This window comes from Rhinolophus sinicus, chromosome 1 (assembly GCF_057876585.1).
Source record: "Rhinolophus sinicus isolate RSI-liver-muscle chromosome 1, RSI-T2T, whole genome shotgun sequence".
Lineage (NCBI taxonomy): Eukaryota > Metazoa > Chordata > Mammalia > Chiroptera > Rhinolophidae > Rhinolophus > Rhinolophus sinicus.
Window position 1 is genome coordinate 103,283,490 of NC_142501.1, and position 72,089 is coordinate 103,355,578.

Sequence of the window (72,089 nt, forward strand, 5' to 3'; positions counted from 1 at the left end):
CAGGGGCGGGCTCTCTCTCCTGGGGCTGGCAAATGCCAGCTTTCTATTACTCGGGGATTGCCTGCGTGAGGCTCACTGTACTCAGAAGAAAGAAACACGAAGGTTAACCAATTGCTGTTGGATTTATACTCTTGAACTCGAGCTTCATGCATCAGTGCGTCTCCCAACCTGGATTTTGTTTGGCTTTTCTTCACCCAGTTTGAATTGGATTTCCGTCATTTACTTCCAATATTCTTAATGAACAGACTACATTTAAGAGAAAGATTAGTAATGTAAGAGAATACACAGAAAACACTAGGATGCCTAAAGGGACCTGCAAATCAAGTCACTACACAAATTGTTGGAGAAACTGGGGATCCTTGGTTTGGGGCAGAAAAAGTCAGGTGATATACTGCTGTCAGTATTTTTTTTTTTAATTGGGGAAGGAGAACAGGACTTTATTGGGGAACAGTGTGTACTTCCAGGATGTTTTTCCAAGTCAAGTTGCTGTCCTTTCAATCTTAGCTGTTGAGGGTGCCGTTCAGCTTCAAGTTGTTGTCCTTTCAGTCTTAGCTGTGGAGGGCGCAGCTCAGCTCCAGGTCCAGTTGCTGTTGTTAGTTGCAGGGGGCGCAGCCCACCATCCCTTGCGGGAGTCGAACCGGCAACTTTGTGGTTGAGGGGATGTGCTCCAACCAACTGAGCCATCCGGGAGCTCAGCAGCAGCTCAGCTCAAGGTGCCGTGTTCAATCTTAGTTGCAGGGGCTGCTGCCCACCATCCCTTGCGGGACTTGAGGAATCGAACTGGCAATCTCTTGATTGAGAGGATGTGCTCCAACCAACTGAGCCATCCGGGAGCTCAGCGGCAGCTCAGCTCAAGGTGCCGTGTTCAATCTTAGTTGCAGGGGCCGCTGCCCACCATCCCTTGCGGGACTTGAGGAATTGAACTGGCAACCTTGTGGTTGAGAGCCCACTGGCCCATGTGGGAATCGAACTGGCAGCCTTTGGAGTTAGGAGCATGGAGCTCTAACCGCCTGAGCCACCAGGCCGGACCCACTGCTGTCAGTATTTTGAGGGGATTTACTGAGAGGGAGCGGATGCTCTGCGGGCCTGTGAGGTATGTGCTGTCACCACCAGTTATTCAGGAAGAGCTTGGTGACCAGCCATGTTACCACAAAGCGATTCCTGCTCAGGGAGGTGTCACCTAAGTGGCTCTATGGTATTCTGAACTCATAGAGTCTATGACTCAGTCACTGGAAATGGGGTTTCTTTGTTATTCTACAATGCACCACACAATCAACGAGGCTGGAATGCCAAGGAAACTCAGGCTCACTCAACACAGGTCCAGAGAAAGGGGCAAGTGAGAACACACTGTATTTTGAACGGTTTTCTGCAACACTGACATAGAGCTCTAAGATACGTTTGGGAGCCATACCCATTCGATCCAACTGCCACCTGCCTTAAAAATCAAGCGGGTCCACCTCCCGTTATACAAGCAGTTACACACTAAAATCACAGAGGATGCTTGCTGAGAGTCCCACAAAAAACACGAGCAGCTATGTAAAATAAGACAACACTATCGTCAGCGCCCATTGGACAGTTTACTTTTTTAAGAAGACAGAATTCGGGATGGATAGACTTTTACCCAGATTGGAATAAAAGCCCCAAGAATTTGAGGCAGTTATTGGCTATCAGCTCACAACGGGTGCTAAAAAATGTTGGCTGAGAGACTGACCAGTTGTGTCTGCAATAATCTCAAAATATTTTAGCTATGAAAATAGGATGGATTTTATTATGTAAGTGGGTGTTAAGACATCTGGAATCATTTCCATAAAAAGTAAGGATCATGCAGTAAAACATTTATTTAATCATTCTAGCTTCTGGTATTTACTACTTAATTGGCTAGTGGCTAAGATTTGCAACAGATATGACAAACACCGATTACTTTTATTAGCACAAAAGATTAACAGATGAGTTCTGTAAATAATCTGTACGCGAATATAGATATGATAGCATCTGATTATTAGACGGAAGCTAAGGATCACTGATTAAGGCACCACTGATACTCCCAAGGTGACATGACTAAGAGATCGGTTATTTCCCAACAAGATTTGCCTTTGTTTTTTCATTTATGTAAAAATGCTTGAGTTTTTGAGGCTGATTTCAGACCATCCTCTCCATTTCTGTTTTGACTGCCTTAGTAATAACGAGGTGTGACCTGTGTACCTCTGTGTTAGTCTGCTTGGGCTGCTGTAACAAAAATGCCACCAGCTAGGTGGCTTAAACAACAGACATTTATTTCTCACAGTCTGGAGGATGGAAGTCCAAGATCAAGGTGCTGGCGGGTTTGGTTTCTGGTGAGGCGCCTCCCACAGCTTCCTGGCTTACAGATGGCGCTATCTCACTGCGTCCTCACCTGGTCTTTCCTATATGCACACATGGAAAGAGAGAGGTCTCTGGTGTCTCTTCTTCTTCCTATAAGGACACGAGTCCCATCAGATCAGGGCCCCCTTATGACCTCATTTAACCTAATCAACTCCTTAAGGGCCCTGCTTCCAAATACAGTCACACTGGGGGTTAGGCTTCAACTTGTGGATTTTGGGAGTCCTTAACAGGCACTTATGTGTTCCAGCCACTGCCTTTGGTATTTTTTATTTACTTATTTACACTATTTAGGAAATCTGTGTATTTACTGATTGTATTATCCCAATATCTATCATTGCCATATTACAGGTGGGAAAACTAAGGTATGGTGCATTTGAACAACTTGCTCACGACCACGTGGGGTAACTGAGGTGGGCTTTGAGTGGGGACAGCCTGGCTCCAGATCCTGTGTGTACTCATCCATGACCATACAATCCCCTCTTCATCCTCTTTAGTGACACAATTTTGTCGGTGGCTCGAACAACAGATCCTGGTGTCACTCATTTGTCACTTCAGCCTATATTTTGGACTACAGTGGAAGTTAGTTTCCTACCATAGGATCTTACTGGGTTGAAATCCCTCCACTGGTGGCCGCATTTCCCCTACAGTGTAGGGTGTACTGTGGGACAACGACCCCAGTCCTTAGGTGGCATCCAAAGCTTCACCCGGACACTGGCCTTGCTTCCCACCCCAGTCCCTTCGCAGTCCCACTGGGTCTTCCAAATTTGTATCATTCTCTGAACACGCCCCCTTCTCCCCCCAACCCCTGCCCCATTGCTTCCTGAGTCTACAATGACCTGCTCGTCCAGGTAAGGTGATGTGTCTTCCCTGACAAATTTCATCAGGACTTAGGGATACTGTCCTCACTGTTCCCACACACCCTTGTCTCCTCCATACCTGAAGGTGACGTCTGCTGCACCTTGTCGTTCTTATTTGTTTACGTGTCATTCATCCACTTCCCCAGTACACAGAGTTTTCCTGGAGGCCAAAGGCTCTGTTATTTGTGAATGCCCAGTTCTTCACTTCAATCTAGTATGTACTTGACAACTGATATTTGTTGAATTAATGGTCACTCAAGTATTATGGTTTGGATTGAAGGATTTTTTTGTAGCTAATTGGACCAAAGCCCATTGGAATTCAATTTTGTTGACATCTTTCTATTAGCCAAAAGTGGGGAAAGAAGCCACCTCCGTTGAGGACCGCCCATGGAATGCAGATCACTCCTGCTTGGCATGTCGTTAGCAGGTTACTAGATAGACTGAAACCGAACTCTAGTAAAGAATGTACACGTTTTTTTTAAAAATAAGAATAGCTGCTCAGTTGTCCTAAAAATATTCTGTCCCCTTTATTAATTAGTGTTCCTTTTGAAATATATCTGTTCTATCAGTTATCTCATAATTAATTCAACTTCTGGAATAAATATACTACAGGTTTATAACACAGTCTCATAACATAAATAATAATATTCAACAGCAGGCTCACATTCAGTATAGAATGGCAGACAACTGATGAGTCTCCCTTGTACTGTGGATGTTTTTGCAAATGGTAATTTATAGCTAGGCAGTTCTTCATCGTTTTGAAAGTATTTGCACATATATATCATGTATTATATATATATATATATATATATATATATATATATATATATATATATATATATATAAAGAGAAGCTAGGACTTAAAGGGGTTTATAGGTGATGGAGGTAGAGCTAAAATCCAATTTTCTGTCCCCAGTGCATTTTCATTTCCTCTACCCAATTCTGCTCTTAATTGTGTACAAGAATTGTAAAGTATATGACAAAATTATCTATGCTCTAGCGATATGTTAAACTTGTAAAGATAAAATTTATATACAGAAAATGCATATGTTTAGGATGACCAAAAACTAAATGGCTACATTACAAAAGATATGAAACTAAGTAACTCCCTTGATCAGAAAATAGACACCTAAAAATTATTTTTAAATAAATAAAGTTGTCAGTGGAAATCAGAATTCTAATCTGTTTTATCATCATTTAAAGAGGAACTAAAATGTTGGTCAATGATGCCTCCATCCACCCATCCATCTGTCCACCCATCTGTCCATCCATCCATCTGTCCATCAAACCTTGGTGTGCAACGAACAATGGCATGTCACACAGAAGATGCCCATTTCAAACATTTCAATGTCTGCCTAGTACCAAAGTATAGCAACATGACGTGAGCAGTCTATGAGGCAGAATAAAGATGAGTGGGCCATCTAATCTGCAAACAAGGCCAGGCTTGCTTCAGGTGCCTGGTGTAAATGAATTCTAAGGAAACATGGTAGCTCTTGGGCAGAAGATAAAGCAGGGTGCATGATCAAGTGAAATGTTGGCAACAATTCCCTTCTTTGCCTGTTTGCATTGCCTTCTGCCTATTGTACCACTCCCACTACTGAACACTGAACTGTTGAAGCACAGCAAATGCACCTGCATGCAGAAAGGCACAGCTACATCATGTGCCTTATGACTGACATGAAGAGGGACAGAGAAATCCTAAACCTGCGTCTTAGGAGGGAGAGACAATAACCTGTGTGGAGTGCTAGCCACACAGCAAGAGCCACCAAGGTGCTTTATATGCACGCTCCTTTCCAAATGACTCCATGATGATTGGGGAATGGCCAAGTACAGGTGGAAGTCATAGCTCACCTGCCTCATCACCCTACTCTAAGGTGATTTGCTTAGAGCACAGAGCAGATCGTGGCAGCAGAGTCAATCTTAGAACACAAAACACCTAACTCTGGCATCATGCTGCTTCTGTGTGGTTCCATGTGGGTCTGGGGGAAAAGGGTGGGCGACCACAGAGATGTATGCTCACACGCAGAGAAGAATGGTGCGCCTGCAGTGAGGCCCTCTGCAAAAGCTGTTTTATGTTGTTTCATTACAGCAGAAAGAAGTGATGGCAAAACACTAGGGTCATCTCACCATCTGGTCACCAAAGATGAAAATGCAGTCCCATTTTCAGCAATACTTTACTTTGCTTCCAAACACAAGTATTTTGACAATCATGAAAAAACAAAGAGTTAGGTGATTTTCTGGGATTGTTGTCTACACTGTCAGAATAGCAGCCCCAAACTCTCCATTCCTCAATTGCAAATTACTTGGAGAAATAAATGCTTTGACATTTCACTGCTCTGGGTAGACCCAGCCTAATGGACGCTTACAGCCAACGCGCTCTATCAACACCCACACTCCTTTTGCTCAAAGTCAGATTTTTGGTCCAAGTAACCTGTGTATTTATGGTGGGGGCTAATGTTCCACCTAATTAATGAAGCTTATTTTCAATTGAGAAGATGGGTAATAAATGAGGGGCATGGAAATGAAAGGCAGCTCACTCTTAGTCATGCAGCCTGCTGGCTGCAGGGAGGTGAAAGCCACTTCAGAAGCCTTGATGAGGCCAGAGTATTCTGTACAGGGGTCTCAGTGCTTTCTTAAAATTGAAGATGAATATTCACAAGGGCAAGGGTGATGAGAAATGGCAACGCAGCTTGTGTCTTCAAAGGAGCTGCAAAACAAGCCAAAGACCAATAATTCTTCAAATCATGGAGAAAAAGGCTTCATCTCACTTAAAAAGCAGCTTTCAGAATAACAGAAATTGCAGCTCCAGAGAGGCCCTGAGACGTCAGTGTGCTTTTCGATCTCCAGAGGTGATGGAACCTGTAGAGTGAGACTGAGACGAGCTTACGTAAATAAATCTCTCTTGTGATGTCATTATTGTCTCAAACCACTGGATTTACTTCTTACAATTTCCATTCTTAAAATAATCAAATAAAGGCAAATTTGAATGACTAGAAATCTGATGCTCTTGGTGACCTCCAGCACATATTTAAGAAATTGATCACATTTCTCAGGTACTTATTGTATTATTGAAATCATAATGTCTACAGCAACGTTTCTGTCATTCTAGTTGGCTGGATCAGGAGTCAAATCCGTCCCTTTAATAGTATGTTCCAATGTAACAGGCTTATTGGAAAATGAAACACATTAAATTGAAGCACAGGGCTTTACATGCTCTCTCGTTTAATCAATTCACACTTAACATTCTACGTGTGTCCCTTATCCAGTTGTAATGATCTTGACAATTTCCAGCAAGGAGTGACGTATGGGGACTACATACACTCAGGGGCCTGAATCCCCGGACACTGTTGCTCAGAAGGCTGCCCCCAGCTCGCTGGGCTCTGATACCCTGTGTCTAGCAGTCAGCACTTTGCTCCCACAGGACAGGTGGCTGCACCTGCCCCATGTTTGGGGCTGTGCTCTAGTACAGCTGCACGCGAACTCCACCTACACGCGCTGTCCAGAGCTGTGTCCGGCTGTGGTGCCTCCTTCGTCCATCCTGCCTGTCAAACACAGTCGCTCAGAGGACAGCTGAGAATGGTTACGTGTCCCCTTGCCTTCTTATTGCAATGATTCAGGACCGTTTGATGGCAAACAGACTTTTCCTTCATCCCATGAAATAGACACACTCCGTCTGCAGAAGAGACTTGCAGACTGATTCCTAACAATGGACATGGAGGCTTTGAGTCAGGTATCATCACCTAAACTCATTTAGGGTTTTTCCCAGTGGTCACCGAAGCCTCATACATCAGATAACTCAATCGGGAAACATCAAGTGAGAGGTTTCTTAGCGCAGCAGCATCCTGTCCTGCCTATATATACAGCACAGAGAATAAAGAAGAGGCAGCCTCCAGGATACAGGCCCAAACTGACACATCTGAGCAGGACAGATTGGGTATCATAACACTTTGAATTCATTCTTAGTTCACTCTTCCTTTTCCTTTTGTCTTCATTTTCACAGATAGATATATGGGAAAGACCTGCCTGATTTCGTAGAAGTTTCTTAGAAACTTGAAAGAGCTTGCCATCCACGGCCAGCCCATGTGCTCCACCATCTCAGAAGTCTGCCTTGAAACTTCCTGCAGAAGTGCCGGTGCTTCTGACTTTACATGGCTGATGCCCAAACTTGATTGCTAATCACAATTTCTGGAAAACTTTTAAAAACAGAGATTGGTGGGTGTCACTGCCAGACATTCCAACTCAATAGAGAACCTGTGTGTTTACTATTGCTCAGAGAGGGTTTATCGCTACAAAGGTGTTCACTTGGCAAGTCCTGCCCCAAAAGGCTGTAATTTACTTTATTTGAGGCAAACATTTTCCTTGCTTCCTTTTTTCTATCTTTTCTTTTTAAATATAGGTTTATAAAACACAAGTGATATAATAGGAAGAAAACAGAGCTAGCTACAGGCGTTTCACATACATCCACCCAAGAGCCTTTCGAGATAATGAAGATAAAGACAAGGAGACAGATGAGAAAACAGGGTCAGAGGAGTAATAATTTCCAACATCACACAGCCAACAGTTGGCTCAGCCAAGAGTCAAGCCCAGACCTGTGTGATTTCAAAGCTATCGCTCTTTCTGCACCATAAGTTGCCTCAAATATGAAGAAATCGTGAAATTTTGTTTGTTGTTTAAAAATGTTATGGTTATTAGCGTTTTTTTTGCTTTATTTTTTCTCTCCAACTCTTCTAGTGTGTGTGGCCTTTTAGGTGTTACATCTACAGTTTACAACCTGTTCCACTTAATGGCCAATGTTTCATCAAATCCTATGTTCTTATAGAGTCATTATCAGCATCCTTTCACCAAGAGTCAGCCATCTGTGACTATTGTACATATGTTAATAGGTTACTTAAATACTCCCAAATTGTTGGAATATAGGTAACTTTCAGTCACCCACTTTAAAAGACCGTATGTCCGACGGACTTTGCTGCAATGAGCTGGATGCGTCCGCGGCTGCAGGGGGCTTGGGGTCGGGTCCTCCTGCGGACCTCTCACACTTTGTGCACTCTCCTGGGAGGCTCAGCAAGGATGCCTGGTCCCGCTGCTGAAGAGAATGGTGCTCAGAACATGAACCACGTCCGACTCACGCTCAGAGCAGAGCTGATCAGGGCACACTTGGCAGGGAGTGGCACTGAGAGCAGAGTCGATGCAGACGCAGGGTTATATCAGCACTAGTGCTGTGGGCCGAATGTCTGCGGCCCCCAAAACCCGTATGTTGAAGCCTAAGCCCAATGTGATGGTACTGGAGGTGGGACGCTTGAGGGATAGTTAGTTTAAATGATGTCATGAGGGTGGGTGTGGCCCATGACATGGATGGTGCCCTGGTAAGAAGAGGAGGAGACCCCAGAGCTCACTGGCTGTCTGCTGTATGAGGACACAGCGAGAAGGTGGCCGTGTCCAAGCCAGGAAGAAGCGTCTCACCAGGAACGGAAACTGCTGGCACCTTGATGCTAGACTCCCAGCCTCCACAACTGTGAGAAATAAATGTCTGGTTGAAGCCCCCCAGTGTGTGGTGTTGTTTTGCTTTGGCAGCTTGAGTTCACTGATATAAGGAGAGACTGAGGAAAGCAGACAGCTATTTATGAAGTGTACCAGTCAGTGCCCTGGCAGGAAGCAGATGATACAGATGGGACAATGACAAGGGCTAACTGACGAGGTTAATGGAAGGACTACTTACAACTGTAGAAAGTGTTACGAAAACCAACAACAGTCGTCATGACCCGTTGGCCTGAAGTGGGTTTTGCCAGAAGCACATCCATGGAGGAGGGTCTGCTCTTGAGGGCCTGGCAAACAGTCCATAAACACAGCCAGAGCCATGGCCCAGCAGAGAGGGACTGGGCGGATAAGGACCACTGTCCTCCCTTCTATGCTCTGTGGGCTGCATTCACTACAGAGACCATGGAGAGCAGACAGCACCATCTGTGGAGGTGAGCATCTCAGAGCAGAGGGCACAGAGTGGACGTGGAGGGACATGGGAACCATCGCCAGCATGCCTGCCCTTTCTACCAGTTAGCAAACTTGTCCTCTTTCAGATAGAAAAACATGTATACACCACATAGGGACACTCACTGCCCACCAGCCACCGTTTCTTCATAAAATGACACCAGTTTAATCATACTTCCATCAAAAACCAAATGATGTATTATCAATCTCCAGAGCCCTTGGTAGGAAAAGGCATGGGGAGGAAAGAAAGGACAACCATACAACACAGGTCCTGTAGACCCTTCTTTACAAGACCTAAATTCACCATCCTACCTTCCCTCTTTCACCAAACATGCACTCAGCTAGCTATCAAGTTGGCTCACAAAACTTTTTCTTTGCTTGTTTTGTTGGTTTTGCCTCAATCTCACCAATGAAGGATGCAAATACTACATGGTCCTTCATTTACTGAGTTGCTGTTGTTTCCCATTGACCATTATGATGGGACATGGAGTAGTAGGTGGCAGCTCACTGGATTCCCAGGTTTCAGAGGCAATCTTCCAGCCCTCAATGTGTGAAATCAACCCAATTCTCCCTTAGTAACTGAGATAAATCATACTGAGTTGGACAGGGATCTCCTTCTGTGCCCTCAGTCCAGTGAGGTGAGGAGTCCACGATGATCAGGGTCAGCCTTAGCTTCTAACTCAGCAAAGGCAGGCAATGCCCCCAGAAGCGTTCCTCCATTGGACACTGGGTCTCCAGACCAAGCAAGCCCAAGATCCAGAGATGAGAATGAGAAGCAAAACTCTTGAAAGTGGGTTAGTAGGTGTGATCGTGAACTGGCATTCCTGTATCCACCCCTTGGCTCCTGGACCCATAGGGTTTAGCTGTTGGGGAAAGAATATCATATTATACATTGGCCACAGGTTTAAGGCATGTATAATGTCCTGTAGGACAGTGACCTAACCTTGCAGGGTGTTGTCCCCAACTGGTGGCATGACCGAGCCTTCATCCTGTTACCAAGGTATCATGCCAGCTGCTTCTGAGTGATGGGGGTCCAGTAAACCCATTGCCAAAGTCCCTTTGTCAAAAAGTAAGTTCCCTGGTCTGAGGCACTGGTCTCTATGGTAATCTGTTAATGGGTTAGGTCTTCTGTAAACCCACAGATGAAGATGCAGGCACAAATTATGGGTAGGGTTGGCAGAAAAGTACTGGGAATATCTGTGAGGACAAACCATTGCCCCTGCATGATGAAACGGTTCCCATACAACCAATCTGCCCTCTGAGAAACAGTGCCATGTCAAGGCTTCAACACTGGCTTCCTGTGTGGGCACAGTGGGCACTCCAGAGTGGCCCAAGCCAGCTCTGCCCTGGTGCAAAGGAGCCGTGGTGGCCTCACACTTGATCCCATTGCTGCTGTCAAGCCCACTTGTGCAAGGAGCCGTGGGCAAGTGTGGAGTCCCGATGCAGAAGAGCTGACGCCTCCCGTTACACTGCAGGTCATTATGTCTACATGCTGCTGAGAGCCTCCTCTGAAGCACATGCCTTCTGGTTCACATTTATGTGACATAGCTTCCTCTCTGTCACCATTCTGAAAGGTAACCCCCAGGCCTCCTGCTCACCAATCTTCCAAGTAGCCACTGTCCAAGAACCAGTTGTGACCATCAGGCCATCTCCCCTTCCATGAACCAGACAACCAGGCAGACTCCTAGAGTTCGTGGACATGAACCTCCTCGGCCATTCTGAGAGCGGCTGGGGTCCAGCAGCTGGCGACTCTTGCCCCACGTATGTGTAGTGTGACGAGTGACCTGTGAGCCAGGCCCATACTTGTTCCTCCTCTGTAACTTACTATTAGGACCTCCCTGTGTGGCTTTTAAATCTGTGCTGAGAGAGGGAGGAAAGCCCCAGAAGCGGATGCCGTGGGACTGGATCCGGAACCATCTACTGTGCCCAGGGCACCTGACTGAAGCTACTCGTGTGTGTACAATGTCCATGTTACAATGAAATGACACTGCTGTGCATATTCAAACCAACCGTATGACCCAATGCTTTGCATATACCCCAGTTCCAACAGGTTGCAGCTCAAACTGCTGACATCCCATGGTCAGAGGTCAGTCTGTACCAGGGTCTAGGAGCACATGAGAGGCCTTTACAAATGCAGACTCTTGTTGTCAGGAGCGGCCGGGCTCTTCTCAAGACCCCTGCTCTGTGTGTGTGTGTCTGTCTTACTGGAGTCTGCCAGGGTCTGGGACGGCCCGTCCCTCTGTCACAGGCCCTTCTGGGCACCATCACGTACATTGGGGAGTAGGTCCACATGGGCAGACCGTCTCCATCGTACTGCCCGCGGGTCTGGCACAGGCTTCTCTTGCCCAGCTGCTTCTCAAAGCTGGGGGAGTGAAGGTTACCTGGGATCAGGACAGCAAAACCAACATGTATCATGTTGCACTAAAACCCAGAGAGACCAGTGAGGGCTCTTACTCAGCTGACCTCTTACTTTAGGGGAGACGACCCCATATTTGGGACAAGACGACCCTGAAGGGTCCCCAACCCTGTATACATCTGGATATTCATAGCGGTGACCCCTGTGCTGGCAATCAGGTTGCTCGTAAACACCACCTCCCAGGTTCTCTCAGCATGAAGTCACTGGTGTGACAGCCCAGCATGATGTCCTATGGGACAGTCACTGCTCCTCCCTTCAGACTTGTGTCAAAAAGCAGAGTTTGGGCATAGCCCTGCATCCTGGCAAGAGAGGTGTATGGCCGCTCTCAGATGAAGGTAAGTTTTGTCGGACCACCTTTATTGATGGGCACTGCAAAGAAAGCATTTGTTCAATCCACAGTGTAGGGTGCATATCAGCGGCCCGAGGCTCTGCTAATTTATTCCAAGGAAGATCCCACGTCTGGTACGGCAACTATGATTGTCATCACTGCTGATTGCGTGTGTGCGACATAATCCAAGTCATTCTGCAAGACCCATCTGGCTTTTCTAGCAGGCAGACAGGCAAGTTAGCTGTGACAGGAATCCCCTCCTCTCCATCACGCCGTCTCCTCAGAACCACATCTCAGTGACTCCCCCAGGTCATTTGAAACACTATTTTGAGGAACAGGGCACTTCCAGGAACTTCCATGTGGGTAAGAAGACCCATGTGGGGACTCTGCCACGTATTAAACATATCTGTAGGCTCCAGGCCTTTGGAGACGGCCATAAGGTAAGCCCCTGGCCCACTTGGGCCCTCTGTGAAACAGACTCGTACTGCAAGTGTGTCTCTCACCTGCTGCCTTAAGCCCGTTTGGCCAGCAAACCACATGATCCTTTGTGTCTCTAGGGATTAATACCCTCGCAGAGATATCATCCAATCATCCCTAGAAAACCACACGTTCCAATTCCCCAGTTCACAGCTCTCCTGCTGATGGATTACAGAGCTTTCTTGGGTGGGTTTGGAGGGACAGCCTGGGTATGCTTGTTGATGGGTGCCAAGGTTTTTCCAAACATCTAATGAAGATAGTTGGATGCAGGAGTGCTCACAGAGCTGAGGAACTTGAAAGGGCACAGTGGGAGGCACAGGGGAGAGGGGCAGGGAATCCAGAGTCCTCTCTGTCACATGTGAGATTTTGCAAGGTGCTTTGAAACATCCAAGTGGAAATGTCTAATAAATACTTGAATCCTTGGGTCTGAGCCAGAAATCAAAATGGGAAGACATTAGGTATTAGACAGTAATTGAAGTTGTCAACCTGGATGTGAATTTAGTGGAAAGGCAACGTTTAAGATTTATGTAGGAAAGAGGACCCCGCAAAGATATCGAAGGGAGACCACTCAGAGTGATTTAGGAAAAAAAAAAAAAAAAAAAAAAAAAAGCAGAAGAAGGGGATATTGAGAGACCACAGGAAGGTGTTTCAGGAAGGAGGAAGTGGTCTATTGCATCAAACGCTGCTGGAAATTCAAAAAAGAATGAGGACGAAAAAATGCCTCTTAGATTTGGTGATGTGGAGATAACCAGTGACCTTTGGAAGGGCTGTTTCTGTGGGGCTCTGAGGGCAGCAGGAAGACTGGGTGTGTACCCTGTGCGACAGGACAGTGCTTATGTCACATAATTCTGTCCTTTAAAACCCAAAGGCTTAACATGCTCTGAGCCTATTTCATGTGTTGATTGGATTCCTTCACTGTCACATTTCTGTGAGCCGTATTCCAACGGCCGTTAGCCCTTTTGTTTAGTTTGCTCCAACGTAGATTTGGCTCAAGCCTCACAGTATAGCTGGGAGGCGGTTCCAAAGGGTTAAACTTCCTGAGGAATTTGTCTCCTATGCTTCTGCAATGGTACAACAGAAGTAGCAGGGAGTCAGCTGGGAGGCTCAAGGCATGCTGAAAAGGACTTAGTTGTTAGATCTATCATCCATCACGAAGAAAAACCAGCCTGGAATTCCTCACGCCAAATCCCACTGACTATAGGCAGACATTCAGAAAATAGCACCTTGAGCTTTCCTGGGCCTTTGTTTACATCTGGAATAGTCACCCATGTGAGCATTTCTCTCTTCCCTTCTCTGAATTGATACAGTCATGAATCCCTCTACCTGCTTGCTTTTACATTCTGATCTACAGTTGGATTACATTTGGGCTTGAAATCAATAAATAAAGTTCCTTTGGGAGTTTATTCCCAAAACATAGGCAGATCAGAGAACACTTGGGTAAAACAAGGATTCCAGGGTGGCCAGGACTGGAGTATTTACTTGTAACGAACTTTAATGCTTATACAGGAAGAGTTTGACTGACTGAGCATTAAACAGAGGTCTAACTGCCCATAACTCTGGGAGCAAGGTGAACCAATGACAGCACCAGGCTAAGGAAACCAGATTGGCCAGCAGCATCGGGAGCCTTTAAAACTGTTTTCAACATATTGACCTGAGGAAACTTAATAAAGAAATTCATGTCCATGGCTTTAGTCATTTGTTTGGGTATCGCGCATTCTTCTGGGTTCTACATCGCACATTCACTACAGAAGTGGTTTGGTTTTCTGCAAACCTGAATTGTTTCCACATGATAAGAACTGAAGCACGGTACAAACTCCCTTGACTGAGTCCCCATTTTGACTCCTGGAAGGCCGCTCAGTCAGTATCCAGGCGACAAATTCATCAAACTGTTACTTCTCACAGCTCTTCGGCAGGACATGGAAGCACATTTTTCACGTGGACGATGGAAGTCACAAGCGGGCTCATTGCGCACATTCAGAAATGGTAATGAATCATGAGTGGACAGAACGCCACGGGCTGGTCAGCAAACGGTGATTTGAGGTGATGCTGCCCATGCAGGACAGGCTTAAGGACGCAGAAGTGCTCATTGGGCCATCACTTCCCCCGTGTCGGACACGGCACTCTGTGAACAGTGAGTACAAATAAAGAGCAGCTGTCACAGGATGAGGGTGACAGTGACACCAACAATAATTGCCCTGCGTGCAGGGCTCCCTCCATCCTCAGGCCAGCACTGCGAGGTGTGGAGAGTGCCCCCTTCCAGGAATGCGCACCTGACGCTCAGAGGGGTGACGTGCCACAGCTGCTAGGAGCGCAGCTGGCATCTGAGCTCCTGGGTCTGACCCCAGAGGCCTCTGTAACACATCTGATCTCCGTGAGTTCTGCATTTCTCTGTAACATCCAAATGTTTTGTTTGTTTCATAGCTCCTTCAGGTAATGGCTGAGCATGAAGGTAATGTGGAGGATTAGATGCGACCTTCACATTAAAAATAATCTGCATTATGATTGTCATTCTGTGAAATTATATGCAAGGTCTATAAAAGGAATTTTTACATTTAGTGAGGCAGAGATTGAGCACATATTTTTTCTCTTCTAATGAGAATGTTTTGATATTTCTAGAATGTTCATGTGTGTTTTTCTAAATTAAAAAGACTGTACACTTTTACATAAAAAACAATCTTATGAAAGCAAAATGTCCCTCTGAGAACTTAATAACTAATTCCTACGGAGACAGACTTGAGTAGACTCAGCGAAAAGGCAGCCTGAGTGTTCACACAGCCCAGTGCTGTGGGACTTGGCCAGCTGCCCAAAATCCTTCCGCAAGGTGAGTGTGGCCGTGTCAGGCTAAGACCACTACACAGAGCAGAGCCCACCAAGAAGATGGCTGTAGGGGAAAGAGCAAAATGACTTCTCACAGTAAAGGAGCTATAAGTAGGGGAGAGAGAAGAAAACGTTTAAAGCTAGTGCCAGGAAATGTCTCATCATATCTTTCCTGTCTCATCAGGAAAGATACAGACAAGCAAGTGTGATGTGAGAGTGGATGGCATGTGCATTCCTCTCTTCTTCTTCTTTTTTATTTTTTTTGTTAATATTTCTGAAATGTGTTAAATACACATGGGTTTTTTAAGAACAAACATTTTAAAAATCAGTCATTCAATTTGCTCAATGTTAAAATGATTGTATAAAAAAGAATTGGACTCTCGTTGACCTTTTAACTAGCAAACACCCAAAAACATATGACCTTACTCACTCAAAGTGCTTAACAATTATACTACATTATGTCCTTCAAGCTAATACAAAGTTTTCATCATTAGCCGTTCAGTGAGAACAATCTTTAACAGTATTTTATGCAAAACAACTTGAAAAACAAGAGAAACTAACATGTTTAGAACACATAGCAAAGCAGTTCCGTGTTACTGTTTTAGCAAATTCTGGATTAGAAGTGAAATGTGGATTTCTCTTTGCTGTTTTCACATGAAGTTCTGGTAGAGATGTTTACCAATTGTTGACTCCAGTTTTCAGAGTAATTCTGCCTAAACAGGACTACATACTTTTTCTTCCTTTTCCATATGTTGCCTTGTCTTAAATTGGCCTATTAAATACTTCAGTAATCTAACAATCTGAACAATAACGAAGATGGTCATAAAAGCAAGCTGTCTCAAATTAACCATGATTAAACACTGCTATATTATTTCTTCTATTTTTCTTTTCTTTTCTTTTTTTTATTATGAATGATTTTCCAAATGGTTCATGTTCTGTCTTCTTAAGAGCATTAGACAAAGTCATTAAACAAATTAGCCATTGGCTAAAGTTTACTGTTAATAAACCAGGATTTGGTTGGGGAGATGCTTTGTGCAAATACAACCAATTAATAAGCATATATTAGGGCCTAGAAACAGGAGAGTGATGTATTTCTTTTTCCGGGCTGGATCTTACCGACAGGAAGACAAACACAGGGAGCACTCATGAAGAATTCTGGGTCTGCACCCAGGGCTTGGCTTGGCCAGGATGAGCCGTCTGACCTGTCAGATTTGCTGATGACAGCAGTGACACTCTCATCAGAGGCTTGCTGTGAGGGAGAAATAAGAAAACACACTTAAAGGGCATGTAGTGAGTGCTCAGTAAATGTCACTGTGGGAGCACCAAAGAGCTTGGAAAGAAAGAGTGAGACCCATTTGAGATCCAAAGGGTATCATGGTCTGCAAGTAACAAATACCATAAATATTTTAAACAGATTATTGCACGCTAAACATCCATTCTTGAAGAAACTACAAATGTTACAATGTGCATTGGAAGAGCTATTTTACAGGATAATTATATGATTTCTGGGTAGTACTTAAAAGTGAATTATAGGATGCAGTTTCTATCTTCTCAGAGAGCGAACGGGTTTCTTTCACTGTCCTCTAAGTTCCACCCAGAAATCTCCTGGCATATCTTATCATTCAAAAGCAAATATGACCGCAGGAGGATAAAACTATATTTTGCTCCCTGGTGACACATAATGATTAGTCATTGCCCCATGAAACAGCACCTGACATTCAATCCCTCTGGTGTCTGTTCAAAAAGCCCCATGAGAACACACCACTTTCCCTTTTAATGGAAGGTGCTTTGATTTTTGTCCTCCCCAAATAGGTTTCCCCTGAAGGAACCAAGCTGCCACCCACTCCAAAGCGGGACAGAAATCCTCTTCGCTTGGCTCTGGCTGATCAGAGACTTTCTCGGTGTGCTCACACCAGGAAGCTCACCTAGCTCACCCTCTGCCACAGGAAATCCCTCTTCCACTGCTGCTTCCCTGATTAAAGATCTTAGTAAGTTTCTGTCACGGCTGTTTCTTTCAGCCTATTGGGTTCTTTCCATCATTTCCATTTTGTAAACTCCCAACAGCTCAAGAGACCCAATCAGGCCTGTGTATCCAGCAGTGCTCCCCAAACACGACCTACACTGCACAATGTGTTCCTTGTTCATAGTGTTTGAACACAGTAAAGCCTGGGGAGGTGGGGGAGTGTATAATGACAAAAGCATTCTGAATATTTCACGTTCTCAGGACTTTTTTGATGTCATTAAACTTCTGAATTCTGGGTATGTCCTCCCCAGTCTTCCGAACTTGTAAATATTTCTCCTGAGGGTTTATGAATGATGCTAACATCAAAATCCTGTCTTCACACTTCCAGACTGGGGTCTACAGAACTCGTGCTAAGGTATGCCTGCCCTACATGATTCCATGGTCATACAACTGTGTGAAAACCAGGAGCAAACAGAGATAAACAGTGCATCCCTAATGAAGATGTCCTCAGACTCTTGAACACAAGTTAATACACATTATGAACACCCCAAAGGAAAGAGGTGTGCAGCTATCCAAAACTCTTTCCTTTGTGTGTTGGAAAGGGAGGATGCATGAAGATTTTGTAAAACTAGGGTTCCAAGGATTCTGTTTTGGAAAACGCTGCCTTGAAATATGGAGTATTTTCTGAAACAGCTGCATTAAAGGATGGATTCAGGGATGGTCCTGCAGGGGAACTCCTTGCGGAGCCTGTACAAAGGGTGAGAAAAGCTCCAGGCAGGGAGTCCGTCAGGGGAATGCATTAAAGAAAAATGTCCCATCCACGGGAACCCCTCCGAAGAGAACATCCTGTTGTTACGGGAAGAATCTTCTGAGACACTCAAGGTGAGAAGTGAGACCTCCAAACAGCGGCCTGATCAATAACACAAGGTGTTTGGACTGGGGACAGACTGATTCATGCCACCACGACGTCCTTCTGCTTTACACAGATGTTGACCAGATGTTTGACAGGAGACCCAGGGACTGCAGTGCTCTGTTCCCACCACCCTCACCTAATGTCTCTCTATGTAAAGGTCTCTGAGTGGCTCTTCTGGTATTTTCTACTTCTCTCTTTCCTACTTCTAGTGGCCAGTCTCTTGAGGGCCACATTTTACATGAAGAAAGTGAAGGAACTATGAATCTCTCTCAATAATGACTAGAAGTTTACTCTTTTCCTAAAGAGCCCCTGACAACATCTGAACCCACGGCTGGGGCTATAATCCACAGTCTTGTACTGGTTTACAAATTTCTTCTCCTATGTACCTCAGAGGAAGCAAAGACTATGCTCACCAGGTTTTGTAACTTCACAATTACTTTAAATGTTAGTATTATTACGTATCTTATTTATAATCCCATTTATAGGGAAAAATTACATAGTATCTCTTGAGGCCTAACCATACAAAAAATTTAATATGCTGGCACAGCTATAAGCTAAGTATTAATCTTCTTCCATAACATTTTATATGTCATGTATATCTAACCATCTTCCATTACAAACTTGCTTTTATTTATTTATTTTTTATTTTTTTATTGGGGAAGGGGAACAGGACTTTATCGGGGAACAGTGTGTACTTCCAGGACTTTTTTCCAAGTCAAGTTGTTGTCCTTTCAATCTTAGTTGTGGAGGGCGCAGCTCAGCTCCAGGTCCAGGTCCAGTTGCCATTGCTAGTTGCAGGGGGCACAGCCCACCATCCCTTGCGGGACTCGAGGAATCGAACTGGCAACCTTGTAGTCGAGAGCCCGCGCTCCAACCAACTGAGCCATCCAGGAGCTCAGTCGCAGCTCAGCTCAAGGTGCCATGTTCAATCTTTAGTTGCAGGGGGTGCTGCCCACCATCCCTTGCGGGACTTGAGGAGTTGAACCAGCAACATTGTGGTTGAGAGCCCACTTGCCCATGTGGGGCTCGAACTGGCAGCCTTCGGAGTTAGGAGCACGGAGCTCTAACTGCCTGAGCCACCGGGCCGAGTCCTCAAACTTGCTTTTTTATTTAGATTTGAGTCCCCCGCCGAGCACAATGCCTTTTGTCTTTTTGTTGTTGTTTGTTTTTAGTTGATGCCAAGTTTATAATCCACACTCTGTGAGGATTTCTTGATAATGAAGATGGGAACAGTAGTGATTTAAAACTTGCAAAATCTATCTGAAATTCTAAGAAATGTTTCCATTTTCCAAAATGTTTTTCATTTTGGTTAGAGACTCAGAGGAAACATCAATAAAATGACGAATTTCCCCTCAATTTATACCATTCACAACACAGTGAAACACCTCTGCAGGTCATAGAAATTTTTATTTGTTTGTGTCACCACTGAAAAATTATTTCTTGTTCTTGTCATGAATCTTACAGATGTTTTGTTTGGGGCTTCATTTCATTCTTGGGAAGCTCGCTGCTTTGTTTGTTTTTTTCACTTGAGTGTTTTAGAATTTTGTTGACATAGTCTCTCATTTAAAATTGGCTGGGTTTTTTTCATAGCTTCTTTTACTTCTGCAGATAATGTGTGTGCAATTTTGTTTTCATGGAGACTATTTTTTACCAGTGAAGTATAATTCTCTATTTCCTCATGTTTAATTCGTTGATGATGAATTTATTAAGACAACAATAACTGACATAAAAACCACTGATAACAAATCTCTAAAGACAGGAGCCCACGATGCTATTTTATATGAAATTACCCCCAAATTTTAAGCGTTCTTAAAAACTCATAGTTACTGTTATAGTCACTGTTTGACATTGTAAAAGAGACAAAATAACAGTTTCTTCACCCAAAGACTGTTAATGGGATTAACAAAGCCATGGCATGTACAGTGGATAAAACAGTGTAGTGAGCAATAAATGGGATCTATTATTATTTTGGTTAAAGATATGCACAAATCCATGTGTGAAATTTTACTGTACTAGTGGACCACACCAATCTGTTTTTCTGGTTTACCTAAACCCTATAAAATGCAGCACAACAAAACAAAACAGAAAAATCAGTTAAATAAAATTACAGTTTAAATAGTTCAAGATATATTAATTCTGACAGACTATTGGCCAGACTTTGGAGTATAATTCCTGAAGCCCTATGCCTTTCTTCTTATACAAAGGTGTACCTCACTGCCTCTTTACTGATTCTTCAAAGGTGTTTTATCGATCACCAACTTCCTTCATTCTGGAGTTTCTACATTCTTCATGTCATTATTCAAATGTTTCAAGATCCCTTTTTTTTCCATTTCCACATTCAAATTCCATCAGAAACTCTATGAAGGGCTACCTGACTCACATGCTATAATCAGCCCTCACATAATCTAGATTTTGATATTTCTCAGTGCCATGTTTCATGTTGTTGGTATGCTGTTGTTTTGATGTGTTTAATTTCTTTCTTCGTAGTAGAGCATGGACCTTGAAATCTCAGCTGTCTCTATAGATAACAGTTAGATGTGTGGGTGAGCCAATATATAAATTAGATTTATTAAGTATGAAATAGCTAACAGAGGGGAAATGCCCTCTTAGAAGTCATTTTCATTTTTAAGGCAATGGAGAATGTCCTCAGATTTTTGGCATCCTTTCGGGTTCGGAGCCCTTTAGTGCCCATGTTTGCAAATCACTCCTCTCCTGAAAATGGCTCTCAGTTGCACCATCTTGTCTTCCTTTTTCAAGTTGGGAAAGATCCCAGCATGACTTGCTGTTTCTCATATACCTTGGCTGCCTAGGTTTTTTGAACATAAAACAAAATGCAACCTTTGGAAGGCTATTTATCTGTCTTCAGAAAAGGTCATGGGAAGAATGCCATGGAATTTCCAAATGGTTCATCCATCAAAAATGCAGCTCCCCATTGATTCTTCTGAATTGTCAATTTCCAAAGAGCCTCAGGGACAAGCCTCATTCTGTGAGGAGAAATCCTTGGTGAGGGAAAGAATGAAGTGATAAATGATTTTTCTGCTGTTTTCCTTTGGGAAAAACAGTCAACTTGCTCTTAGCCTCAGGCAATAGTGTTTCATGAACAGCCCAGACAAAAGGAGTTTGTGGTGATAATGATGCTATGAATTTGCCAATAATGGTATAAGAAAAGAAAAAAGTTGCTACCTGCATATGAGGCCCCTGTAAATGACCTCTGTTGGAGAAAACTAGCAAAGCCCAGAAATGAATTAACAACCCAAAGTGCGTTGTCAAATATAGTATCATACGTTGGTTAAAATAAATATTTTTAAAAGGAACTGGAAATATTATAGCAAAATAAACCTCCCTTTTGGGTCCATGAACCAATAAACTAAAATAATCCTCAACAAATCTCCTAGATTTAATCATTTCTGGCACTAGGTAGAAGAGTATTTAATAAGAAAAGGTGATTAGGAAATAAAGTAGGAAGGGTCACTGTGCATAGAATTATTAAACACCACTTATAAGTGGTTTTTACACCACTTATCACACTGGAGTGTGTTTTGGTAAATACAGCTCTGCCTGTCCTCCTGTTTCACCCTCTGATTTTGACCTCACCATCGAAGTGAATGTTAACGCAAGTTATTTTCATGCTGTAATTTACCATTGTTATCCTTTAATGCCTAACATTAAATGACTAATGTTTAAGTTTTGAGAAGGAAGAGAGTTTAATAAAAGTTCAAAGGTTATATCTTGAAAGAAAATAATTTTTAGAGACCAACTTGAGCCAATTTGGTGGTTTTATCAATATCAGGATTTTTAGCCCTAATGTCATAAAGATGTAGACCTGCCACTTGGCGTGTCACCAAATGCAACCACCAGCTGTGATGAATTTTTAAAGCACGTGAGAATTTTATGTGCAGAGTATAGCGCCCTTTCTCTTTTCTGCACCACCCCCTACCCCCAACAAACACGAATACAAGAGCAATTCCTCTAACAACCAGGAAAGGCAACTGGGTTTTCCGTGAGCCAGCTACAGAATTCTGCGCAACACACCAGGAACTCACAGTTCCTTCTCGGAAAACAAGGTTAACCTACGCAATGATTTTGCTACTCTGATGAAGTTGTTCTCAAAAATGAAAACTGGTGCTACCTGAAAAATAATCCACCAAACTTCCAGAACAAGCATATCTGATAAAAGTTTTGTGATGGTCAAATCTGCTGCTGAATGGAACTGATGGGTGGGTGGATGGGTGGCTGGGAGGGAGGGAGAGAGGGAGGGAGGCAGGGAGGGATATATGGATGGATGGATAGATGGGTAGGTAGGTGGATGGGAGGAAGGGAGGGAGGAAGTCACCTTTGCTAAGGACAGACAGACAGCTATCTTCCCATAAGGTCTGTGCGTCTGAATGAAAATGTCTGGTTTGTACTTGAGGGTTTTCCCTACAGCTACTTTCTTCAAGAAAAAGAGAAACTGTGCATCCTACTTTTAGTCAAACCATATTTAGAAGAGTCTCACCAGGAGATTTCTGAGGATTAGGAAGCAGAACTGGAAATGTCTCTTAGCAGAGTCTGAAGTGTGCGGGAACAGAGTGCATATATACCATGTCCCTTTTAAGAACAAGAATCTCCTGAGAGTGTCACTCTTTTCCTGATGTGCATTTTTAAAAAGTGAACAGTTTAGAGCACACTTGGAATACATATTCAAGCCTACTCACAGGTAAAGAGGAAGCCAAATCGAAATAAAATGAGCTTCCAGAAGAGGGGGTAGATGTTTAGACTAAGATTTAGTCAGTTTGTTTTATTTTAAGAATGCAGGGAATACATTTTATGTTTAAGATTTGCGCAAATGTTTCTTTTTTAATTAGAGCATTGCTAGTTTTAGAATGTATGTTTCTTTCACATCAGACTATTAATAACACCCACTGAGATTGTGGATCTTGCTACAGTTAATAATAGTGTCACTGGTTATATGGTACCAATAGCATTATATAACAGTAGGTATTAATTACTAATTGATTAGCTAATGATATCCACTGTGATGGCAGCATTACTACCCTCTCCCTTCCCTGTTCCGGGGGAAGAGAGGTAATTGAGAGATCATCAAACCAACCTGCCAATTACCTAAAAGTGTTCAGATGATGCTGCCACTTTATAGTTTCTAACTAAACTTTTCAAGATTAATTAACAGCTTTTCTTTGTAGCTTCAGAAAAGAACCTACATCTCTTTTAGGGAACCAAACAGTTGTTTTCATGCAGATAATAAAATAATTACTATTATAAACATGACTGTACCCTGAGTAAAGACACAAGAGATGACAGGACCCTTGCTGAGCTAGTATTTAGAAGTGTGGGAATAGTCATCAGATGCGAGCATGATCGTGGAAAGCTGACGATTTCTTTAACCTATATCCTTTTTCTAAAATGTCTACAATGAGCATATACTCATGGTTTTGTGTTTTTAAAAGAAGATAATCATGCTTAGAATGGGAAAGTGGAAAACAAAGAACAGTCACATTTCACAAAATGGACACATTTCAGAATGGACAATGAACACAATCTAAGAACAGCAGTGACCACGCTGTGTGAGAGTCAGAAACCCACGGGCAGACCAGCCAGGTGGCCTGTGACGCTGGCTGTGACCTACAAGGGTACCTGGCGAATACTCTTCTTAAAATCCAAAAATTCTTTCAACCTGCAAACGTGTCAAAGCAAAACAACATGTCTTAGATTCTTACAGAAACATAGATTTGCACATTTATGATAAATGCGGGCCGTGTTTTCACATCACTTGTAATATGGGGTCCGGGCTTACAGAGGAAACGCTTCTGCAAGTTGTTTGTTGTGTGTGTGTGTGTGTGTGTGTGTGTGTGTGCCTATGTGTGTGTGTATGTGTGCGTGTGTGTGTGCCTGTGTGTGCCTGTGTATGTGTGCGTGTGTGTGTGCGCCTATGTGTGTGTGTTTGTGTGTGCCTGTATGGGTGTGTGTGTGTGTGCCTGTGTGTGTGTGTGCCTATGTGTGTGTGTGTGCGCGTGTGTGCGCCTGTGTGTGTATGTGTATGTGAGTGTGTGTGTGTACCTATGTGTGTGTGTATGTGTGTGCGTCTGTGTGCGCCTATGTGTGTGTGTGCCTATGTGTGTGTGCCTGTGTGTGTGTGCCTGTGTGTGTGCGCCTATGTGTGTGTGTGCCTGTGTGTGTGTGCCTCTGTGTGTGTGTGCGTGTGCCTGTGTGTGTGCCTATGTGTGTGTGTGTGCCTGTGTGTGTGTGCCTGTGTGTGTGTGTGTGTGTGTGTGTGTGTGTGCGTCCCTGTGTATGTGCGTCCCTGTGTGTGCCTATGTGTGTCTGTATCACTACATCCCAGTCAGGTAAACACTTAGCTCAGTAAACTTAGTTATTGTCTAAGAGAGACCTAGACAACGCCACCTCCCAAACGACACAGAACAAACAGCTCAGAATGTGTGCTCACGGCCTGCCCTTAAAGAAGGGGTGCTAAAGCCTGAAGCCTTAAGAGCTGTTCTGCCCTCAGGGGGCTGATGGATGGATAAAAAAAACTACAAGCCCGTCCTTCTCAACATGGAACCTGGATGGATTTTGAAGACTCATGAGAGAGCAGGGTAGCAAAGATCTTCTTCAAAAACTGAAAATTCCATCAAATTCCCAGTTCTCAGCATGATTTCTTTTAGCCCCAGAAATCCCTCTTTGGGTTCAAATTCCCCTCTGAAAAGAGTCTGGTGTCAGGTAACAGTGCTCAGAAATGGAAGGAAGGGAACAATGGAGGCAGAAGAAAATCTTACCCCTGGGAAATACATAGTCACCCAGACTCTCTGCTCTCCCGGATCTGTATCTCATCTGCCACAAACATGGATTCTTGTCCTGTGTCCCCCCTGTGGGTCCCACTCCACCCTCACAGGGCAGGGGGTACAAGCTCCCTCCCACTGACTCCCCGTTACTCCAGCGAACCTTGATACTAAAAGCATCAGTGCAGGGTTAGAACCAGGCCAGGAAAGATCAAACGTCAAGACTGTGAAGCTTGAGGATTTACCTGGGGTGTATTTCTTGCAAGGAAGTGGCTACCCAAGTACCAGATACAGGACCAGGACCATGTTCAATAAACAATTGTTACAAGAGGCATTTGAAACAGTGTAGCGTTCTTCCATGCATGAAACCCTGGTCCACGCTAACTCGTCATTTACCAGGCTGCCCTCTTTTTCTCTCATTCCTTTGTTCATTGAACAAGAATTAACAGAATAGCTGCTGTGGGCCAGATCTGTGTCGGAGGTTAAGGGTAGGCCTTTACTGGGGAGACACAGAGCAGAGAGCCTACCCCCAAGGCTAACGGCCATCACAACACATCTGAGCACAGAATTACAAAGGACCACCAGTGCCAGGAATGAAGAGTGCACAGTGTTACAGGGACCTGACCTAGCCTGGGCCACCAAGGGGGCAGCGCTTCCCCTGAGGTCATTAACGACATGGGGGGAGTCTTGTCCAGAGAGAATGGGGTGTGAAGGGCTGGGCAGAAAGGAACATCCCCAGGAACAGAGGGACAGAGGAGACACAGGGTCTTAGCAGAGATGGGGCGAGGTGATGGAGGGACTTATCAGCCAAGTCACAGATTTCGGTCTCACCCACAGAGACTTGAAAAGCACCTGAAGCATTTTAAACATGAGAGACCCAAATATTGAAAAGGCCACTCCAGGGGCAAGGGCAGAATTGCTCAATGGGACAAAAATGAATGCAAAACAACAGAGGATGAGCGGTGGGTGACATAACCTAGAGTATGTGGTAATGGAGACAAAGGATGATGGGTGGGGTATAGCTTGGAGAAAAACCACGGAGGAGTAGTGATGGGTTGCGTGGGAGGGGGGAAAGGGTCGTTAAGTGTTGGGGTGATGCCCAGATTTCTGCTTGTGCACTTAGAGGGGTATCAGCATTCTCACTGTGATGGGGACCCCAAGAGGAGGAGGTTTAAGGGGGATGCAGCTAAGTTTGTTCTGGACACACTGAGGTGGCCTGACCTTGACATCCCAAATGGAACTGTCACCTTGATAGTTGGAGGTACTTTTCTGAAGACCTGGGAAGAGGCTGGGGAGGAGGGATGTAAGTTTTTGAACTGTGTGTACAAATGGGAACTGAAGACAGCGGCTGGATCAAATCCCAAGGTGAAAGGAGGCAGGCAGGTCCTAGGAAGGCCCTGGAACTAGTCTCAGATTAAAGGTCAGGCAGGACAACATGGTCAGAAACCAGCTGAGGCCAGATGGTGGAACACACACAACATGTGGTGAGAGCACAGGGGACAAGAAGGGTAAGGTGGCCGTGCAGACTGAACCCCACTGAGGCAGGACGGAGGAACACGCCCTCCACCTAACAACAGTGGGAGAGGCGGAGAGCAAAGGGGATGTGTCATTTATGAAAAGGGAGTGGAGAGTGGGACATGGTGTACCAATCCCTCTTCCAAGAAATGTGGCTGCAGAGGGAGAGATGGGAGTAGAGGGGGATGGGCTTGTTCCTTTCAGTGATGGGACCTTCTGCTCAGGCTGAACACCAGTGGAAGGCAGGCCCTTCAGAGAGAGAAGCTGGGAAAGGGGAGGTGGGGGGCACTGACGTGTGCTCCCAGAGCTCTAGTCGGGGGAGCGGGTCTGGGGCTGGGAGGGGAATGGCCCAGTCAGGGAAGGTAGGGAGGAGGAAAGGGCCAGGCTGGCTCAGAGGCAGGTGCACGTTCTCGAGCTCCCTGCGAACAGACCTGGACAGCCCAGGTGGCCCCTGTGTGCCTGCAGGGCCCGTCCAGCCCTGGTCAGCCCCGCCTGCTGTCCCCCTGGCTTGCAGTGTGCCCGCCGGCTCTAAGAAAGTCTGCAAAGGGACCTGGCCCTGGTGTACTGAGTACCCACAGGCAAGTCACGCAGGGCGCAGCCACCACAAGTCACACCTCTGCTCCTCCAGTGGACTGGCAACCCCCCTCGGGTCTGTGCCTGTCCTTGGGGGCATCCCAACATTTGTAGGCTTGTGGCCATGCCACACAGGCCAAGACTGGGGTGGAGAAGGTGTGTCAGCACCTGTCCAGTGGGGCCTGGCATCCAACGGGGGCGGGGTGATGACCTGGGCCCTGAGGAGAGCCCTAACACCAGGACTCCCCCCTCCCATGTGGCAGGCACCTTCCCCAAGAACTTTTGCTAGACTGCTTTTAATCATGCTCACAACCCAAGTGTCAGCATTTCCAAGCATAGCAGGACATGCCTAGGGATCGAGGTGGGACATCCAAAATTAAAGGCCACACACATTTGGCTGCAGAGATTTTTAAGAACGCAAGAGCTGTTTACAGCAGGTTTGTTCATAATCTCCACAGCTTGGAAGCAGCCAAGATGTCCTTCAGTAGGTGAGCGGATCAACCCAGACAGTGGGCTATGACCCAGTGAGACAACTGGGAGCCTGACGCCGGAGCACAGGGAGGACAGGGACCCCCGGAGGCAGAAAGAAGGAAAGTCAGCTGGTGCTCGCTGACGCTGACCTGGGTGGCCTGCGCAACAGCTGCTCTCAGGGCCTCCATCAGCCTTTACACAACCCGATTAAATGGTCATTGTTGGGTCCCGTTTGCAGGTGAGGAGGTGGCGCTCAGAGAAAGTGGGGCTCAGTCACAGGAAATGGGGTTGGGGTCAGGACTCTGTCTGCAGAGTCATGATGAGAGCAGGAGAAAGCAGCTGACCCTCGGGTCTGGACATCAGACTGAACACCAGGCGGGCCTGGCAGGGAAGGGTGAGGAGGCTGCAGAGAGGTCAGGGCTAGGCTGGGGGTACTGGGGTGGCTGGACTCTGCCACGGGGCTCCCTGAGAAGCAACCTCAGCGGAAACATCAAAGAGCCACTGAGGGGGGGACATAAGATAAAGATGAAGGATAAGAAGGGTGAGAGGTGACAGATCCAAAGCCACACAGACAGACATGGTCCCAGTGGGGACAGACCTGCCCCAGCGGGGACAGTCTCACTGTCAGGATACGTGGCCATGGACCAGATTTTATAATCAGGAGCAAAGGTCACTGGCGCACTTCATCTGGAGGGTTCCAAAGTGTTCATATAGTGAGTTTTAAGCAAAATCAAGAAAAAAGTGTAATGATGATTAAAATAATTACTGATCCCTGAAACCAATTTATTGTTTAAAAAACAAAAAACTGGTGTGTGATGGTGTCGTGTGCTTGGCCCAGAAGGGGAGCAGCGGGTTCCCTTTGTGGGCTCTTTGAGGAAAGGTTAACTTCCAGCTGTAGCTGAACAGACCAACTGTCCTTTGCAGTCCAGTAAAAGCCTGCTCTGAACTGTGTTTCCTCATTTCACGTTACTCTGCCATTGTAGCCAACATTGTAGGGTGGGTGGGAGGGGTGCTTTGCTTGCTTCAGCCATGAGATGGGGGTGCACGGGTAGCAGTTATTAATAGCATTTATCATCCCAACTTCCCAGCTTGCAAAATATGTGAATCATGTCACCACACAGTCACCAGGGCAGAGTTATGGAACGCCCCAGGCTGACTCTCCAAATGCCAGTCACATATTCTGCAAGACGTTCTGGAACAGGCGTTCAGTTCTATTCCAGGAAGCAGAGGAAGTGTCACAAGACAGACACGCGCCAATCTGAATGGCCCGAGTGGATGTCTTTCCACTTCACATGCCCAGGGGTTTCTAAATCATGCACATGTTGGCTGCACAGTCACACGGATGCCTTTATGGGATCTGACGGTTGCCCCCAATCCCATCACAAGCGCGGGTCCACATCTCCCATAAAACTAAAGGTAGAGGTGAGAGGACCAGACTGGGGAAGGTGGCCAAGGGCGGACACTGGGTTTCAGGTTGGGACTGAGCTGGAAAGTAGATGTGGGAACATCCAAAATCTGGGAGACTGGGGCATGCTGAGAGAACGACAGATATCAGAGGGGAACTGACGGGACACATGGTAAGGTGAGGCCGCCCTCCAGCTGGGAGGGAGCCGGATGCAATGTGGCACGCCTAGGACGGCTGACTCCAGCCACGTAAATTGTTGGCGTAGATAGTTCGTATGCGAAGGACAGGAGCTCTGGTCTCCCGGGAAAGAAAAAATACTCAGTCTGTCAGCTTCAGGCAAGGCAAAAATAAACAAGCTAAACTGAAGATGAGATTACTTCATGAGAGCCTGTCCTGAGGTCCTAGAAAGCGCCTGCACTTTTCCTGGAGGACGGAGTCATCAGCCCATCCTGCCGTCATTTCTGCTGCTTCCATCCATCACACCATCTCCGTGTTCCAGAAATTTCCAATGTGGACATTCTGTACCCCAGAAATACTCCCTCAGTGTTCAATGTGCCACCATTGCATGAGTGACCACAGTCTGAACCCACACCTAGTCTAGCTCACACTTCCTATCCAACTAGTGGGTTTCATATGTCTGTGCAGCACTAAGTGATTGAAAATAGTGGTCTCCACTTATTGTGAATCAGGAAAAGGGACAATGGCATTATGGTTTAACCGAATATTCGGCCACAGTAGTTTGGAAGGTGTATGTATGGACTGAATGTTTGTGTCCCCCCAAATTCATGTCAAAACCACCAATGAGATAACTAGGATTACATGAGGTCATGAGAGTGGAGCCCTCAGGATGGAATCAGTGCCCTCATAAGAGTCCCCAGAGCTTGTTCCCCACTCTGGCAACTGCCCTGTGAGGACACAGCAAGAAGAAGGCCATCTGCAACCAAAGAGAGCCCTCATCAGCACCCCACGATGCAGGCACCCTGATGCTGCATTTCCAGCCTCCAGAAGCTCACAGAGAAAGGCCTGCTGTGCTCACCTGCCCATCTGTGGTGTTTGGTGCAGCAGCCCGAGCTGTCTAACGTAAGAGCCTGGGACCCAACAGGTCCATCACACGGAAGGCGTCGGTGACATGGTAACAGTGTGAATATGGCGGAAGCCGTTAGGCTCAGCTCCAGTAGGAAGAGCAGATTCTAATCTTTAAATACCAAGTAACTCTAGAGGCTGCAGCCTGACAGGAGCTGTTATGCCAGGGACACACGACTAGACACGCACACCTGAAGAATTTCCCATTGTTCAAGTCATCATCCACTTGGTCAAAACCACACAGCAGGACCTGACAGAGGGCTGGGAAGGTAGGAAATAAAATGAGGACATTGGGAAACACAGATTTTTAGCAGTCTACTTCCTCCCTCGACTCTTGGAGGGCTTAAAATTTGCTATTTGTGGACTTGTTCAAAAGTAATCAGAGTCGCACTAAATTTGGACTACTTGACAAGTTAATAAAAGCGGACATTATATAACATTTCTAATATGTTAACAGTGTATTTTGCAAAACATTGATATATTACTTTAATAAAATATTTGATTAAATGTAGATGTGTTTTAAAATCACACATTTTTAATCAAAAAAGGAAACAGTAATTAGCCTTAATACTTAAATAAGGCACATACGTATAATTTCGTCAAATAAGGACTTTGTGCCAGGATGCAGGGAAGGGACTCAGTGACCTGTGCTGTGTGAATAACTAAATGTTTGCTATTACTGGGAAGTCACTGGTGATTTAATCTCAGACCAATTAAGAGAGAATTTGACCGTCCCTGTTAACCTCATCCTCAAGAACCCCACGCACCACAGATCTCATGTAAGAGTTTCCTACATGTGGGCAGCCACTTCAAGCAACATCTTGAAAAGGTTTTCAGAAACCCAAATCGATCAAATCAATGGCAGCATTTCCCACTAGAAACATATACCATTTTCAAATCTTCCATACAAAGTATACATGCCAGAAACCGTCTATTATTAAAGTATTTTATCAGTATTCCTACAGACAAGAGGCATTTACTGAGCTCCTGAAGCACGTGTTGGGAGCGGTTCTTCACACATGTTAGTTTTCTGGTTTCATCCTCACACACGTTCCTTAAAGTGAGACCTTATTATCCTCACACCCAGTATGGAAACTGAAATCCCAAGTGCTCAAGAGATTGACCAGAATTGAGGCCAGGATGCCCTCTGTCACCTAGAATCACAGACTGGCTTTTTCCACCTGCCTGAGCAAAGGGTCCTAAGCAAAAATTCACTTATTTACTTATTCACTCATTGAACCTCTGTTTTGTATGCCAAAGTTATTTTAGCATAGTTCCAAATAGACTAACAGAGTTGACTTTTTAAACAATACCGAGTCAAACTATATTCACAGGTGCTGAAGGAATTCATGTTCCAAATTGGAACATATTCCAAGCTCTTGCTGTTCTCCCAAAGCTCCTTAGATTTAAAATTACTTGGAATACTAAAATTGGCCAATCTGATGACACTGGTTGTCGAGTTGTGAAATACTCTTCCCTGTGTGTGCACAGTCATCACACAGGTAAGTGTCTGGAGTGTGCTGTGCGAACTTGCAGCTCTGGAGGGAAGGAAGTGGGTAGAGCCGCTTTCACACCTCCACCTCCACAGGTGCTAGGCACAGCCCAGAAGTGGTCTGCCCAACTCATCTCTAGCAGATGTCAACCCCGTAAGCAGAAACTGTAAATGAATAACTCATTCATTCAAAACTCTGCACCAGCTTGCTTCACACAGATCCCTGCGAAGAGTGGGGTTTGGTTAAATTCAGATTAAATAAACAAGGGAAAGGAATTATACATATTTTTAAGTTATTGAGACTTTTAAATTTATTTACTTAAGTTTAAAAGGCCATTTTGCTATACATGACATAAGCATTTAATTTTTGTCAAGTGCACAATGAACTACTCTGGGGTACAGATTATTTCCTGTGAGATGCACCCTTGACTAAATATTTTCAATCCTTTGAATGAAAGTGTCCATATTTTACAGGTGTATGTCAAACACAAAAACCTCACCAGATTTCCTTTCAGGATCTCTGAGAATGCATTCTGCGTTGATGCCAACACTAACGTTTCGCACAAATCTACTCATGCTTAAGTTAGGGTATTGGACATATGGTTTGTGGAAATATTTGATGCATTTGCATGAGACATACAAGTTTTGGAAGAATGGCCATTTTAATCAGGCTGACTAACTGAGATGAGAAGAGGGAGGAGGTACAACCATCTGTTTAACTTCATCTTGAATTTATTTAGCACCTGCAAAAAAATTAGATTTGAGCCACTTCTGAACCAAGGAAGCATACAGAACCTATCTAGGAATGTCCCCTGCGTCCTTCTTCAAGGAAAGGAAAGGTCAAGTTGCAAACACAGTACACATGCACACACACACACACACACACGCACGCACGCACGCAGTCTACCCTTTGAAATCTAAAGCCTGTAGTTCTATAGTTCCTTTGATAACTCTGGGTCTTGATTTTAGGATTCTGAGACAACATTCTCAGATATGCTATATTATCTGCTGATACCGTGTTTCCTGGAAAATAAGACCTAGTCGGACAATCAGCTCTAATGCGTCTTTTGGAGCAAAAATTAATATAAGACTCGGGTTATATTATTATATCATATTACATTACATTACGTTATATTATATTATAACCGGTCTTATAATGTAGTAAAATAAGACCAGACCTTATATTAATTTTTGCTCCAAAAGACGCATTAGAGCTGTTTGTCCGGCTCGGTCTTGTTTTCGGGGAAACACGGTATCGATAAAAGCAAGCAGAAAAAAGGTAGAGTTACCATGTGTAAGAAAGGTAGAGGCTTCTGCACTGAGAGAAGTAGTTATAAAATTTGTCAATTTATAAGCAGTTTACATAATGGTTATAAATGGGCATGTTGTCATCCCTATGAAAGCATCTACCTGAATAATAACATGAATAATAACATGACATGAAAACAGGGATTCGATTCCAAGTCATATGTCAGTGCATACAGAATGCCTACAATTTAGCAGGTACTCAATAAACATCAAATGGATGAACTGAGGACATCTCCCAGTGTTCTGAGGATTTTTAAATGATAAACAGATTTGAAAATAAATGTTTTCTTTACCTATGGAGATTTTCCTAAGGTTTTTGTCGTGTAGTTCTCGAGATAAATTATTTGATAGATTTTCGGAAGTTGAAATTTTTGAAATTTCCTTGCATTCTTGACTAAATACCCTTTGTGACTGTAATTTTTCCTTTCTCATTCTGGGCTTTTATTTGCATTCCCTCTCTCTTTCATTAGTCTTGTTGAAGATTTAATTATTAATAATACTTTTAAAGACTTGGCTTTTGTTTTAGTTCCCTATTTTATTGATTTCTGTCCTTATAATTCCTTTCTTTCTTTCTTTCTTTCTTTCTTTCTTTCTTTCTTTCTTTCTTTCTTTCTTTCTTTCTTTCTTTCTTTCTTTCTTTCTTTCTTTCTTTCTTTCTTTCTTTCTTTCTTTCTTTCTTTCTTTCTTTCTTTCTTTCTTTCTTTCTTTCTTTCTTTCTTTCTTTCTTTCTTTCTTTCTTTCTTTCTTTCTTTCTTTCTTTCTTTCTTTCTTTCTTTCTTTCTTTCTTTCTTTTTTTAATTTTACTCCAATGCCCATTTTTACCCTTGGCTTTTTGAGTTGAAAATTTAGTCTTCTTCTCATTTACAGCTAAATTTATAACTTTCCATCCGAGTATTGCTTAAGCATTGCCCCTCACATTTGGATACGGAATGCTCTTTGTCATTCAATTTCCAGTACTTATCTTAAGATTTCCTTTTTAATCCAAGGGTTGTTTTGATAATATCATTTTTGTTTCTTGTTACACAAAGGTTTTGTTTTTTAACCTTTATTTGTTAATTGGGTCAAACTTGATTGTATTTTTAGTAAACTTAGAATGTTCAGTTATTTTTCTTCTGTAAATGCATCTTAATATGCAGAGTAACCCACTACGTATTTTTGGTAAATGTTTCATATGGGCTGCAGCAATATGAATTTCTATTTTTATAAAGGTATATACAGTACATACATATACACGTGGATGTGCACATACATACACATATATATGTATGTATATATGCACACATATGCATACATGAAACTGCTATATATTGGGTTAATTGTTATCTTATGCCTTTTTTTTTGTATACTTGAGTTGAAATTTCCCAGCAAATGTGTTAAAATCTCTGAATAAAACCCATTTCCCCTAAAATTTTCTCAATGTCTCTTTCTGACATTTTTAGGCTGTATCATTCATAAGCGTTACATCTTCTGATTCATTTTCCAGCATATTGCATCTTCTTGGTCTCTGATGATCATTTTGGACTAAATTGTGTTTCCCTGCAAAATTGCTGCTTCTTTGATCATTTGCTTCATTTTTGCATCATTTATCTGTAGCTGTTTCCATACTGTAATTTTCAACCTTTCTGAAAGTTTGTATATGTCAATTGTAGATTATATATTGTTTGATATTTTTCTCTTAGCCTATATTTTTATTAAATTTGACACCAATATACGAGGCCTGACACTTAAGTTCATGAACTTGCCACCATGCACTTACATTGGCAGCACTGTACAAACAGTTCAATAAGGTTTCATAACCTTGGTATGTCAGTGTCTCAGAAATGAGTTTATGTCCACGTGTGGCGGTGTCTTGCTGAGTGGTGTTCATCGTTGTTGTTGCGTGTTTTTGTGTGCTGTCGTGAGAATGTTTGAGCTTGAATTAGAGCAACGAACACACATTAAATTTCTTGTTAAAACTTGGCAAGAGTGGAAATGAAATCAGGGACATGTTAGTTTAAGTTTATGAGGATAATGCCATGAAGAAAATGGCAGTGTACAAATGGGTGAAACGTTTTTCTGAGGGGAGAGAATGCGTCACTGATGAAGAGAGGTCAGGGTGGCCAGTAATGAGCAGAACTGACAAAAACATTGCAAAAGTTCATAGAATTGTGGGTCAAAATCGATGGCTGACTATGAGACGCATAGCAGACCAAGTAAACATTGATAGAGAAACAGTTAGGAAAATCTTAATGGAAAATCTTAGCATGACAAAGGTGTGTATAAAAATGGTCCCGAAGGAGCTCATCAATGAACAAAAGCAAAGGAGAGTTGAAATTGGCAAGACCTTTTTGAGAGGCGAGATGATATTTTGGGTCATGTTATCACTGGTGATGAAACATGGGTGTACCAATAGGACCCTGAAACAACGCGTCAAAGTGTACAATGGAAGACAACCAATTCTCCATGACCTAAAATGTTCCATCAGTCCAAATCAAGAGTCAAAATGATGTTGCTAAACTTTTTTGGTATCAGAGGGATTATTCGTTATAAATTTGTACCAACTGAATAGTTAACCAAGTTTACTATTTGGAAGTACTGAAAAGGCTGTGTGAAAAAGTTAGACGAAAAATGACCTGAACTTTTCGCTAACAATTCATGGCTCTTGCATCACAACAATGCACCAGCTCATATGGCACTGTCTGTGAGGGAGTTTTTAGCCAGTAAACAAATAACTGTATCAGAACAACTTCCTTACTCACTTGATCTGGCCCCCAATGACTTCTTTCTTTACCTGAAGATAAGGAAATATTGAAAGGAAGACATTTGATGACATTCAGGACATCAAGGGTAATATGACAATAGCTCTGATGTTCATTCCAGAAAAAGAGTTCCAAAATGGCTTTGAAGGGTGGACTAGGTGCTGGTGTAGTCACATAGCTTCCCAAGGGGAGTACTTCAAAGGTGACTGTAGTGATATTCAGCAATGAGGTATGTAGCACTTTTTCTAGGATTATTTCACAAACTTAATTGCTATATCTTGTATGTATTATAATCATAATTACATTAAATTTTATCTTTATCATTTTATTTATAGGAACATTGAACATAATAATTTTCTCATTTCTTTCTTTCTTTTTATTGGGCATAGTAAATTGTCTTATGCCACTTTAAAATTGATAAATTTTGGGGGGAGAGGGGTTATCACTTTGTGAGGGGTGTAAATGTCTATTACATTGTTTTGTACACCTGAAACTAATAAAAAATAAATAAACAGAAAAAAATTGATAAATTTTATGTCAATTATTCTGTGGTTAACACGATCTCATGTCTGTGTTTTTCCATAAGCTAAATTAAAAAAAAAAACAAACAACTCCCTAAGACGTACTTCATATACGTATGGTCCAGGTATGCTCCACCCACAGGTAACAAGAAAACCTTATCCATGAATTTCACCTGCTTCACATTTCCAGTAGTAACCACCATCTTAAACTTGGTGTTTATCATTGTAGTATTTGTACCTAAAATTTTGCCAAATTGGTGTCTACCCCTAAACAATATGTTGCTTCATTTAGATGTTACTGAAGTTTATATAAATGATACACGATTCTATGTAATTTGCTTTTTTGCTTAATGTTATGTGTTTGAGACTCATTTGTGTTGCTACATACACAGGTATTTTATTAATTTTCATTCCTGTATGTATTTACAGTTTAAATAAACCGCAGATTAGTTTACAGTTGCTGAAAAGTGAACATTTGGAGCCTCGTGTTTTTATCCTGTTACCACTGTGAGCAACGCAGCTCTCCACATTTGTGCTCACCACTCTGAGGGCAGTGGTTTCTCTCGGAAATGTCCTGTCGAACTTGCTGTTCTTGCCAATCCGGTCGGAGGAAAACCCGTTTAATTTGTGTTTGTGCTTTGTTGGTTCCTAATGAGAGTGAACATCTTTTCCTGCGTTGTTTGCCGGCATCTGCTTAATGTACATTTCAATAATGTTTCACAGCTATGTACATCCATAGAAGCACCACCGCATTAAGATACAGCACGTCTCCTCTCCCCCAACACGTTTCCACACTCACAAACTGTCTAATGTTCTTTCGACAATGGCCCAAGACAATAATCAATGTAAACTGGTTTGTGTTTTACAGAAATGGAATCAAACATGATGTACCTTTTGGCATCTGGCTTCTGTCACTCAGAATAACAATTGTTTTTCAGTATGTCATCCCTTTTTATTGCTGAGTAGTACAGGCATGCCTCGCCTTTTTGCAGTGGTCTGGAACCAAACCTGCAGTACCTCTGAGGTGCGCCTGCAGCCTCCTCACCTCTCCTACACCACGTTTTGCTCATAGAGTTGAAGAGAGTTGGGTCCTTGCTCTGGATTAGGTTTTAGCTGAGGGAACATTGTGGCCGGTTTGCTCTTCTATCCAGGCCACTAAAACATTCTCCAAAGCAGCATTAAGACTTTTCACTTTCTCACCTTCCATGGGTTCACTGGAGTAGCACTTTTAATTTCCTTCAAGAATTTTTTCCTTTGCACTCACAATGTGGCTGTTTGGTGCAAGAGGCCCAGCTTTCGGCCCATCTCAGCCTTAGACATGCCTTCCACACTAAGCTTAATCATTTCTAGCTTTCGATTTAATGTGGGAAATGTACAACTCTTTCTTTCACGCGAGAACTTAGAGGCCACAATAGGGTTATTAACTGGCCTGATTTCAATATAGTGTCGGAAGGAATAGGGACACCCAAGGAGAGGGAGAGAGGCAGGAATGGCTGGTCGGTGGAACAGCCAGAACACACACAACATTTATCAGTTAAGTTCACTGTCATGTATAGGAGTGTTTCGTGACACCCCAAAATAATTGTAATGGTAACATGCAAGATCACTGATCACAGATAAACATGACAGATATAACGATCATGAAACGGTTTGAAATATTGAGAGAATTACCAACATGCGACACAGAAATGAAGTCAGCAAATGCTGCTGGGAGAACGGCGGTGATAGACGTCACTCAGCGCAGAGGTTGCCACAAATCTTCAATTTGCAAAAAACCCAATTATCTGTGAAGTAAATAAAGTGAAGAGCAATATCCCACGTATGGACACACCACTTTTTGTTCATCCATATGTCGATGAGCATTGGTAGTCTCCAGTTTTTGGCTATTGTAATAAAGACATTATGACGGTAGAGATATAAGTTTTTATGGCCCTATGTTTTCCTCTCTCTTCAGCAAATACCTAAATGTGGAAAGGCTGGGTTGTACGGTAGATGGACATATTTTTAGTACAGCTGAAAGGAAAATCTCTGTTTCTCCATACTCACAGAATATTTCTGTACTCCAAGTGTGGGGGTGTTTTCTCACACCAAGCAATTCTGCAGTTCTCTGCTGGTACTGACAGGGAGTCCTGCAGTCTAACTATCCTGACACAATCAACCTGGAGATAGGGGAAGATCCCACAGGGTAAGGGCTCAGTTGCACAAGACTGCTCCCCACTTCAGATGCCAATGAAAGTCCAGGTTGTCACCTTTGCATCTGACTGACCAACTGGAAGAGATTCAACTTTTAGAAATGGTTGGTGCATGGGTGAGTGAGTGGATCGGTGAAAAAAAAAAAATATAATCTCTATTTCTCCCCTTTAGGTAATCAGTAGTTACAGCCTACATTATCCAATGGCATATATGCCACATGTGAAATTGATCTTGGACTTACAACCCCCATCTACAATGTTCTTAGTGCAGTACTGCCAAAGCATAAGTTCCCTTCAGTGATAAAATAAATGTGACTTAAATGGTTCCAGTTAGTAACCACGTAATGAACCAGACATTTCTTCTGCTTAAACCCCAGACTGGGGGTACATTAAGCACATTTGGGTGTGATTTGAGATTGCCAAGTGGCTGATTAGTGAGTCACTGCCTCAGTGCCTATGTCTTTTTTATGTCAGCTGGGGCCCAAAGTAGCCTTATGTAATATTAAAATATAGTTCAATACATTCAATGCAGACTCCATACTTGAGTGTTTACTCAGGAGATTTTGGTCAAGAAATCTGTATCAAACACCCTTATATATCTATATAAGGAAATGCATGCCTACAGATAAATAATTCCATAGTCCTTGTAAGTTATTACTGCACTGTCTATGTAGATGCAAACAATTCTGAGGAAACCAGAGAGTTTAAAGGCCAGAGTGATTACACAGGGTGTTCCTGGTTACAACATACCCTCTAGAACTTGCTGTATGTTACAAAGTTAGTAACCCAGTTAACAAACTTAGTAGGACTGAACAGCTTACTCATTGGCTCACTGTATTTGGGGAAGATTTAGTAATTTTAAATACCTTGTTGCTAAGCTCATGTCCTCAAGAGTATTTACGCAATGCTAATTACTCATGCAACTTAAAACTGTACCTTCTTTTATACTAAATACCCTTGTATGATTGAATCTGATTGTATGCACTGGGACAGATTTAATCAAAGATTAGGCCTATTCAAATAAAATATAGATTTGCACTTGTTATTATTTTGTTTAAAGGAAAAAGACAGTGTTTTACATGAACGATGGTCGACTTCTGGGTTATGCATTATAACATATTGCAGTAATTCTATGTGTTACATTTTTGTCTAAACAGTCTTCTGAGAGATCATTTCGTGTGTGTGTGTATGATCTGGTAGGTTAAATTCCCTTCATGACAGTTCTTTTTCAAAATTCAAAGATTCAATTAGCTAGTCTTGCCCAGTTATTTTTAGGGTTATTTTAAAATAAATTTATGAAATTCCAAAGGAAATTCATTGAGATTTTGTTTGGAAATACATCAAATTTATAAATTAATATTGAAGGAAATTATATTTTTGTAACATCCATCCTGAAATTTGTTTTATCCCTTATTTACTCAAAACATCCTCTGTAAAATGTTCTGTTTTCAACTAGATGAATTTTCTTCATCTACTTTACTTATACTTCTTGTTAAATTATGCATAATAGAGGAACGCTATGAGCTCAAGGAAAGATGACACAAGGGTTTTGTATTCCGTGTGACCTCTACATCACTACATAAGGACATGGGCTTGGTCCGTATAATCTTTCCACATGTTGTAACGCTTATTTATAAAGAAACCTTCTATGTATGCAGCACAAGTCCATCATCCAGCAGACGGTAGAGCAGAAGATCTCATAAATTTCAGACTGGATATTATCACAATACAATTAATAAAAACAGCATGATCGTCACTAGATAAGGTAGCTGTGCACTAAAATTTTGTTTGAAACTAAAATTCAATAACAAAATGAGCGAGGATTTTCTATAGACACTTTGTATCTTGTATTTCTGAAGAGCAAGTAAACAAAAGGTGACATTGAAGCATTTCACTTTTTACAAAATAAAACACAATGAAAGAATCACTGCCCTAGCACAATACAGCTTTGTTTCTCTAATTTTTTGTGAACTAAAGATTCACTGTCATTCTTCTTCTACCACGCACTCAGGTTAAACGTGGAGGTTAATCTTTCAGAAAAATGAACATCCGGAAATTAACTTGGTGTTTCCTGGGTAAAATATGGAGTTTTATTGAAATAATATTTTAAAGTACAGGCAATTGTAATGGTCAGTTTTGGACTCTCCAGCATTTTCGTCTTCATCATCTCTATGCTATAGGACCAGGTCATGACCAGCCACCTTGTTATCCACTAAGTCTGACCATCCATTCACCTTCCAGAGAGAACACTTAGAATGACAGGTTTGGGTTTTTTCTTTACTACTTTATAAAGCTAGAAATAACACTTTTCCCTAGATTGTGCTACTAAGAGGTTCAGATAAGAGGATCTACAAAACATATAGCAATTTTATGTTCTATGAAGTGAAAAATTATCTATCATTTTTCAGCTTTATGCACAAAGAAGTATCCCAGCCAACATGCTGAAGATTTTATGACACAGTTAAACACTTTAGAGTCGGATGATACGGAATCTCAAGGTAATTCATTTCACTCCAATGCATATTTGTCAAAGAAGCATACATGTCACTACTTTTGTTTACCTCTCACTAGGGAAGAGAAATGGTACAGCCACGCCAGGCCTGCTTGCTTCACCTAACTGCTGCTCACAGGGCCTGGTGCTGGGTGGCTCTGCCCTGTGGGAGGGAGGCAATGAGCAGTAGCAGTGCTGCATCATCTTTAATAAAAACCTACAGAATTCCTGGTCTCACTGAAACATCAGGGTAGCTGGCATTTATTTACTGGACGCTCACAGTGGGCCAGATGCTATCCGAAGCTTGTTTGTAAGATGACCCCAATCAATGTTCACAGTAACCTCATGTGCTAGCGACTGTTACATATGTATTTTTCAGAGAAGAAAAGAAAGGTTTTCTGGAAGTTCATTGGTAAGTACCCAGGTTACGCAGCTGTCATTACAAAGCCAGTGTCACCCCAAGCGGCAGGACCCTGCCACATGGCAGCCCACAGGGAAAGTGTAAAAAGTGACTCCAAAATTCTTTGTCACCTGGCCCATCATGAGGTGCGTTTCTGTCCCCTCACCTTGACTCCGGGCTTTGTGACTGACAACAGGAGACAGCTGAAGTGATGTGGCAGCAGGAAGGAGCTGGGAAGTCACAGCTCAAAGTCAGCCTGGTCACTGTCAGGACTTTGCCTTCATGGCCCCATGGAGCCGCAGCCCAGACACTGGCAGGTGGGGAAACACACGGCCCAGAAGGCGCAAGACGCAGACGGTCCACCCCAGCTTGGGCATGACAGTGAAACCCACAACTGCCTTGATAGGGAACCACTGAAGACGCACGTGCCCCATAGGAGCCATCACCACTGTTGCCCCACACCCCAGCCTACATCTCCTCACGTGCCTTCTCTGACCCCAGTTCTCACCTCTACCTTTCAAAGATGTGCCTTCCTGTGGTCTCCACTCACTGGTGGGGGAGCTGCCCCAAGCTGTCCATTCTAGCAACGGGGTTCCTACCCATCTTTCTGCCCCTCCCCCATCGAATGATCTACTCTGACTCATTCACTCATCTTTTTGGCTTCAATATCTCTTTGAGTACCTACCCTATAAGAGTAGAAGACCAAACTTAAACACAGTAAGGGACCAACTAGGTAACATTTATGGGAGAAGCAACTGGGCACCAGACAATAGGAAGTAATGGGGTCTTTCGTAAGTTTATTTGCAATCCAAAATATTTAGATTCAAATGTATTAAAACACCGTCAAAACAAAACAGGCCTGGAGAAATGGAATTGGAGTAAGGGGCCTCATTTTGACCCATTCGTTGACCTTACAACTCTGGCTCAAATCCATCCCTGGCACTATCAGTGAAGCAACCCTGGTTCTGAAGTCATCATAACGAAAAAAGGAGAGAACCAAATCTGTATCAACAATCACCTTCATATTCGTACCAACCAGAAGAATCCTTTCTGCCTCAAGGTACCTGATGACAGAATAATCTTTAAAATACTTTCATTTGTAGTACTGATATATTGACATGGAAATTATGATTAAAATCATTCAAAGAAACAGTCAGCTGACAGGCAGATGCAGAGGTGTTTATCTGATTTTATTTATTTAAAAATATTGCAGGAGCATTAAAATTTTTGTAAATAAATAAATAACACAAAACAACTATAGCTGGGGACATGCCACTTGCCAATGAGATTTGTTCTTTTTGTGAAAGATCAAACCAAGTTGCCTCCTAAAGCTGATTTTGAAAGTTGACATCAGAAATAATAAGGGACACAAAAATTAAAATTTCCAGTACCCTCAAGATCCCATAAACAATTTAAAAGGCAAATGAAAAGTTGGAGGAAATGTTTTCAACATATATGGCTACAAGGAGCTAGTATTCTTAGAATATAAGTGACTGATATAATTTGAAAAGAAAAAAGTACACACCTCCATAGAATAATGGCAAAGGATATAACAAGTAATTTCGAGAAAGAAAATGCATCTGGCTTTCAAAAAACTATGAAATACCAGATACTGTATTCACCTATCAAATTGTCAAGTATTAAGAATAAGTTACAGTATCCAGTGTTGTCCCAGCCTTATACACTATTGGTGGAAAAACAAATCAATACAACCTTTGCACAAACTAATTTGCTCATTCCTATCAAAAATCTGAAAAATTGTAAATCCTTTAGTCCAATTTTTCCACTTTGAGGGATTTATTGTAATAAAAATCAATATGGATTTACTCAAAATTTAACTTTAAGTATCTTCGTTGTGAATATATGATCAAATATTTGAAAAATCTGATAACAGAAAAGTATATATCATAGTCCCATTTGTGTGAAAAGGATTATTTATATGTATATGGTAAAAAACAAAACACCTGGAAGTATATAAAGCAAAGACGCGATTCCAGAACGGTGGAAGTTTATATTATTTTATTTATTTTTTGTCTGATAGCCTAAGGGGCCTGTTTTTTCTTTAATAATGTGTTATGCCATTAGATGTTTTATTAAATGAAAAAAAAACTGTTTTCATTCCTTTGTTAGTAAAAATTAATACTTCTAGGAAATGAAAGTGATATAATTATTTGGTATGGAAAATTATTCATGATATATTGACTTACACTAAAATGATGCCACTGAAGAACATAAATTCCTATGACTGGAAAGAATACTAAAGTAATAAAAAGTAATAGTCCTCATGTCTAAGTGATGGAATGATGAGAAGTGTTTATTGCTTTCTTTGTTCTTTTCTTCACTGTCTTATTTCTCTACACGAATGTTGATCACTTTCTAGGAAAAGATATTTTAAATCCAGCTCCTGTGCATTTTAGAACTATACTGAATATCTTTCTGATAGTGCTAAAATAAAAGCAGACTATCCCATTATCTAATGTTAAGGGGAAAGAAAATCATCTAAATTTAATCCAAGTATAAGAGACATACAAGAGTAGGAAGAAACACAACAAAATATTAATAGATGCCACCTGTGGATGGTGGTTCTGCAAGTAGTTTTGTTTTCTGTATTTATTTTTTTTCTTTCTGTATTTCCCAAATTTACTACAATGAATACATTATATTTTATAATCAGCAAAAAATTTTAATGTACACCCAAGTAACAGAAAAAGGAAGTTTTCAGTGAGTTGTTCTTATAGTTGGTATGTTTCATATAAACACTAAACAGTGCTATTTGTTGTTGCAGAAGTAATTGAAGTTTTAATAGAATTGTGTGTCAATTGACTTAATACACACTGTGCTTTGTGGTAATCCTACAGAAAACGGTATCGAATGCATTGGTTGACTTAGAGTAGGTATGTCAATATGTTTTTCCCCATTCAGATGTCTGACAAATGCTTTTAAGAGCTCCTCCCTAGATAAATATGAACACGCCAAAATCCATGATGAAATAAAGACGGGGGTGAATTTGCCTGCACAAAGGCAGGGCATTGGGAGATAAGGTTTTCACTCCACCTGCACCAACCAGCCCTTTGGGACAGAGAGCTCCCAGCAGAACAGGAAGTGCAGGAAAGACACGATAAACTGCTGCATTCCCACCTTCCCACCTTGGAATCCTCCAGGATCTCCTTTGCAGAGATGGCAGGTACACTAAAAAGTTATACACATCAGGAAAAGAGAAGGAGCCATCACGCATCACTTCCAATGTACTAAATGGAGCTGGATTAATAACACAGGACTCACACCGAGGCTGCACCCCTGCAGGAGAGGATGGCGCCAGGTTGAGCCAGGAAGCCTTGTCTCTGTGACCAGGAAGTGAGGCCTCTAGGTGAGGATTCACACCTGACATTCTCTCTCCCTAACTGGGGATCTCAGGCAAATTACCCAAGCCCTTCGTACCTCCTTGCTCATTCTCTTTAATGCAGGATAAGGATGACCTCTATTTCATAGGGCAGTTGTGAAGTCCACACAGGGCGGGTGTGTGTCAAATCCAGACTCTGCCATTCTAAGCATCCCAATGAGCTAGTCACCTATCTCACTAACAGTGTCCCTGCTGCACACATAGCTGCACATGCTAAGGCAGCCCACGCCACTGTCTGGACTCCTCCTGGCCCCTAGTAAGTGGGTACTGCTAGGGTAAACGTAGATAACAAATGCGCTTTGGAAACTGTCAACAGCTCCAGCAAGATTTGTCAGAGGACCGAGTTCTATGCGAGACAGTTTTTACTTGAGAACACTATGATATTGTAATCATGTCCCAGCTTGGGTTGATAAGACTCTGGTCTTACGACACTCGCTCCACCCGGCGTGAGTGACGTCACGTGGTTATGGTCGCACTCGAGGCTCCTCACACACTCAGAGCCTCACACACGAGGCGGCGCTGCCGGGCCTGGGCTCCACAGCTCCCTCCACTGATGAAGGCCTCTACATAGAGCAGGACAGACACCTGAGCCCCCAGGGCAACGACCAGTGGTCATCCCCAAAGAGCACTGGTTGTGAGGACCTGAGGGCTGGTGCTCCCGCCTGTCACCACAAGGATGGTTGGTGCTGCAAGAGCGACCCAACTCCTGCGCAGCTGCTGGAGGGAGGGTGACGCCCAGGGACCGTGCGCTCCCCTCCTGTCAGAGCACACCTCCGCAGCCTCTCAGGGAACCACCTCCTCAGAACACTGGTCAGGTGGCCCCTTGGCGTCCCACTCAGAAGCAGGTAGGAGACCTGGGGCCTCCCTGCCAACACACTGCACAGCCCAGATGGGAGGAGAGTCCCAACCTGTGGAGACGGGGTGGGACCCCATACCGGTACCCCAGTTTTTAAGGCCTGCACCTGAGGGACGAGCCCCCGCAAACATCTAGCTTTGAACCACTGGGATGCGTGTCCCAGAGACCAACAGGCACAAGTGGCCTGAGATGCCGAGGACTCACTGTCTGGAGTGACTTCGGTGTCCCTGTGGCTGGCCTAGGAGGGAGCCTCCTGCTGGTCGCAGCGTTGCCTGAGGGGCAGTGTCTGGCCACAGGGGTGGCTGGCTGCTCCAGGTGGGGAACTGGCAAAGGTCTTGGCGTCCACAGTCAGCGCCTCTGGCAGGAGCTCCATCTGCATCTGGCCCTTACACTTGGCCAGGGTTTCGCCTGCACCAGTTTTGTGTCTGAAGCCTGGTTTTTTGCTTGTGCCTGGCTTTGCAGGGGTACCCGGCTTTCCACCTGGGCAGGCTTTGGCATCTGAGGTGGCATTGTTGGCTTTAAACCTGGGCCCAATTTTACATCTGCTTCTGATTTTACGTCTGATGTCGGGTTTAGCGTCTGGTGCCGGGTTTTGCATCTGAGGCCCGGTTTTGCGTCTGATGCCCGCATTTATGTCTGAGGCCGGCTTCATGCCTAGGGCAGGTTTGGGGCCTGAGGAAGCATTGCAGGCTTTACACTTGGGCCTGGTTTTACATCTGCTCCTGATTTTACGTCTGTAGCCGGTTTTACGTTTGGGCCTGATTGTAGGTGTGGGTCTCCGGTTCTGCGGCTACCACCAGTGGTCACCTCTCCATGGCCTGGCTCTGGTAGACAGCGTGGCTGCCACTCGTGGTCTCCCAGGACTGTACGTATTTGGGGCACATTTTAAAGCTCTGCCTAGAGGGCCTGGCTTCCAGTCAGCCTGCACATAGGTGCTGAGAGTCCTCCCCTTTGGGGTACTGACAGGGCTTGGCATACCCCCTGCTCCTGGGAGCCACTGAAAAGAAAGCAGGCTGCTGAGACAACCAGAGTTTTGAGAGCCAGCCAAGAGCTGGGGCACGGTTGAATGATCAGGTCTCCCGCAGGAAACCACTCCTTCAAGACTGGGAGAGGAGCTGTTTCATCAAATGCATAGAAACAAGCAGAATCAGGGAAAATTAAAAACAAACAAACAAAAAAACAACAACAGAGTTGTGCTAAGGTGCCGGAAACACCAGTCATCCCTCATGTCCTATATTTAAGCCCAGACTCAAACAGGCCTAGTGTGGGGACAGAGTCCCAGAGAGCAGTTTCCAGGCTCTCAGCCTCACGTGGAAAGGTGCTGGCTCAGGTAGTAAATGGCCATCAACTGTAATCAGATGGCTGTCCGCTGTGGCTGGGTGGCCACCAGCTGTTACCGGTTAGCCATTAGCCACTAATAGAACTGCCGTGGCTACGCTAGGGCATTGGTTGGTTGGCAGAGAAGCGGACAGGCAGATTGTGGTTCCTGCTTCCTGTGTCTCCAACCCAGTGTCTAGCAAGGCTATAGTGGTATGACTCGCCTATCAATGGCTCCATTGGTCTTCCATTTTGGCTTCAACATATCCTGTGTTCTCATGTGGGGAGCGGGAGCTGAGACCCTGCATGACACCTAGTCACCTGTGCAATCTTCCTGGCCCATGCACATTGTAGACTTCAGAATCTTGCAACACGTGTATACAAAAGTAGCATTTTCTTCATTCCAAAAAGAATTAAGGAGAAAAAAAGGTATATATACGGTAAAGAGTTTCCTCCTAATAAAGTAATTTATATTCCTGTATCACTCCATCCCCTGGACTCTTTTCCTGGGAAGAGAAGGGAGGAGGAAGGCATGCTGGCTGAAACTCCCCTCTAGAAGTGAGCATGGGTAGCCAACACACTACTAGAATTGGTTTTCCGTCTGTGAACCCAGAGACCCAGATCTGGGGCCCCCCAGGAGTTGTGGTGCTCCTTTCTAGGAAAGAGATTCATAGAATATCATTACATTTGAGTTCCAGCTTAGACAAGGTAGTGTGGACCCTTCTCTCCCCACTCACTTCCAACAAGCACAACTATAAAATCTGGAGATAAGCAAGCAACAATCAAAGTGAAGTGTGGGAAGAGAAAGTGTGGGCTGCTAGGAACGCCAGGACTAAGAAAACAACACAGGCAAGTTGTCAACATTCGAAGAGCTAGAGGCCCTCTTTTCCACCTGGAGACCTGGGCATCCTAGGGGCCTTGGCAAGGGGGAATCCCACACAAGCACCAGCCCCAGAAAGCAGCCTCTTTCCCCATCTCCGGGTGCTCCTTCCACCCCGTCAGGGGCTGCAAAACGATTAGTGGGAGCTTCAGAGGCACCACACAAGCCAAGCAGACAAAATGGCTTGAGAATTAAATGGCCATTGGAACCACAGCCCACAAAAGCAGGCCAGGACCTGTCTGTTGAACTAAAACAGGGCAACTGCATGCAAAAATGCACGATCAAAATGGTGCCCATGTAGGCAAATTCCAGGAAGAAATAAAAAATCACCTGTCACACCAAGAACCAGGAAAATCACAACTTACATGAGTAAAGACTGATGCCAACACAGATAGGATTCAAACACTGGAATTATTGACAAGAATTTGAAAATAGACATAAAAGTACTCTAGCAATCAATTACAAATTATCTCAACATGAATGAAAAATAGAAAATTTTAGCAAAGAAATAAACGTTATAGAAAGAACCAAATGGAAATTATAGAACTGAAAAATGCAATAACTGAAATAAAAAACTGACTGGGTGGGCTTAATTAGTAGAGTGTCCTTTTTCATTCAGCCCAAAGCCTTTGGCATAGTCAAGGCCATTGGCAAACTAGATCCATACTCAAGGCCAATCAAAAGTCAGCCTCCGGGAGCCTAAAAAATCATCAGAGACCTATCAGAAAACTCCAGCCTTGTATCTAATAATATAATAAGCACGTGCTCGAGAATCTCCCTCAAACTCCAAGTGCATTTCCCCTTTAAATTTGTGCATTCATTCATTCAATTATATTCATCTCTTATGTTATCAGGACTATGCTAGGCATTGTAAAGACTGCAGTGAGCAAAATGGTCTTTGCACTTGTGGAACTTAGATGTATTTCTTATTCCAAAGTATACCAAAGCTGAGTATGAAAGCTTCGTCACATTTTTCAAACAAAATTTCTTAACATTTAGAAACACAGCTCCTTCTAATCTTCCTATGGGGGGAGGGGGGGGAGTCAGTGACCTGAGACATTACCAGACAGAGTAGAGATATAAATGTGTGCGTGGGAGCAGAAAACACTCTAAACCATTTAGAAAGCAACCTCCCATTGACCAGAAAACTTCTCTCTCATGTTTCCTATATTCCTGGAGTTACCCAATTCCTAAGATTAGTTTCCAACATGAGAGAGGAGGGGTGCAGTGTCTGGGGTCCTGGTGAAAGCAGGAAGTGTAAGTATGTTTGCATTTCTGGGCACATACGCACTTTGGGTGGCTAAACAGCGTCCTATGGTCAAAAATGGACTGATAACTGACCATCTTTTCCTATCTGCTTTATATTTAACCTTATTGTGAGTAACATGGGTGCTATGGTCCTGAGTTGCATTATGCATTTAACCCAGGCACATGAGACCAATGAGCTCTGCCACATTGGTCTTCTGGAACACCCCCTCTTTTCACATCTCATGACAAGAAAGAGGGTTGTGAGGAGTCTTCAAACAGGTCAAAGGTGCCTAGGTGACATCTAAGGAACAGAGATTTCCATGGCCACATCATGGTGTAAAGGCCTCTTCTTTTCTGCCTGGCGGAGCATCTTGAGGTTCGCTTTTTTAGTAGTCTCTCTTTCTCCTTACTGTATTATGGACTATGAACACCTCATACTTGGGAGAGGCTCCCTTTCCTTAGAAAATGAAATCAATTCAGTAACCCAGAGAAAGACAGTAGGCAGCAAGCCACTTAGGCTTATTGGTCTCTCCCTCTTATCCACAGTTTCAGTTACCTACGGTTAACCTCAGTCCAAAAATACTAAATGGAAAATTCCAGAAATGAACAATTCATAAGTTTAAATTATAGGCCATTCTGAGAAGCATGATGAAATCTCTCACCATCCCGCTCAATCCCTGCTCCATTCTGCTCGGGAAGTGAATCATCCCTTTGTCTGGCATTCACGCTGTACATGTTCCCTGAATGTTATTCACTTAGAAGCCGTGTCAGTTATCACAGTGCTTGTGTTCAATCACCCTGATTTTACTTAATAATGGCCCTAAAGCTGTTCACATAACTTTTATTATATTGTTATAATCATTTCATTTTATTATTAGTTATTGTTGTTAATCTTTTACTGTGCCTAATTTATAAAGTAAATTTTCTCATAGGTCTGTCTGTATAGAAAGAAAAAGAAAAAACAGTTTATATAGTGTTCGGTACTATCTGGTTTCAGGCATCCACTGGGGGTCTTGGAACGTATCCCCCTTGGATAAGGAGGAATGACTATAGTCCTTTGTCTCAAATGAGATTGAATCCTGATCTCCAAGAAAACATCAGATTTCAAGGTCAAAACACTAGCTGGCAATGAAAGTGTGTATTTCTAGGGAGTGTCTTCCGGTTGAGTCAGCCTCCCTTTGGAATCAACCACTGTGGTCAAGTATATGGTCGAAGCAATTTGGCTGCTGGGAACGCTGGATCCTGCCCAAATTATATTCCATCTCACCACAATGAGTGAGATTTAATACTTGTGCACACAATCTAATACTGAATTACATAGTTTATTCTGTTGTCCCAAGAACTCATTCCTAATGAAGGGAAGCCAGTGTGTTTGTGTGTGTCTGTGTGTGTGTGTGTGTGTGTGTGTGTAGCAATTTTGTGCTAAATTTTATCAAGTTTGCTAATTATCTCACAAGTCGTATTATCTGTTCCATTAAATTGTGATAACCCCATATCATTCTTTAACATCATTCCCTCCTCAGAGTCTATCACATGGAAAAGCACATGGTAAACACTGAGCAAACACCTGATGAAGGTTGTGGAAGGTGAGCCCTTTTCTCATTGAGAAGTACTTCCCTCAGGGCTCATTATCACCTTTTCACCCAGGACTTTTGAAGCGGGTAAAATGAAGAGATGTATGAGGTGTGATTAAACAATATGGTGAATGTTTAAATAAAATTAAAAAAAAAATTATTACAGTAAAAGACACACTGCCATCCATTAACTCCCTTCAAAGTACTCCCCCTCACTTCAAACACACTTATCCCATCATTCTTGCTACTTTCTGAAGCAGTTCTGCAAGTCCTCTTTTGTGAGTGTCTATTTTGTGCTGTTGTGGCTGCCTCAATGTCCTGAATCATTTTGACTTCGGGGAAGAGCCAGAAGTCACACGGTGCCAGATCCTGTGAATAATGTGGATGAGGACACACTGTAATGTGTTTATTTGACAGAAATTTCTGTACCAGAAGCAATTTGTGACATGGAACATTGTCATGATGGAGGATGATTTACAGCACACTTTGAAACATACCTTCTCTCAACCGTAGCTCACACCCAACTGACTGCACTGAACAAGTTGAAACTTGTCACATAATTTTCCTGAGGTTCGACGTACCGCTTCCCATATTGAAGATCCCTGCCTTTCCATTGGATGGCACTTGGCAGCAGCATTCACCATATTTTGTGATCACAACGGAAAGGCTCTGTGTCACAGACCACTTCTGGTACAGCAATTTCTGTGAAATAGAAACATTATGGTGTGGCCTCATCCATCTTATTTACTGGATCTGGTACCATGTGACTTCTGGCTCTTCCCCAAGGTCAAAATGACCATGAAAGGTAAACGTTTTGAATCGATTCAGGACATCGAGACAGCCATGACAGCACAACTAAAGACACTCACAAAAGAGGAATTCCAGAACTGCTTCAGAAAGTGACAAGAATGATGGGATGAGTGTGTTCAAAGTGAGAGGAAGTATTTTGAGGGGGAGTAATGACAATGTATCTTTTACTGTAATCATTTTTTTTTTTTAATTTAAACATTCACCATATTTCTTGATTACACCTCGCATACTGAAAAGACAGAACAAATTTGGAGAGCAAAGAACAAATTGAGAACAATCTCAAAATTCACTAACTCAATAATGGAATTGTAAAGAGTAAGATGTCAAAAGTAAATGAAGATAAGAAAGAAAGAACGGAGGAGGGAAGGAAGGAGGAGGAAAAATAGGAGGAAGGAAGACAAGAAGGAAGTCTGGGAGTGAGGGAGGGAGGAAGGAAGGCCAAATGAGCAACAAAGTAAAAATTCATATAAAATGATTGTACTTTTTTATCCCAGTAAGTGGCTGGGAATAGTAGACCGTAGATTTAAAAAAAAAAAAAAAAAAAAGGCAGTGTCTTGGATGTGGGCCAGAGAAGAATCACATGAAGTATAGACATTAAGATGTTTTCTAACATGGAGTGGGCACGGGGGTTGCAATGACAGTCTCTGCTTCAGCATTTCCTTAGGAGAAGTTTTGTACAATTGTGTGAGGCCAGGACACACACCAAATAATGGACATAGAACAGTATCTCCCTCTCCCTCCCAAGGAAGAAAAATCTGGAAATGTGTAGTAGTATTGTCACTCACTTGTCTAGACAGAAAGGTTTCAATGTCAGAATCCATCACCATATTCCAAAAGTAAAAGACTGACAAATGCTATACCTTAAAATTTTTTACAACATGTTTTGAAACATAAAGTTATTTGTAGCTACTGTATCCTATTCTTGCTAGGTCATCAGTAATTTCGTCGTTGCAAAATACAAAACAAAAAATTCTATCATTATCTTTACGGTTTTTCTCTGCAAAATTAGATGCTGCTAATCAGTCTCTCTTTTCTGAAACTTTCTACACTCAGTTTCTATTGTATTCATTTTCTCTTGAATTTTATCCTTGTTCTCTGGTATTCCATAGTTTAATTCATTCTCGGAATCCCTTTCCTCTGCCTACCGCTTAAGTGTCAGATTTCCCTGGGTGATCTCCTCCCATGTTTTCCCAGGGTGACCCTGCCTCTGGACTAGACGTGCTAGCTTAGATGTCAATGTATTTTACCTTTTCCTCTCATTTTCTGCATCTTTGTATTTTTCTCAATTAGCTTGCAGGCTAATGTAAATAACTATTTGACGCTGTGAAACTCTACCCCTGATGTCATATGAGAGGTAGGACTTTGGGGAGACGAAAGAGGGTTGAAACAATGACAGTTCCTTGCATAATATCTTTATCAATAATGCTGATTGAATTAACCATGCGCTGGGAGAGCCATAAAGTAGCTTCAGTGAACAGAGAGGAAGGACGATTTGCCCATTCAAGGAACACTGGGAAACATGGATTGGGCATTCACCAGATCTGTGCTAGGTGTTGCTAATACATGATGAATGAGGCTTTGTCCTTGACCTCTAGCACTGAAAATGTAACATTTATTTTATCCTGCCACCCTTTGTCATGTTAAAACAATTCCAGTCTTTGAATAAAGCTCCTCATTAAAGTATGATGCAAAAACATTAAGCTTTACTCCTAAAAATCTTACGATCACTACTCATCTTTATAATCCATCAGAATATTACAAAAGAGTCAGGACATGTGCTCTCTCATTTGCCCTCATTCACAGAAACACACACTCATTCATGATCCACGTGACTGCGAGCGAGCTTCACCCTGCCTTTCTCTTCATATATTTAATGTCCTTTTCCCACTTGTCACTCATTCACTTATTAGAACCAGTATTCTCAGCTGACTACTAGAATTGCATGAACTACAAAATGCTTAACTTGTAAAGAAAAGTCACACGATTTTCCAGAATTCTTCATGACAATTCTTGTCAATTTATTAGTTTTTACTCTAGTTGCATCAGAAACTGGTGATGGGGTGAAAGAGACAGGGCAGCTTGCCTCCTCCCTCTCTCAGAAGCAAGGTTGCTTATGTCAGTCACCACAAAACAGAGCAGGAACACTGAGCAAAAAGACAAGCACTTAAGCAACCAAAGAGTACTGAAATATTAGCTTTAAGTAAGACCTTATACCAGCCTGTTAAAGGTGTTGCTGTGCTCCTCCCAAAAGCAGCCTGTTGCTTAAAAAACTGTTAGAATCAGAAACTCACCTATGAAATATTACAGCATCGCCACTGCTCTCAGCACCATACCCACAGGGAAAAAAAAGTCTCAGGATATCACTCACAAGTGAAAGAAACACCAACATAAAATTGATGAGGAAAATATTTATCTTCAAAGCATAGTAACAATTGGAAACAGTCTAAATGCCCATCGACACTGAGATGATAAAACAGATTAGATGAAATCTGGTCACAATTCCAATGTGTGTGTTGATGGGTTCCCCCACACTAACAAGCAGCTAACTCTCTGACACTATCCAAGTGTCCCGTAATTCAACTCAATTCTGACATGATCTACCTGGTGACAGCTTCAGTCGCACAAGACTGCCCCCATTTCAGAAGCCAGTGCAGGTCCAGGGTGTCACCTGTGCTTCTGACTGACTGGCTATAGATTGGAGGTTCCCAAAACCCCCTTTCTTGGGGTCAATTAATTTGCTCACACGACTCAGAGAAATATTTTACTTACTGGAGTACTTGCTTATTATACAAGGATACAACTTAAGAGCAGCCAGATGGAAGAGAGGCACAGGGCAAGGGATGTGGGAAAGGGGTGGGGAGCTTCCATGCCCTCTCTCAGGTGAGCCACTCTCCTGGGAGTCTCTACATGTTTCCCAACCCCGGGGCTCTCTAAACCCTGTCCCTTTGAGTTTTCATGGATGTTTCATTGAACAGGCATGATTGATTAAACCACTGGCCACTGGCAACTGATTCAACCGCCATCCTCTCTCCCCTCTCTAGAGGTCAGGAGGTGGGACAGAAAATTCCAATCCTCTGATCACAAGGTTGGCTCCACTGGTGACCACCCCCATCCTCAGGTGCTTTCTGAAAGTCACCTCATTCCCATAACAAAGACACCTTTATCGCTCTCATTACTTAGGAAATTCCAAGGGTTTCAGGAGCTCTGTGCCAGAAAAGAGGACAAAGACTAAATATGTATTTGTTCTTATAAATCACAATATCACAATATCCATTCAGTAGCGGAACATGTCAGTCCTAAAAGAGAGTCTTGGAGACTCATAGCCATTGATTTGAAAAGATGTTCATGATATTTTATCAGAAAGAGTCAGATTCCATACCCACTTATCTTATTAAATAAAACAAAATTCTGTTGTAAAACCATGAGGAAAAAGAGAAAGAAAGGGGGGGGTGAAAACTGTAGAATCTATAAATATGGTTAATGCTGGATGGTGAGTTGTTTTCTGTTTCTCCCCTTACTGTTTCCACTGTCATATATATATATATATATATATATATATATATATATATATATATATATATATATATATAGTGTAACTCGTTAATACATATATAGTATAACTAGTTAAAACATCTATAATTTACAAAATGAAATGCAGAGGCATTGAGGGCGGGGGCCCAGGTCCCACTCCTGGTTCTGCTGCCAGGACATTTGGGAAGGCCATTTAGCCACCTGAACCTGAGCCTCCACCTTAAAAAGGAAGAGGCTTTTAAGTTCGCCAATGACTGTAAAATTCGGATTGATAGATTTCTTATACCTCTGTATTTCACTATATTATCTGTCTACACAATACACACTATCCAAACACATTGGCAAATGCTGAGATGCACCTTAAACAGTAGAGCCAAGGTGACCACTGTTTCTGCCAGGTCATAGCACAGTTGACAGCTTCTGATGGCCCAGGGTTCCCTATGTGCCCTCCATGTACAGAGGCCACATGAAACCACTCTTGTGATATTATGCTATTCATCTGGAATCTCTCAGTCCTCACTGAATTGGACTTAAAATAAAAGGAGATATTTTTATTTGGGCATGGATGCCTTTTTTCCCCCCGGTAAGGGACTTCTGATGACTGTCAACTCCTGACAATATTTGCAGTAAAAAGGCACAGTTGACTCTCAGTATGGTCTAAAAACCCTAATGTGACCCACCGGGTGAATACAGCACCAGTTACACAGGCAGAGAAACGCAGTCAAACTCATGGAGTTGCAGGGGCATGTGGCATAGATGGAAGATTTTCTTGCTGAGGCGGAGGCATGGGTGCCAGAGTCTGCAGGCCAGTAGTGGGGACCTGGCTCCCAGCTTCTCTGCTGAGGGCATGCCCTGAGAACAGCAGTCAGGATCTGCCTTTGAATTTCTTGACGGTGAAGCCTGATCAAGCAGGCAAAGGGGATGCTCTGTTTCTCAAGCTGGAGGGTGGCAGGGTGAAAGGGGCACTCAGGGAAGCCCGCCTGGCTTGGGTGGGCAGGATGAATGATGCAGAGAGTGCTGGCGAGGACTCAGTCAGGAGGCCATGGCAGTGAGCTGGCCATTAAGGCCTGAGCACAGGGTGAGGTTGCCATTCTAGGCAGAATGACTCACCAGCACCCCTGCGTGCACTGCTTGGGTGGCGTCCAAAGGCATGTTCTGACCCCCAGGGGACAAAAGGGATACTTTATTTTACCCTCGAAATTCCCCTCATTTTTGCTTCCCTTATCATTTTTCACTGTGTGGAGGAGGAAGAAACCTTACCTTTCAAGGTTCTTCCCTCTGATGTAATTTGCTCTACATAAGACAGATTAATAAGAGAAAAAGACCACATTTTATTACATACATACACATGGGAACCCCACATACAGGAGAGTCAGGGGTTCTGAGACAGAAGGGAAAAGGAGGTACACGTGACACTCTGAGCTAGGGATGAGGTGAGGCCCTGGGGCTCCCGAGGGGAAGGTCATGCAGGAGGATAAGAAGAGCAGACGTTCAGTGATTAGAAGTTTGCCCTGCCCTATAGCCAGGTCATAAAAAGTTATAACTCGTATTATGGGCAAGGCCCCTAATTTAAATTCTTTAAGGGAGTTTCTCATGAACCCACGGGTCTCAATTGCCTTCAGCTCAAAATAATCCATATGCGGAAGTGGCAGGTCTTGTGGAGGCCCGTTCTCAACCTCTTCTATTGACATCCCCACTGGGGAGGGTGTTGGGTGATGCCCAGGCTCTCAGGGCATGGAGCATTACCATGGTACCCTGGACACTCTCCTTGGTTGCTGACACTGCTCTTTCACTATGAGAAACCATAGAGGAAGGACGACTGAGCAAAGATGGGAAGAAAATGGGAGGAAAGTAAGTGTTCACCAGCTAGGAATATGATTTGAGTCGAGTCTGATTTTCAGGAGTGACACTTGATTCTATAAGCTCAAAACTCTTTTACGTTTACTCTGGGGGAGAAATCAAAAGCATTCTATTTGAACGAGAACCCTGGTAATCCATGGAAACAGGCGTTCCTAACGAGGCGGAGCCAGTCTGCAAACCCTGACAAATAAGCAGCATGCACGTCAGGGAGCAATGAGAACAGGATCTCTTCCTGGGTATTGTTCCGTGGGACTGGGTTACAGTTTCACAATCTCTGTGTCTCATTATTAGCACAATGTTCTACATTTATACACCCTAGTAAATATTTTTGCAAGATAATATTTAATGATAAAGATATTTTGCTCACTAGCTTTTTCCCCTGCCAACAACTGGAAGTTGACCTCTAACTTGCCCAAAGCTGAACAAACAGTGGTGGTGGATGTTTGCATCTGTCACTTGTAAAACGCCTTCCTTTTTAAAATCTGGAATGAAAGAACATTTCCTCAAACCCCACCCCTGCCCCCAAAGTGTACCAAAACGAAACCTTCTTGTCATTATTCTTTTTCCTTCCTTTTTTTCTCCCTTCCTTTTTTGAAACGCTCCTCAGAGCAGCAGAAAGCCAAGCCGTTTCTGGAAAGCGGTGTAATTGGCAAAGATGAATAAAATGCCATGTGTAATAGTTCTTCTCCCTACTTGCACAAATGAAGACGAGCTTCATGACCACGTAGAATTATGCCACCATAAAGGATTTGAATTTTCAAACTTTCTTCCCTAACTCATGTAATTTCCTCCCCTAGAAACGTCTATGGAAGTGATGCTATTGTTATCAGAGAGTGGGCCCTCCTCGGCCCGGTGTCCAGGTTCTTGGTGTCTTGAGCAAAGAACTGAACGAGATACCGAGGTAAAGGAGTGAAAAAGCAGTTTGTTAGAAGAGAGTGGCTCAAGGGCCCAAGGCGGCATTACTAGGAGAAACAGTACACTCCAAAGGGCTTGGAGCGGCTGAGCAACAGAGGAGGCTCAAAAGGCTCAACGGGCCAAAGGCCGGGCTCAAAAAGGGCTGACTGCTGAGGACTTGGAGCTTTTAGCCTGTTTTCTCTAGAATGGGCTATTCCTTTCCAGGTGTGGGACCACTTGATTGACACCTGTGATTGACGAGAGGCTATTACCTCAACTTTTTAGACTGTGCAGGTGTGAGTGGCCAGTTTGATCTAGTTGGGCATCTTGTACCCATTTGTTTACAATGAAAAGCGGAAGTTTTGGACAGAGAGGGGTGGTCCTTTGGTGGTAATGCAGAGACCCGATGCCTGTCTCTAACTGCCTGCCTTGTTTTTCCCTTGAGACGTGATCCCCATAAAATCTCCATGGGAAGTTGAGGGACAGGAGGTTTGTTTTTCTGTATCTGCTTCCTGCTGGGCAGGGGCGTAGAGCTGTCCCTACCTATTGGGGGATTCATGGAACTCTCGCCCTATCTGATCTTAGAGGAAGGGGTCCTGAGATTCGCCTGGAAGACCGTGTTGGCTTCTTTAGTTGCAACTGGCAATCTTGCTGGGGTATCCTCTGTATCCCCAAGGCCCCTGAATGAGGAAAAATAGATTTTAATTAATAAATCCGTTAGCTCTATAGGGCCTGTGGCCATTCAACCAGTCATTTAGGTGGTAGCAATTGTCTAGGAGTTAGGCCCAGCACGGGTTGGAAAGAGCATCAACAAGTATGCTGGTCTGGGGGGTCCGGAATGGCTTGGGGGTGTTGGGAAGTCACAGGCTGTTAAGTAGTTATCTGCAGCAGGGGTGAGAGACATTCTGTGATTCAGGTTGGGAACAAACTTCAGTCTAGGACTCAGAAACTGATTAGAGGAGTAATCAAAGCCAGGGGCTAAGACGCTAAGAAACTAGGGAAAAGGAGACTTAAATTTTCTATGGTGAGAGGGTTCCCATATCACTAGGATATGTGAATATTTCTGTGCTGTGCTGAATGGCGTGGAAAAAGCCCACCTGTCACCATCAGGCAGTTACCGGGTATAAACAGCATTCACCTGGGAGGCAGGACACCTCAGATATCATCATGATTTGGTCACAGCTTTGCTAAGTCACTTCCTTTCTCCAGGCCTCAGTTCCCTTTCTGGATAATGAGGAGCCCGGAATGACACTGTTTTGACATTTGCAGGTTTTATGAAACATAGTAGGGAGCAATTGTCAGTAGACATTTTACAGCCGACCCAGCTTCTATAGATCGAGAACCTTCAGGCTCGTTCTAAGATTTGTGGTTCTGTCCTCATGCGATATTGACCTTATGCGGAAAAAAAAGTGTGAAGCAAAAAAGACAACATAGAATCAAAGTAGAGGAGGCACTTTGTGACGGGGGCAGCCGCCCTCTGCTGAGTGTTCAGTGCTATGGAAAGAACCTGTGAGGGGCATGTGGCCGTCCCTGAAGCAGGCGGCTGTGTCCTGAACATGGCGGCGAGGCCCCAGGGAGCAGTGTCATAGCTGTGACTCAGCCAGCGCCATCAGCTGTGGGAGCACTTGTGGCAGGTTTCATTCTATTTATGGGGATTGGACTGTAAAGGTGGGATGTAAATTCAAGTCCATATGCTGTGGAGAAAGACATTTCCCAAAGTGGCCCGATGGCTATTTTTAAAGCCACAGCTAATAATTTATTGTCTGACACCCTGGGGCTTGCCTGGGTCTAAAAATAGTTGTTCCTGAGCTTTTGGACAACACTTGAGCACAGCGTAGTTCACTGGAGTAAAACCTGGACCATCAGGAGGTACACAACCAAATCAAATCCAGCCGCCAAGATTTGATTTATGAAAAGATGAATGTGACTGTTGCTTTCCCATTAATTAAATTTGTAAAGATATTTTAACAATAGAAATAATACGATAGTCAACCGGATATATCCTTTGGGGTTAAGAATGAGTCTAAAATTGTATTACATCACCTCTTTAGTAGCAATTTCACGACATCAGAGAAACAATTAAAGCAAATGGCCCACTTAGGGCTGACGGTTGACCCGCAGCCCAGCTGGCAGCACGTAGGTGGGGTCAGGATCCCCCAGGAAAGGGGGACCAGCTCAGCCACAGGCAGCTCTTCAAGTATGGGCTTATTGGGGGGCTGGGAACCTCACACAGATCAAATTAATGCTAGAGGAAACACAAAGGCTGCCCTTTCTTTCTCCCCACTCATAGTGGCCCTTGTCCAAAATCTGAAAACAACTCTGTCCAAGTCCTTTTTCTGATAGGTGATATTTATTTAACAAAGGAACTGAAATTTCTTTGTGTGTTTCGACTTAAATGTTTAAGGACTATTGGATTTACATACATATGCTGAGAATTTCCTATGATTACTTAAATACTGGGAGAGGTATGTCAGATAGGGGAATTGAAGCCATTTGTTTGTTTGTTTGTTACCTTTGCTATTCTGCTTCCTTCTGGCCATGTACTACTTACATGATTGTGCTTCTCTACCTATCTATCTATCTATCTATCTATCTATCTATCTATCTATCTATCTATCTATCTATCTATCTATATCTATCCATCCATCCATCCATCTAGGTGTCTAGCTATCTATCTATCCATCTGTGTATCGAGTTACCCTGTAGCTTTCCATCTACCTGTCTTGGGATGGAAGAATTAAACAGGGAGTTTTCAAGTTTCAAGTAAATTGCTTCATTCACATTTCTACTAATATATTTAAAATTCTCAGCTAACTGGAAGAGAGTATTTAGCCTAAACATGCAGTCAGTGTTTGGTGGTTTTGGCAAGATATTGAAAGGGGTTGGTGGTTGGGTGGGGGGTGGAGGGGTGAGGGGAGAGAGAGAGACCACGACGGTTTAATTGACACAGATAGGTTTTCTTTATTCCTAAACATAAGTGAGAATGCTTTCTATGCATCTATTATTTTTCTGCTTCAAACTGAGTTGAGATTACAGATAAATATAGAAATCACATTTGAACATGGGAAATGGTTTCTAACAAAGAAAACACATTCCTCCCCCTTTCTCTCACACAGGGACCTCCTACCCACAGCTCAGGGTGAGTCAGAGGCTGGCTGGGAGCACGTGTTGCAGGCACCAGTGCCCTGGAAGGTGGGGGGGGGCTGTCTGCAAGAGTGGGGGCCACAGGCTGGCGTGGCCTGTTTTGCTTCGTTGTTTGAAGTCTAATTCATGGAGTTGAGTCTCTTTCAATATCTGGGATCAGTCATAACAACCAAGCTATGGAGGGGGAATTCATGGGGTGCCAGTGTAGTTCCAAGCAACTCAGTTTATTTTCATTCAAACAGAGAAAAATGGAGAAACAAACTAGACTTGTATTATCAGATTGTATTGGAGCAAAGAATATGATACCATATTGTTTGAATTTGTTAGAAAACCCTGAAAAAATCAAACATTGAATCTAAGCTAGGTACCAATTGCTTTATTAGGTTTATCCTAAGGCTACAAATATCATATTTTACTGTATAAACACCATGTGGGTGACTAAGGAAAAATATGGACTGTGAGTTGTATAATATTTAAAATAGTTTTGAGTGGTACAGCTTGAAAAGATACGACAGTAATCAGCTATCATTGTAGAGGAAGACATCTGGTATGGATTCTTTTATACAAGTTTTCCACTGAGGTATATTCCAGTGGCATTACTCCTTGATTTTATTAATCAGTAGTAAATTTGGTGCAGAATGTTAAGTGAATTGTAGGAGATATTTTAGAATACATTTTCCCCATTTATTTTGCTCATTGTCTTTTCCATAAAAATAAATGTTTTCCATTCTAAGAAACAATGTATGTAATAGTAGGACTTTATCCTCATTTACAAATAACACAAAATATCTTACTGCAGACTAGTTCTCATTTTAAAAGATTTTAGAAATCTTAGGAATATGTAAGTCTTTTAGAAATATGTCTAATTGTATGTGATGAGACCTAATCATCCTCTTTAATTCAATCTCATCTTTTTAACCTTAGTATGAATACAGCCCCATCTAACAAAACAAAATAACACAACCGGAGCACATAGGCTGCACTTACGTGTCAGAAATTTGAGTCTGCAGCTTTCTCAAGAGTATAACAATGTGGTCTTAGACATACAGAGACAGGAATCAGCCCCAAAAGCTGTATACTGTAAGACAGGCTGTGGCAGAGAAATCCCTGGGACTCTGTGTCATATAGGAACCAGGGCTGGAGGTGACAGAGAAATTGTGGCAGAACAGGAACAGGTACCTGGAGACCTAGAGAAATTCCTGTCATCCCAGGGCCTTAGAAAGGCCGGGGACCGGGGGGGGGGGGGAGTGCTCTGTTCCCCAAGGGACCGCCTGTTGTCAGCTCAGTACCTCCTCTGGGTGGCCAGCCGCTGGCCAGCGCTCTAAGCAGGACCGTCTGCCACCTCACACAGTGGCGAGGCCTGGTTTTGTCATCCTCTCATACTGCCCTCGTGTCATTGACCCGGACGGTCTCGTCACAGGTGGTCTGCATAACCCAAGCCATTTTGAGGAATCAAGAAAATCATTTTGCTATTTTAAAGTCAATTTCTTGGGAGGATTTTCTTCCAGATATTTCTAAGGAAGAAGGCTGCTGATACATTCCAGGGACGACTGGCAAGCCCACAATAATGCTCAGAATTTTGTTTCCAAAGAAAAGAAGAAGAAAATCTAATCGGAAGGAAGTTAGAAGATGTAGAACAAAATGTCATGCAGGGTTACCAGCTCTGACCTTTGATGGGCAGGATCCTGAAAAAGAGGGCATAGGTGTCTGACCTGGAGCCTGACAGGGCGTTGCAGAAGCTCTTGCACAGTCTCGGAAGTAGAAAGAACACTTGCTGAGACCTGAGAAGGCTGCTCAGCCAAATGGTGGTGGGGAGTGAAGACGAAAAACAGGCTGCTTGGGATGTTTGCCACCAACACGTTTCATGTGTCAGACAAAGAAACGGGATCTCAAGAACAAGACTATCTTAAAACGCCCACCAGCTGGGGTGATTTGGGCCCTTCCTCTGGCTACCCCACCATGGGTCCCTGGGCAGCGTCTGCAGACATTTCATTTGTCACCTCTGGGGGTGGGGGTACTATTGGCATCGAGTGGGTTGGGGCAGGGATGGGGCTGCACATGTCCCAGCCACAGGACAGCCCCCAGCACAGAGAATTTTCTGGGCTGAAATGTCAATAACGTCGAGGTTGAGAAAACATAGTCTCAACTATTCGGAAGGAAATGGGTCTGATATCTTAAATTTACTTATAGTTTTTTGTGTATATATAAGAAACATATAATAATTATTATGTATGCATAATATATAATTATATATAAGTTATATTTGTATATAATATGTGAATATATACATAAATTTATATTTATATTTTATATATTTTATATAATCATGTATAAGTCTGTACAGCTTATACATGTATAAGTTTATACGTACATACACATAAAAAGGAAAGGCAATATGGGATTAAAAGCTAAATGTGTTGATTTGCAGGGAAAGACAGTAGCAATGCCATCAGCGTGTCTGGCTCCTTAGGGCCTCAGACACCCCGCTAAGCCTCGGTTTCCTCATCTGTAACAGAGTGATAAAAATATAATATCTACTTCACAGTTTCCTAGAGTGTTAAATAATATAAAACACTCATCTTAGTGTTTTGTGCATAATAAACCCTGAATATTTGCTATTATTTTGCAGTTTTTAGCATTGTACCTGGGTTATCACATGGAAATGAACCTAAACTTGGAGTGGTTCACAAAAATAATATATTAACATGGGAGCTTTTGGGTTGATTAAAATAAAATAAAATAGTAAAATAAAATAAATCCTCAACAGGAGTTCTAGCTTTAAGCCCTCATCAGACTGCAGAGTGAGCCAAGTTGGTGTCTGCTGACAGAATCCCAGCTGGAGGAGGGGGGAGGTCAGGGCATCCTGTACCGCGTGGAACAGACCACTCTGTCACATGGTAACAGGCTCGTATCTTCGGGGTGACCTGTGACCCGGCTGAATGAATGACCGGGAAACGTGTGCTCACCATTGAGTCACATTTCCGAGTTCATGTTCACCATGCAGTAAGTCACTTCTCAAGCACGTCCAAGGACAGGGTACTTACCTGCATGAGAAGTCTGATTTCTCACCAGTCCTCCCAGCAGAGTTTGACATTTTTAAAATGGTCTTGCCAAGCTTTCTGGGCTGTGACTTATGCAAGATGTTCTGAGAACCAAACTAATTGTCCTGCCGGTTGAGGTATTGGCTGTGTTATCAGGTGGCATCTTCCTGCCAACAGAAGGAAAAGGATGCCCAAGGAGTGACACACCTTCCAGTCACCATCTGTCTGGAACAGGACCTACTGTAGTTGACTTAGCTGAGCTTTGCCCAACCTGCGCCATGTGAGCTCAGATACCTGGCTGCCAGATGACTCAGTGGTGCCACCGTCGAATGTTCACCTGGAGGGGGGTACAGTGTCTGATGTGTGACAAGGGTTGTTTCTCTGTGTTCACTGTTGTGGAAAAACTCAGGAATATATGTGTTTTCCCTAGGACCCTAGAAGACTTTCCTCAGGATGCTCCCAAACCAGCAGCCACGTGATGCTGTCACTAACTGAACAGAAATGACACGTCTCTCACAGAGGTCCCCGTCTGCTGATGGAGCTGAAGTCACAGGTCACACAGTGAAACTGAGTTTGGAAGCCCCTCCAGAGAGCCTCCAATACCTGGCCACTGAGGTCCTTCAGGTTCTGTTCACTGGGCAACCTTGAAGTGCTGGTCTTTCGATATACAGACGGACAGATGGATGGACAGGCTGACTCAGGCTCCAGTCGCAGGGCCCCCACCTGAGGCTCTTGTCAACAACTCTCCAGGGTCTGGAACAAGGCACCGTATAGAACAGCCACATTTCTTGTGGTAGCAATGGTCCTGCAGACTCCTGGAATTTTGTTTCTAAAATGCCAATTCTGTCTTTGGGAAGGCACGTACCGAAGGGAAACGATGACCTCAGGGTTTTATAAAGGAGCATGTTATGTTGTGTGGGGTTTCCACGTCCGTAGCGGAACAGAGGTTCCGTGGAACAGCAGAGCGGGACTCCCCAGCAAAGAATTAAAATCGAATTAGACAAGAGTGACACAGCACATCCTGCGTGCTGCCTGGGGGCCTCGCCTGTTTTCTTACCAGTGGGCGTCATTTTCCTGAAAGGGACTGTCCTGGGTCAGGAGCCCTGCAGCCTGTGTCTTAGCGTCTGCCTCGAGAAAGTCCCATTCTGCACAGAATAGGATGCATCCATCTTCTTCTTTTTTCCCTCTATTATGAAGTGGAAATCCCAGATCGAGTGAACATCTTTTTTTTCTATGAGAGAGATCTCCCCTAAAAAGAAGAACAGTTCTCTAACATCTTGTGTGAATAAAAGAACAGCACTGATAGAGGGACAGATGTCACATCCTGCAGGGAGCCACACATCTTCCCGCAGGTGGTTCAACTCTGCCAGCAGTCCCTGAAGGTGGGGGAGGGGCCGGCCGGCTGGGCACCCTGTCAGGTCTCTGGGTCTGGCAGAGCTCCCTGGTCCTGGTCCTGTCCCCAACACTTCCTCCATCACAGCAGAGCTATTCCCAACAGCAAGGCATTGTCAGGAAATAGGGGACCAAGTTGGTCACCCCGGGAGGATGATTAAAGAGAAACCTGCTCCTCGTCACTTGGTTCTGCGTTTACTAGAGCTGTTGTCTTCATTTCTGTCAATGGTGTTATTGCGTGTATTCTCTGGAAACTGAAGCAAACGGGCCATGTAGGAAATCCGATAAACAGGTCAAAGGGGATAAACAGAGAACGCCATGTCTTGTAGTGGCGTCGGCGAGGACGACCAGCTCCGCTGGCCCTCACTGGCTTGAGCTGTGGGATTACCTGGCCAGCTCGCCGGGCGTGACCCTGAGACAGGTGTCGTGTCAGCACCAGTGTCTGTCCTCCCTGCACAGCTCCCCACAGCTTCTGGGCGGTGGAAATGGCAGAAATGGACAGTCCCTCGTGAGCAGGGGGCTTCAGGCCACCTTCCTTCCTTCTCTGCCACTCAGTCTCTTTATGTGTCAACTGTGAATAAAAGTGTCTGTGTCCAAGAAGACTTCCATATGGGATAAGTTTGATTTTCTTTCCATCCCTGGATTTACCTTTATATTGCAGAGTGACAAACATTTCTAAAGCACCTATTTTGTCATCTTGTTTTCCTGCTCAAAACCATCCAGGCCCCAGATGGGATTGGGAAGCAAAGGAGACAGTCCGTGTAAATATGGTTTCCTCCTGCCCCCCACCCCTCACTCTTCCTGGAGCTGTGGAGTTCTGTGTCTCACTCCTGCCATCTGAGGAAGAGAAGGTGCCGGGCCGCCATGCACCCCTGTTCCTTCTGCAGCCCTTTCCCCAGGCATCAGGTGCAGGACTCATGGTTTGTAGATGCACATGTCAGGCAGAACACACCTCAGTGCCTGGGTGAAAGAGCTGACATTCAAGAATTTTCCTCCTGATTCCTCTCCAAATGAGATAATTAAGACAATGGGTCAGTTAAAAAAAAAACAAACTAATAACAGGGGCTTTTGTTTTCTTTTCTAAATATGTTCTAGATCATTCTCGGAGTGATAACAGTGGTCACAGGCACTTTGGACAAGGCCAGGGGCTGTGGGCAGTCCTGCCAAGACATATGACCAGCAGCCGGGATGGGGCACGACGTGATTTCTGTGTCTCCACCTCTGAGCTCACAGCACTTTTCCAAAAACAGGTGTATGCTTAACCACAAAATCCAGCCTTGATTGCTAGCATTAAGGATTCTCCTGAAGGCTGGCAATGTGGGTTTCTTCCTTTTCAAAGTGCGCTAAGTATCCACATTTGCTTCTTTGCTTTGGGCGCATGTTTAGCAGTCAGGATTCTTGGGATGAAGAGAAATTAAATTTTTAATCTCTGAGCCAAAGGCCTCGGGTAACTTTCGAGTTCCCCTGAATCTTCTGATTTTCACTCTGGGGTTCAAAACCACAGGTCCATGTGCAGTGGAAATGGCATTTTCTGCCGTTCACAACTTCTGCATTTAGTGCCAAGTTTTTGGTTACGTGGGTAGCTGTGGGAATGGGCACAGACCTTCTCTCCACCTGTCCCAGTGTTAGAGGGCTTGCCTGTCCCTTGGGAAGAGCTTCCTCCAAAGGAACTGGAGTCCCCCATCCAGGTAGAAGCTGAGGGCAAGGCCTTGCTCCTCAGAGTGCCAATCCAAACCACCCAGAAACACCGAGAAGCTGGTCTTGGTGATATGCTTCATGCAGGAAATGAAAGACGGAACCAATGCTTTCAACCACGTTAGAGCAGAACTGAAAGTCTGCAAATAAAAACTGCAGATCCTTAATCACAACTTTCCCTCTGCACAGGCTGCATCAAAACACGCCATTCTGTTAGAGACCTGCCTTTTTTTTTGGCAAAACCTCTTGAGTCATCTTGGTTTCTGTCTCTTGATTTAGATTTGACTCCAAGAGCAGTGAAATACTGATGGGACCACATTGTCCTGTTCTGCACGTAGAGCACTAGGAATACATTTCTCCCCCAAAGAGCCTGATCTGGGGCCTTGCCACTGGACCCGACTAAGTGTACTCAGCTTGGTCTCTCCTAGCATATTGGAGAAAGCAGAGCGGTACCTCCTACCCTAACCTTTTGTTTCATTTTTGGGCCAAACATTTTGGGGCTTTCTGAATAAGTATATCGAGATATGGCCATCGTTGTCTCTGTGGAAAGGAATGTTAGGTAGAACAGTAAATTGGACCAACAAAATATGTTGGGTGGATTTATTAAAAATTGAAGACTAAATGGGCTGCACAGAAGATTGTTAAGCCACGGTCATCTCCACCCGAGCTGGGAAAGTCTCTCCTCCATTTGGGTCTTGCTTCTGACTCGCTGGGTCCGCACTTACAACACAGAAGACATGCACACCAACGGCTGCTGCAGCTCCTTGGAGCCTAGCTTTGGATCCATACTCAAATGGGTATGTTTTTCTGCTCTTTGGGAAAAAGGAAACTGACCATTACCAGACTTCAGAATATCTTTCATGCTAATAATTGAGCTCGGGCTCTTTCGGAGTTACGCTGGGTTCCAGCATTAGTTCTTGGGAACCATTTGGAGAGTTCATACCTACAACTTACATGCAACCTTCCCACTGACCTGCTCATTGGAACTGACCATTGAGCCAACATTTTTTTGTTGTTGTTCAGAGCACAGCAAGGAGAGGGACTTCAAATGAGAAGAAACTTGCAAACCCAGGCTCTGGTACTATGAGCACACCATGTCACATACTATCATGCCAATATACTTAAATGAGCATGCATTACTTATTGGACCTGAACCTACTTATGCAATACTACCTTTAAATGTGTTTGTAGATTTTATTGTTTTTAGTGGGAAGTACTTGAATGCAAGTGCATTCCTTTAAGCCTATAAGTGTCACTCATGCCTCAGCAGAAGCACGTGTGGCAGGCGGACGGATTGAAGCCTGAGAATTTTTAGGCACATCACAAACTGAAAAATAAGGGTAACAATAGTTTCTTCATTGCAGTAACTATGAGGATAAAATAACTCTTGTGAATGCTATGGAAACAAATATAAAATTACCCAAAAACCAAGTTATTCTGAAAATAAATTATTTTCAGAATACCCACCTCCTAAACAGTCTTTCCCAACCATTCCTTTCTTTGCCCTAGAAAAATCAAATCCATACATTTAAAAGGAAAGAGATTTAATAGTTGCCAAATGCGTGTTTCATATAATTCCAACAACGTTTTGCACGGAAGGTATCGTTCTTTTTTACAGATGTTGCAGTGAAAGCTCAGAGAGGTGAGTGACTGGCCCACAGCCACAAAGCTCAGACACTGCAGTCAGGTCTCCAACATCGTCCTCCAACCCACATCATCCTGTCACCCCACACCATCTCCCACGGGCTAAGTCATCGCCCAACCATCCAGTTTTACGAGGACACACCTCTCATGTCTTCAAGGAGTGTCACCTGGGTCCTTCCTTTTACTGTACGGTTAAGGGAGCGGTTCCTTTTGTGCCTGTGCCCACGAGATTAAGTCCTGGTGAAATGCGTCAGGCTGCCATTCTAGGGCTTGACAGACTTTCCCAGAACATGTGTGAATGGTCCAGGGGAGTTCAGATTCTTGCTCAAGCACCCCACCCCAGGTGTCCGTCTTTTGGCTCCTGGGCCACTTGTGGGTACAAGCCCCGAGGACTGAGTCACTGCAGGCTTCCTGCACTGTCCTGCAGAGAGTGGCTCCCTGATGAAAACCTGCTCTGCGTGAGCCTGACCAACACCCCAGTTATTCTACAGTCCTGAAGGGTCATGGGAGGTTTAGCCAAATAAAGGTCTGGACGATGGTATGGTGGGTGGTTTGGTGATATTAGCATGTTTGGATGTCAGGGACTGCTGTTCTAAGCTGGGGACAATAATTACCACTCTCACAAGATTTGGGGGGAATTAAAGGAGACCATATGTGATAAGAATGGGGGGGGGGCACAACATCCAGCCCATAATAGTATAAAACATGAAGAGTAACAATGATGTTTGCAAATCCAGGCTCGGGAGGGGGCGGGCTGACCCCGCTGGCTGTGTTCTGTTCTCCATCCCTGTCCACAGCTTGCCTACGGTTTCCAAGGTCACAGAGGCAGTGGTGACTGTGATTGGGTAGGAAGCAAACAGAGCTGGGAGCCAGGAGGCCTGGGTTTCACTCTCAGCTCTGGCACTAACATTATGGCCTTATTACGTAAGATTAGCTAACATTCGTATCTCAGACACAGGGCTCAGTACACGGGGGAGAGAAGGTTGCCCTGCTGAAGTTGATCCAGGCCTGAAAGCAACCAGCCACTGGATCTTTTCATGAGTCTAAGTTTTAAGGGAATTATATGCAATGTTGGAAGCCTCGGGTCCCTGTCTAGAAGACATCAGCATGCATGGTTGAGCTAGAAATGGAAGGAGAATACACTGTCTGTTGGGGATTGAGCACTTGCCAAGAGGCAAGTTCCTCCCCTCCAGGCTCTGCCAGGGACCTGAGAGGTCGATGTCCCAATCCCCATTTAAATGTCAGAGGGTGAACGTTCCCATGGTTTAAGTGACTTCACAAGGTCTCGTGGTTAGAAACGTCCAGAGATGGCATTTGACCCCAAGCCTCTTGGATTCTAAAGCACATCTACCTCTAACACAAGGCCAGTATTGAGACTTGTCCCCAAAGCCACTGGACTTGGTCTGTCACCCATATCACTGCAGTTGTAGAAACAGGATGGAGGTGGGCCCTGGCACGGGCCACTGTCTGGGAAGGGACACAGAAAGCATGTTTAGCACACAAAAGGGAAATTTCACCAAAGTAATGACCTGCCTGTTCATTTTATAGGTGTTAGTATTGTTTGTGATCTGCACACATCAAAAATCATCTTTCGTCATTATTGTTGTTTGTGGGGGGGTGGGGGGTGCATGGAGGAGTCCAGTGGCTATCCTGTCGTCCTTGTTCTGGGGCCATTTTGCTTCCTTTCCCTTCATTCTTGAACCACAGCAAATGCAATGGCAACATCCAGTGTAGACACTGCACTGTGTTCCTGAGTTATGCAAATAAGGAAGACCTGACCATTTTACAGCGAGGTCACTGGCCAATGCAGGTAATGCTTAGCAATGTCATTGGCCTTGGTAAGCTTTCCTCTGCCAGCAATACCTGTCCTCTTCATAAAGAGGTCTCCATAGTGGACCAATAATAAAAACTATGAGTGATCATTAAGCAATGGTGAATACTATCTTCATGACATGAATAGCTGATGAAGGAAACTGTGACAGCTTCTCCTGTGAGGCGGGAAGCAGAAGGTCGCTTCCATGGCCAATACTACAACCCTCATTTCTGACGTTTCCTGGGTGGCTTGCCAAGGCGGGGACGGCCAAACGCAAGTGTGTCCATTAGACAGCCAAGGGCTCTCTGGTCATACTGAGAGCGACAGCAGTTTCTGAAAGTGCTGTCTTTGATTTTCTCTAATTGTTTCTCTCAGTCCTCTGCACCCACCTAACAATTTTATGAGGGCATTTTTAAATTATGCCTCCCATTTTACAAAGAAGAAATCACAATAATAATACGAATCTGAGTGATATAGGTCACCTGGCTTGACACCATGCCCCTAACAATAGCTCCACCCCAGGGTGATGATGACAAGCTGAAGAAGAGGGAGGCAGAGGGTCAGCACAACAGTGGAGCCCGGCTCTCAGAGCCAAAGGTATTTTCCTGTGTCTTAGCTCCGGAGACCTGCACACCAGACTCAGGGACGTCGGGTGACAGCTGCTCCTACCACAGAAGGGTAGAGTCCGTTGGCCAGAGTGGCTGAGCCAGTGATGGACGCAGCTGGGGGCCGGGCTAGTGCCTTTTATTTGTTGCTGTGATCTGAAAGGACATTTCCCCATGACTGGTCCCCAAAAATCGATTGAATGGGAAAGACTTGCTAAAAGTAATAATGATGGCATGTGAGAAAAGCTTCTATTCAAAGGACTTGAGACCAAAACAGGCTGCCTCTAAGCTAGCCATTCAGAGAGAAGTGGACTGAGGCCTCATCTCCTACAGGTCTCTTGGCACCAGGGGCTGCGCGGGGGATGATCATAGAAGTTCATACTTCATATTTGCAGCAGCGTCTGAGGGGATCCTGTCGCATAGCGAAAATGGCTCAGAGCTCCAGCAGCTGGCAGGGTTATGCCGTTGCTTGAGGGAAGGAGGCGGACTCAGTTTTCGTTTCAAACACTCACCCAATTGTGTTACCTTTTTTTTTTTAATTGGGGTGACAATTGTTAGTAAAATTACATAGATTCCAGGTGTATAATTCTGTATTACATCATCTATAAATCCCATTGTGTTCACCACCCAGAGTCAGTTCTCCTTCCATCACCATATATTTGATCCCCCTTACCCTCATCTCCCACCCCCCACCCCCCTTACCCTCTGGTAACCACTAAACTATTGTCTGTGTCTATGAGTTTTTGTTTCTCATTTGTTTGTCTTGTTCTTTTGTTGTTTTTGGTTTATATACCACATATCAGTGAAATCACATGGTTCTCTGTTTTTTCTGTCTGACTTATTTCGCTCAGCATTACACTCTCAAGACCCATCCATGTTGTCACAAATGTTCCTATATCATCTTTTCTTACCGCCGAATAGTATTCCATTGTGTGTATATACTACAACTTCTTTATCCATTCATCTATCGAAGGACATTTTGGTTGTTTCCATGTCTTGGCCACCGTAAACAAAGCTGCAATGAACATTGGAGCATACATGTCTTTATGTATAAATGTTTTCAGATTTTTGGGGTAGATACCCAGGAGAGGGATTGCTGGGTCATATGGTAATTCTATTCGTAATTTTTTGAGGAACCTCCACACTGCCTTCAATGAAATCTCAGAAAAATAAATACAAAAACAATTCATTTTGCAATTACAGCAAAAAGAATAAAATACCTAGGAATAAACTTAACCAAGGATGTGAAAGACCTATATGCTGAAAACTATAAGACATTTTTGAAAGAAATTGAAGAAGACACAAAGAA